Source organism: Pieris brassicae, chromosome Z, assembly GCF_905147105.1.
Source record: "Pieris brassicae chromosome Z, ilPieBrab1.1, whole genome shotgun sequence".
Classification (NCBI taxonomy): domain Eukaryota; kingdom Metazoa; phylum Arthropoda; class Insecta; order Lepidoptera; family Pieridae; genus Pieris; species Pieris brassicae.
Window position 1 is genome coordinate 1,754,443 of NC_059680.1, and position 72,089 is coordinate 1,826,531.

General features: G+C 34.4%; 3 protein-coding genes across 5 annotated transcripts; 1 reads left to right on the forward strand and 2 right to left on the reverse strand.

Annotated features, from left to right (window-relative positions):
- Window positions 1-4,221: 4,221 nt before the first annotated feature.
- LOC123718473 (steroidogenic acute regulatory protein-like) lies at window positions 4,222-27,362 on the reverse strand. Its single transcript, XM_045674990.1, has 12 exons — window positions 27,162-27,362; window positions 24,040-24,115; window positions 23,255-23,403; window positions 20,447-20,605; window positions 18,748-18,801; window positions 17,596-17,734; window positions 16,840-16,991; window positions 7,307-7,462; window positions 6,925-7,029; window positions 6,140-6,345; window positions 5,749-5,858; window positions 4,222-5,168 (listed from the first exon to the last, which is right to left on the reverse strand). Exons 2-12 carry the CDS (start codon window positions 24,113-24,115, stop codon window positions 5,059-5,061), a joined length of 1,416 nt encoding a protein of 471 aa, XP_045530946.1. The 5' UTR covers window positions 27,162-27,362; the 3' UTR covers window positions 4,222-5,058.
- A 1,421-nt stretch (window positions 27,363-28,783) lies between these two features.
- On the reverse strand, window positions 28,784-33,165 carry LOC123718718. Its single transcript, XM_045675452.1, has 4 exons — window positions 32,200-33,165; window positions 30,825-30,978; window positions 30,113-30,233; window positions 28,784-29,498 (listed from the first exon to the last, which is right to left on the reverse strand). Exons 1-4 carry the CDS (start codon window positions 33,027-33,029, stop codon window positions 29,269-29,271), a joined length of 1,335 nt encoding a protein of 444 aa, XP_045531408.1. The 5' UTR covers window positions 33,030-33,165; the 3' UTR covers window positions 28,784-29,268.
- Window positions 33,166-40,214: 7,049 nt separating this feature from the next.
- Window positions 40,215-60,467, forward strand: LOC123718478 (mothers against decapentaplegic homolog 3). 3 transcript variants are annotated; one of them, XM_045675015.1, is made up of 12 exons: window positions 40,215-42,284; window positions 48,192-48,285; window positions 50,758-50,863; window positions 52,202-52,298; window positions 53,491-53,583; window positions 54,202-54,278; window positions 55,083-55,269; window positions 55,586-55,683; window positions 56,145-56,252; window positions 56,689-56,833; window positions 58,111-58,238; window positions 59,645-60,467. In XM_045675015.1, the coding sequence occupies exons 1-11, from the start codon at window positions 42,082-42,084 to the stop codon at window positions 58,232-58,234; spliced, it is 1,332 nt and encodes a 443-aa protein (XP_045530971.1). In that variant the 5' UTR covers window positions 40,215-42,081; the 3' UTR covers window positions 58,235-58,238; window positions 59,645-60,467. The 3 variants fall into 3 exon arrangements, with proteins under 3 accessions (XP_045530971.1, XP_045530970.1, XP_045530969.1); XM_045675014.1 differs by having other exon boundaries at window positions 40,219-42,284; window positions 54,199-54,278; XM_045675013.1 differs by lacking the exon at window positions 40,215-42,284 and adding an exon at window positions 43,988-44,469 and having other exon boundaries at window positions 54,199-54,278.
- Window positions 60,468-72,089: the final 11,622 nt, after the last annotated feature.

Genomic DNA, 72,089 nt, shown 5'->3' on the forward strand with positions numbered 1-72,089 from the left:
ATGTATCTAGTGCCTGTTGGCTCGAAAATGGCTGGAACATTGCCGGAGGCAAGGGGTTGAGCGTGGCGTGGCGAGGAAAACGACTTGCAGTTTTTGCACTGCGATGACATGACAGCGAGGTGCAGGTGGGTTTGAAGCGAGAAATGACGGTATTTCTCAATAAAACACACAAAAAAACATCTTAATATATATAAATCTCCTGTCACGATGTTTGTCTGCGATGGACTCCTTAACTTAACCGATTTTAAATTAAATTGGCACACCGTGAGCAGTCTGGTCCAACTTAAGTGATAGGATAGCTTAGATCTTTAATTATAGTCGCAATTTTATTTTATTGCAAATTATTTGTCTATAATTAATTGACAGTCACAATTATCTGTTAACTCCAAAAGATTCTAACAGATGTCGATACTCATCGACTGGATTGAGTAAGTAATCAATAGATGGCACTGCTTTGGTAAACCGTCAACCGAGTCATATAAGCTACAATTCAATATCATGATTACCACGTGTTATTGAGGCTAAAGTATAAATTAAATTTATTATGTAGTGAACGAAATACCGTGAAATTCAATTATTTCTATTTTTTTTTAATTTTTGGTGTTAGCATAGCCAACCACGTGTTACTTAGACCGAAGTGTAAATCAATTTCAAATTATAGTGACGATAATACAGTGAAATTATTCTTTCGTGTCACGGTATTAAGGCTAACTAAAACCACATTAAGGAGAAACGAAGTTCGCGGGCAGCTAGTCGTTATATATTATCAGAACTGGTATATTTATTTATTTCTCTAAAAATTAAAATCTATAAAAAATATTCAACCTTCAACTTAGTAATCCCAATTCGGCTATCGTTTGTATGTGTGGGTGTGCTTTTGATGCAGGTGATGAGGCGCTATGGACAATTGTTAACCTTTCATTCATCGCTAGAATCAGGACCTTCACGCCGTGGGTCTCGTATGTACCTACATCTGTTTCATGAGGCAAGTAGGTGATCAGCCTTTGCATGTTTGGGTCTAATGCTACAATGTTCTCCGATCAGCCTTTTAGGTCTGGGTCCTATCAAACTATTTCATGAGGCAAGTAGGTGATCAGCCTTCTATGGGTCTCGGGGATCAAGCAGGTTTTTTGTATATAATTAATGTATATCTTACGTTAATTAGTTGATTTATAACTATTATTGTCGGACGTGTTGTGCCATCTGGAACTATACGATACAAATCTGGCTACAAAAACATCTGTTTATTTTATTTTAGACTATATGATCGGCCCTTCGTCCTGATCTATTTGATAAGAGAGATGTTCTCATGGTGTTTTCCTTAACGGTTCAAGCGAATTACCGCTAATGAAACCATGAGACTCCAGACTTTGATACACAAATTCTTATAGTTAATTACTTGAAGAATCGTAGATAAATTGATATATATTTTGCGTTTAATCCCTAATGGAGCCAAACTTTGAACGAAATTAATATTTCCTGTACCCTCTAGATAACCCAGACGTCCCATTATCCCCTTTAGATGAACGCGTTTTGGCCAAAACTCATCTATAGCGAGATTGGTACTGATAATGCTAGGTCTGGAAATCAAAGTATCAAGTGAAAATCAATATTTCTTTGTAATTTATGAATTGACATATTTTTTATTCTCTTCTTTTTTTCTTTTGTTAATAATAAATAACGCAAGTTCAATAACGTATCCTGATATGCGTTGTATAAGCCTTGCCCAATAAATTGTGTCAGGCGTTACTTTTGTAATACAAAATTGGAAAATTTTAAAACGGTCACGTATATTTGGTAATAATTTTAAAAAGGCCAGATTGCGAGCTTGTGCCATTTAGCATCATGTGAATCTCTAGCCCAATCAGCTGGTCTCTCCCTTTTCCTATTCTAACCCGATTAACTTTCCTTTGAAATTTTAAAAATCTCTGAAGTCCGTAAACCACTACGTACTTCCATACCTCCTAATATCAAAGTAAGGCTAAGGCTAAACGCCCATTTTCTCATTCATACTACTCATTCTCTACTCCCTTTCATTTCAAATAATATTTTGAAGTTCTCGTCCAAGTTTCCCATCTTTCTCTTTCGCTGAATTACCTAGCCAGAACGTTGGAAAGCGTTTCGTCCATTCATTTCAATGCTGTTGGTTCTGATTGATTATACCTATTCTCACCCATATACTTCCTGTAATCATATATATTTTTAAAAACACATAGGTTAATTTCCTACTTGGAAGGATGGATCCCTATCCTAACTTTTATACCCAAGGTACTTGAACGCCCTATTTAGCAATTAAATGATTTTCCTAAACAAAAATTCCATCCTTAATCCACTTCAGTCTAGGTTACGACCCAGACATAGCACGACTACTACGCTGGTTAGTTGTGCATTGATATTCTGACAGGCATGGACTACAAGCAGCTAGTCATCACTAACGCTTTAAATACAATTAACTTTATAAAATTCTAATGGAGTTGCTTAGGTCTATTAATATTTCTTCTCTTGCTGTTAACTGGTTCTCTTAATATCTTAATGGGCGCTGCCATGTGCAATTAGACAAGCGATTGCATGTCTCAATGGATTTTGATTGAAGCTGGCGTTCCGCAAGGCGGCGTACTATCTCCACTTCCTTTTGCTATTTATATTAACTCCTTAACTTTCCATCTTTCAAATTATTGTCATTTATACGCCGATGATCTGCAATCAAGTCTTAATGAGCTTCCACAAGCCATGTATTCTACTAATTATGATTATATATAATTAAACTGGCTAAGATAGTTGACTGGAGTAAAAATTTTGTCTTTGTTCTATTATAGTTCTATCTTATTTTACGACGACAATTGATTGGGCCAGGATACCTCCTGTACAAATTGACGGTATGACTTTAAATTTAAGCCGTACAGTAAAAGATAAACCCTAAGGTTTTACTTGATCAAAATTTATCCTGGGAGCAGCATGTAAAAGAAGTTAGCCGCAAACTGTACCGTGCATCCAGTATACTTTGGCGTCTTAGTAATTTCTTCCCTTTAGCACTAAAACCTCACTGGCACAAAGTCTCCTCCTGCCTTCTGTTTTACTGAACTACGCCGATTCTTGCTTTTCCGATTTAAACGTTCCTCGTGCAATAAACTGGATCGTCTCCAAAATTTCTGTATTATCTTCTTCTTCGAGATTCTTGATGGTGAGGAATCTATTTAGGCACAGAAGTCTGATCACCTATTTGCCTATTCAATTTACAAATGATCATGAAACAGATACAGAAATCTGAGGCCCAGACCTGGCCTTGCCTGGCCTGGAACAGGTTGTAGCGCCATTGATTCTTATTATTATTATATCATCCAAACGATTGTAGCGGTTAGGCGCTTGTGTCCACATATTTTTATCATCAAAACACCATTCTAGCGGTTAGGCGCTGGTGTCCATATATTTTTATGTTCAAAAGACCATTCTAGCGGTTAGCCACTTGTGTTCGCATATTTTTATCATGAAAAGACCATTCTAGCGGTAAGACGCTTGAGTCCATATATTTTTATGTTCAAAAGACCATTCTAGCGGTTAGCCACTTGTGACCGCATATTTTTATCATGAAAAGACCATTCTAGCGGTAAGACGCTTGTGTCCATATATTTTTATGTTCAAAAGACCATTCTAGCGGTTAGCCACTTGTGTTCGCATATTTTTATCATGAAAAGACCATTCTAGCGGTAAGACGCTTGTGTCCATATATTTTTATGTTCAAAAGACCATTCTAGCGGTTAGCCACTTGTTTTCGCATATTTTTATCATGAAAAGACCATTCTAGCGGTAAGACGCTTGTGTCCATATATTTTTATGTTCAAAAGACCATTCTAGCGGTTAGCCACTTGTGTTCGCATATTTTTATCATGAAAAGACCATACTAGCGGTTAGCCACTTGTGACCGCATATTTTTATCATGAAAAGACCATTCTAGCGGTTAGCCACTTGTGACCGCATATTTTTATCATGAAAAGACCATTCTAGCGGTAAGACGCTTGTGTCCATATATTTTTATGTTCAAAAGATCATTCTAGCGGTTAGCCACTTGTGTCCACATATTTTTATCGTGAAAAGACGATTCTAGCGGTTAGCCACTTGTGTCCGCATATTTTTATCATGAAAAAACGATTCTAGCGGTTAGCCACTTGTGTCCGCATATTTTTATACTACTGACTAAGGAGATGGTAAACAAAAAAAACAGAATCGGTATAAAATTTCCTTTATTAAAGCTTAACTTACATATTTCTAGCAGGGTTAGGCGCGGGAGTCCACATTTTAAATTCAGTTATAATAACTAAAAATGCACGAATATAATTTCAAATTAATGATTAAACTAATGAACGAATAAAATATTAATATTTACCGAGAAATTTGTGGACAAACATACACGTCACTTGGAAGCCTAAATACATACAAACTGATAAACCTGTCAAAAGGTATCTTAATTAAATCAGTCGTTAACTAATGATTTATTTATTTAAAATAAAATATTTTGTTATAAAAATATATATTACAACAACAATTCGTCCTTACTAATTAGATTCAAAAGTAAACAAGATTTTTATTTCACGTAAATTGAAGATTTGTTATAAGTAAAATCGTTAATTCAACAAAGAGTTAATACAATTATTTAAAAAAAATGAACATTCATTAATTTTAGAAGGAAATGTGATGTTTTCTTAAATTAAAAATCTTTTCGTTCATTGAAGGAATACAGTTTTAAAGACAAATCAAAATACCGTAAAATCGATTAAGTATTATATGAATTATAGGAACGAATAATGATTTAAAATTGCTCCACAAAAATCGCCATTCATTAATATATCATTAAGACTGATAATTAACAATTGAATAAAAAAAATAGTTACATAAAAACTTTTTTGTTAAACGTAGAATTAAATTTCAAAAATGGAATAACAAATCTTCATTCATATAATTTAATAATGTGTGCCGAATAATGATTTAAAATCATTAGTTGAACGTGTTTAATGATTGGAGCTTCAAATATCTAAATTCGTATAAATCCTTAAAGTTAGAACATCAAAACATGCCTTTCGCTTTGCAACTAGCCGCAAATGCTCTCACATGGACGATGTAGTCCAACATGACAGTAGCGAAAGCCGCGTCCAGCACAAATTGAGGTATTTTACCTAAAAAAATTAGTATTGGTTAAACATTTCAACTTTAATTCATTAAAATACAAATAATTTTCAGATCTGGGCCTAGAGTTTATCTGTTTCATGATTTGTCAATCTAATAGGCATGTTATAAATAGTCTGTAATTTTTAATTAAAAATAATGTAATTCTACCACATATTTGATTAATTATATGTGTTTAGTTTTGGCCTAGTGGCGTCAGCGGCTTCATCCCTGAGGTCGTGGGTTCGATCCCCGGCTGTGCACCAATAGACTGTGTGCGCATTTAACATACATACTGCTCGTACGAAGGAAAATAACGTGAGGGTACCGGCTTGCCTTATACCCAAAAAGTCGAAGGCGTGCGTCAGGCACAGAAGGCTGATCACCTTCTTGCCTACTACATTGACAGTCATGCAGAAATATGAGGCCCAGACCCAAAAAGGTACTAGTTTTTTTTAACACATATAGTATATAAAAGATCAAACATAGAACCAAACTTGATATCAACTTTTAAACTAAAAAAAAAAATAAACAATATGAAAAAAAATCAGTAAAAATAATTGTTAACTGAAGAGAGAACTTTGTATGTACCTTTAAGATCACAGCACATTAGCCACTGGAAGACCGTCTGTTCCACTTTCCCATTAGGCGTTTGAACCAACTTGGGGGTCAGAAACCAACAGCCAACTTTATTGTGTCCCCTGAAAACGAAACATAAATTACCTAATCAGAAATAACTGATTCGAAATGAAAATTTGTTGAATAATTAATTAGTTAAATAATTAATCTTGAATCATTAATATGTTTAACAATTAATACGTTGAATAATGTTTCTGAAACGGAGGAAATTTTTCGAGAGCTATTCTTAAATAGTCAATCACATTGAACGATGCCATTAAGACAAATATTTCTTAGACCCAATACGACGGCGTGTCAGGCACGGAAGGCTGATCACCCACTTGCCTCATGAAATCGACCATACCTGACCATATCCCGATGCGGTGGGTAGCCGGGCACAGTGACACTGACACCGCTGCAAATGAAGCTAGATGGCGTGTCGTCTGTCACTTTGCCGTCACTAGATAGTTGTGCGGTCCGGCGGAGGATGACGAAGTCCCGTGGGGCGATAATCCCGCGGCCCCCACCAGCTGTCACTTGGTACGACAGATCCACGCCGGGACCTACTTCCTGTTTTGAGAATATCAATATTGGACAAGTTTTTGATTAAATTAATAGAGCAGTGTTGGACTAGTGGCTTCAGCGTCCGACAATCATCCATGAGATTCAAACCCAAGCTGTGCGCCATTGGACTTTTAAAGCGCATTAAATACTGGCTCGTGCGAAGAAAAACATCGTGAGACTTGCCTTAGACCCAAGTGGAAGGCGGGTGACACGGGATGCTGATCACCTACTTGCCTATTAGATTGACAAATGATCGTACAAAACTCTCGAGGTCCAGAACTACAAAGGTTGTGGTCAGTGTACCATAAATCAAATTACTCGATACTCGATGTAGGGGACATCCTGCATCGAGAAGGCGAATTCAATAACGAAATCAGATGACGCTGGTCAAGTCAGGCACTCCCCAGGATAGTCATCATATGTCATCACATCATAAATAATTTCAGATTTATTATTGCTGTTGCTGCTTCAGCAGAACTAAGCCCCTTGGTCCAGTGAGGAGTGGTCTCAAGGGTTTACCACTTTACTCCAGGCTTCTTCAACTTACCGGGACCTGTCCAAAAGTATCTAGAGACTTACACTTACTTTTATCAATTCACTTTTTAATATAGTCGGGTTCCAGTCCGGCAGCCTGGTTAAGTTATCTCTGAACTCGCTGTACAGGAACTTGGCTGGACAGTCCACGATACCCTGTATATATGAAGTCTAATTTAAATAATGGGAACAGGAATAGAAAAGTAGAATTCAGAATGCAAGTTCCTTTTGGCTTCAACTGTTTTCCAACAGTCAAAATTGTATCTTGCAGAACTCTTTTTATTTAATAGGGGTCCTTAGGGTCCTTCAAGAAAAAAGTTTACCAACTCTTGAAAGACCGGCAACGCACTTGCGGTATCCATGGTATCCGTCAACTCCAGATGAGCCTCCTGCCCATTAAAAAGAAACTAGATGCTTTGGAATATCTACTTACCGTAAATAGATACACCTTTCCGAACTTTTCAGTCTGAGTCGACTCCACAATATCACCCTTCTGCGCCCCCCTTTTCTCCAATTTCCAAGATGGCGCGTGAACGACCCTCCACGCGTCCTGCATACTCTCCTCCGCGAGGCGTTTATATTCGTCTATCTGGAAATACATAAAATATATAGGAGGCTGCAATCCTATAGGCGCTTGGTTCCAGGGTTTTGGACGTCCCTTCCACAATGAAGTATTTTAAGGAAGTGAACCACCACTATGTGGTACCAGCCAGCACAGCAGGTGAGGTATTTCTGAAACAATTGGACCTGGGGTCCTTTACAGTCCATACCAATTCTTAAGAGACAACGCACTCCGGAGCTCTTTGGCTTTAAGTGTCCATGGGCGAAAGGTATTTCCAAAACAATTCGACTTAGGGTCGTGCAAGATTTTACCAAATCCTAAAAGGCCGACAACGCACTCGAGAGCTATCTGACATTGATTGTCCATGGGCGACAGTTGTTTTCAAACCAATTTGACTTAGGGTAAGGACCGAGCGTACTAATTCTTAAATGGAAAACCGTTCTTCTGGTATTGTCTATGGATGGTATCACTTAACATCAGATGAGAACAGGGGTCAAACGGGCAGGTCCCCTGTTCCTTCTTCTATAAAAAACACAGTTCTCTTTCCGCAATTTTCTTGCTTTCTTTCTTTCATATAACTCTGAACAAATTCTTCTTTTGTAATACTCACAGACAACCATTCAGCTTTAAACTCCTCACCAGAGTCATTGTTAAACAAATATTTCATCCAACTGGACACATTGAACCCAAATTTATTCCACTTCTCCAACTTCTTCTCCAATTCCTCCTCATTAGGAACATTCTCTAATTCGTTAAGATGCTTCTGAACTTCACTGTCGTTTAGCGAGTTGTCTATTGACGCCATTACTATTTGTATAATCTATGGTTCTACTACTTTACCGTGAAGGTACGATAACTAACGTGACTAAACGTGAAAGCGATATTGAATAGGAGTGAAGAGGACAAACAACGTTTTCTCTGTTCAAAAAGCGTTGTTTGACTTCATTCAATGATGGACCTCTATCAAGGATGATAATTTAGTGCTTTTCCTGTGTATGTTTGTACTTTGTACATGTAGATTGTTTAGGTATTGTGTTACTTCAAGTATTTTGATTATTTTAAAACAAATGATAAAATATTATTTTATTATTAATAATAGTTATTAAGAATAATTTAACTGTGGAAGGAGGACTAACTTGAACTGTCGAGATATATATATCGCAGCCAACTAGATAAATTAGCCGTTCAATTAACAGCCCGGCCTCTTAACTAAACAGCAAGGTTTAACTAGCGGCCTGAATGATATTCAGCCAGTTAATAGCCAATATAGAACGTCCAATACTAACAAAAAAAAAATATTTTTAAAGTTAAAAACCAGAAATTAAACGTTCTAGGTCTGGGGCTTTTATCCGATTCGTAAAGCAAGTAGGTCAAGAGATCAGCCTTTCTCTTATTGGGTCTAATTCTGGTACGATGTTTCCGCTACAACCTTTTATGTCTGGTTGCTATGTATGTTTCGATAGATGATAGTTGTCACGTAGTGTTCGATATTGGTGCACAGCAGTTCTACCGCCTCAAGGTCAATAAAAAACGATCGCAAAATTCGAGTGTTTAATTATTCCCTGAACTCTTGAGGAAGGTATTTATGGGATGTGGTTGGAATTGCAGATTTATTCCGGAAATTCAGTCTCTATAGTAAGTTTACTATGATATGATAGTATGTATGTACTAAAAACGTAGCTTATGTATAATAATAGTTATTGCAGTAATCAGTTATCTTTTAAGTCCCTTATCTCCGCAGAAGATTATTTTATATAAATTGTGAAATTAGATAAATGCGATGTAGTGCCCGAATGTAAGAAAATCGACGGAGCTCGAAAAAGACCACAATTATGAACCGATCTTCATCTTTTGTTAAATGGATATCCCGAGGGTCATAAGGAAAACGGGATATGATATTTAGGAGAGAGCTACCAATTCTTAAAAGGCCGGCAATGCACTTGCGAGCCTTCTAGCAACGTGAGTGTCCATGGGCAAAACTATGGCATCCCAGAGAAATCAAAGGGGTAGCTAAGAAGTAAAAAAAATCTTTTGAAAGGTTTTTTTTTAAGGTCAAAAATATACAATTTTAATATTTCCGTATTGTCCCTAAAACGCGTTTCCATGCGTTACAATAAACCGACTTCCGTCCCCAATACAACGCGATATGTACTCCATATAACGTGTTTTCGTATTGTTCGATTTCCGTGCCCCATATAACGCGACATTTCCCCACGCAACGCGGAGATTTGTCATGTCATATTTCAGTGATTTTATTATGATTCGTCAAGTCCATGATTTACCATGTTTACACAAGTTTCAATAAAATTAAACTACATAAATTCCTATTACTATTCGGCGGTAATGGGGGTTACTGTACTATTATAAGATATAAGGGTCAAACTGATAGTTATATGTACATCGTAAAAGGGTTGGCCTTATCACGATAACATTAATATAATCAATATTAAGAAATATATTCAAAATGACTTATTTCTCTTTGCCTAAGTCCACAATAACACTGTAAAAGACCAGTGATGACCAAGGCTTCAGTCCTCATGCCTGAAGTCATCCGCTTGGAGTATTTTATGTTTAACACTATGAAGGAAAACATCATAACACCAGGTTTAGACCTAATCAGGCAAAGGCTGATCACCTACTAGGACCCAGACCTGAAAGATTGAAGCGAGAACATGGTTAATACCTTAATACGTACGAAGGAACATTGCAGGGAAACCTTCTACCCCACCGGGCTGATGAAATAAAAATGATCAAAGCAGTTTAGGACCCATACAAATATCTGGCAAGTAGGTCAACTTGTAAGGATCAGCCTTCTGTGCCTTACAAGTTGTCATGATGTTTTCCTCCATTAAGTCCATTGGTGCATAGCTGGTGTTCGAAACTACGACCTCAGCAATAGCAAACCGAAGCTTCTAGAACAACTCTGCTCCAATCATAAAGACCAATCAATAGTTATGCGAAATGTTGATTATTAACGAATTCCTATTAACATGGCCTTGACCTCTAAGGTTCAAGCCAAAGGTCAAAAATAATGTTGGTCGATGATTTATTAATAATTTTATAAAATTTTTGTCGTGATGGCAAATTTTGTATATAGTTAGGGGGCGTTCAAGTATTACGTAAGAACTATAAGGTAGGGGGGGGGGGGGGGGTTACTTTTTAAAACATATTACCAACACATTGTCTATGCTTAAAAACGAAAACCATTTTCGAGCTTTTCTCTATTGTACTATTATTATTGAGAGCTTTGCTTACTTTTGCTGACAGAGGGAAGAAGAGGGGGTTTTTTTTCTGCTTACGTAATAATTGAACGGCCCCTAGGAACTATACTTAAACATACAAACAAAATGTCGTATTAATAACTACCTTCGTTGTTTAAGTTTAACCGAATTTTTAATAGACAAACTTATTCCGTTTCTAATTAGCAGAAACACTGTTAATGAACGTCCCTTGAGTGAATTACAACATCCTCAAGGTTATTACAAGACTTACTTCCGTACAGTCTCTCTATATGTTAACTCAATCGGCGTAGATAATAAAAATCTACTTTGAACATGGAATATCCCAATGCTGAATAAAACAAAATAAAAACTGTAACATTTGTAAAAAGCCTTCTATGTTGTTGACTTAAAGCACATTTTACATTAATTAATCACGCGTTTGTAAAAGTTTCTTTATAACCTTGTATTTTATATTAAAACAATTCAAAATTTTAAATATCGAACAAGGATCTGTGGCGAAACTTCAAAAGTCCACTGTAGTCCAGGTATAATTTACATGGGTATCGTTCAAACAATTATAAATTTAAATTTAGAAAACGATGTATTCTGTTGTTAGAAAACTATGATACGATGAAAAAAAACTTTAATACCTATCGAAAGATTTCAAAGTTTACTAGGATTTAAAATTAGCGTATTCTTAATTCAAATCTCGAAGTCTGTCCTCGTGTTCTAACTCTAATTCCAAAGATAACTACGAATAAAAAATAATAATTATTTATTTGAAATTTCCAACGATGTCGATGTGTACTAGGAATTAAGATTGGCGTATTCTTAATTCAAATTTCGAAGTCTGTCCTCGTGTTCTAACACTAATTTCAAATATAACTACGATTAAATAATAATAATTATTTATTTAAAATATCGAACTGTGTAGAAGTGTACTAGGATTTATAATTCAAATATCGAACAACAATATGAATTAAAGTGGTATAATCTCAAATCGATTCAAATTAAATTCTCAATTCCGCTTAACAATGGAAGCCTTAAGTTCAAAACTAACACAAGTCACGAACACAAATTAAATGACAAACCAACGTTAAAACAAAATGGCCACTACAAAATTAATTTTCGAATTCCGAACGGACAGCGTTATCGACGCTTACTCACACGCGACTGTTCACTTCCTTTGTTTATTGCCACGATATTGTGTGATTACAAATCGCTACTGTAAAATCCGTAAAAATACAGTAGATTTTCATATTAAATGGACTAAGATAAGTTTCAGAGGTAAGCTTCGCACTAAGTTTTACTCGATTAAGTCAAAAACGTGTTGGATTTCAGATTTGAATTAAGAGAGATGGCGTATTAATCTTCATTGTGAATTTTTACAGTCTTTTATAACAGTAGACGGGTGGAGCTAAATGTTAATGGACTTTTTTAGGATTTCTTACAGAAAATTGTGATAATAAAATGAACTAAAATTAAGGCCGTCGTTATTACGATACCGATCTCAGTGTTTATATTTTTTTAAATTATGAAGTCAAAACATTTTATAACGTTTTTTTTGTTTCAGAATTTTCTACTGTAATAACAGTGATCAGGGCGGGGCAAAAACATATGACAAAAAATTGTTGTTTGAATATTTATATTGTTTTTACTGAAGTCCCTAATGGTTAACCTTGAGTTTTTAACTTCACTGGACAAATGGTCTGATAGAACTAACTAGAAATAATTGGATAGACGTGCCGAGAGAGAAATATGGTCTTGTTTAGGAGAAGGCTTTTCGTAATGAGGTCCTTAGCGATATTAAACAATAATTCTTAATTCAAATGTTGGTATAAAACTAATGATTCTTAATTTTAAATATCGAACGATGTCGAAGTATACTAGGATTAAAAGTTTGAACTTCGCTCATTCCTTATTAAAAATTTGAACATAAATATACAATCTGCCTTTATGTTCTAGAACTAATTTCAAATATTAAAAAAAACTCCTTATTTTAAATATAAACAATGGCGAAATGTGATAGGATACAAAATTGGAATAATCGTAATTCCATATTCAAATTTCGATCTGTGTGGAAAGGCTGACGTGATCTATAACCGATTTCAAATATCACTATCACACTATGAATGAATATTCCTAATTTTAAATATCGAACGATAGAAGGAAGATAGGATAGATCGAACGTGTACAAGGATTCAAACCATATTCCTAATTCAAAATTCGTCGTTCTCGTGTTCTAAAATATATCTCTTAGATATTGCCATATAAAAATAATAAAGATTTATTATTTTAAACATCGAAACATAGATACACTATATTTTATTTGTGTTTGAAAATAGTATTAACCGATATAAAAACAAAACGTTGTTTACATTTATTACATTCCACACATTACATAACCACAACCATTTTGTATCTACAATGAATTAGCCCTATAACCCTTTAGGTATGGGTCCTATGTATCTGTTTCAAGAGACAATTAGGTGATCAGTCTTTGCCTGATTGGTTCTAAGGCATAGTTTGCGCTGTTTTCCTCCTTACGAACAACCTCCTTACAACCTTAGGGATTAGTGTCACAGGGATTAGACCACAACATTACCAATTGACCAATTGAACTCCAATTGACTGCAATCAATCAACAAGTACCTTTGAACATCGTGTATTACGTTAAATATTTAAGATTCCCCATCCTCCAGCTGATGAAAGACTTAGATGAACTCGTGACTAGACCTACATGGCTATGTCCAAGAAAATACACACCTGAGTATTTCATTTCAGGAAATGAAGTATCAGGAAGAAATATAGGTAACCAGCTGAAACTATAGACGATGATGAAGAGCAGCGGAGAGATGTGTATGCCTGATGAGCAAGAGTGGGGCGAAAATGCAGAATGGAAGGATCTGAAGAAGGCGGTTTCTGTAAAGAAACATTCACCGTCTTGATAAGACACACAAGGCCCGAGCAACCTTTGCACAACTTCGGCCTGTATGGCAGTCACGGATGTTGACGGATCCAACGTCAAATCTGTGCTGCTCTATGGGTGTGAAACGTGGAAGTTCACCAAAGACATCTCGCATCGACTCTAAGTCTTCGTTAACCGATGCCTTCGCCGTATTCTGGGCATCTACTGGCCTGAAAGGATCTCTAACGAGCAACTTTGGTAGCGCTGTCGAGAAAACCCGATCAGCCAGCATAGCAAGCGACACAAATGGAATTGGATAGGCCACACACTCCGAAGGGATCCCAATCATATTTCCAAGCTGGCGTTTGATTGGAATCCGCAAGGAAAGTGGAAGCATGGCCGTCCCAAACCGGGCGCCAAACAGTTGCAGACGAGGCAAAGAGAGCCGGAAATACTTGGAGCGAGGTGAAACACGAGGTTCAAGACCGAACGCGATGGAAACTCAGTGTGGACGCTCTCTACCCCATCTATAGGACATTACGTCAAGTCAAGTAAGTCAGAAGACACTGGAGAACGCGTTTAACAAACTCCTATTATGAGAGATAACCATACCAATTCCTTTCGTCTTTAAAACTTTGACACAACAGACAGGTTAGTTCGGGCTATCTTGGCGTAGCTTTGCATGGTGTCAGAGACTCGGACCTCAGCTTGGGTGGTTAATCGTTAATCGCAATGAACACGTCAATATTGATGCAAAGATTAGTAAAGTCTCTGAGTATCAGCCTAAGTCTAGATTAATTAGATTACCTTGAAGCTTAATTAGATAATTATAATTGATTTCAATAAGTACATCTTATCGGAATTACATTTGATTTAATGAATAATTCTAACCGGAACATTGGCGATGTTAGCCACGTTAACAAAAATCTTGTATAGTCAATTTATATAAATCCCTAATTTATTATGTACCTAAACCTTCCTTATGTATCGCATTATTATAGGTGAAAACTGTATAAAAAATTGTAATGTAGTTTTGGAGTTATCGCGTATTAGACGCGGTCGGAGGACATTTTTAACTGAGTTTTTTTCTTACGTGCTCCGTCCGTAGACCAATTGGATCAAGTTGCAAAGTATTAAATAATAATACATATATAATCTTCATATAAATAAATTACCGTTTAATACTTGTATCTGTACTTATCAATGCGATGACGTCACACGAAAATGTTTAGAACTGGCCAGTTAGAAACAATGCGAATGAAAACTTTTTTAATTTCAATTTAAGAACTCTTTGCATTCATTTGTCATTTGTTTTTGTGAATTGGCGGCAAATCTAAAACTCTTGTTATACGTGAAAATGAACCTAACGCGAGAAAATTTCCCAATTAATTATTATGACTTTCGTTGTGGGCTTACTCAAAAACAAAGTAATGATAGGCTGCGATTAGCATTTCTTAATGAAGACCCATCTCGTGCCATTATTTACAATTAGTTTAACGAGTTTAAGCGTGGACGCAATATCAATGATGATCCGCGTGAGGGACGTCCTTTGACAGTGACTACTGAAGATAACAACAGTGCTGTGCGACGCATGATAGAGGAAGATAAGAGAGTGATCAGTGGGCAAGCCCTGGCATTGGTATGAGTCAAGTTCAACAAATATTACACGAATTTTTCATTTTCTAAACATTTTTAGTGTTACCTAGTTATTTCCCGCTGGGCATATTCCAGCCGCGATTCCCATGAATCCGGTGCGACCTTCTAAGTTGTGAACGTCGATCTCCACCACGACCTGAAGCTTCCTACCAAAGCCCAATGGAAAAAGTTGGCGTCTACCCGCCACTTTGACAAATCATCAGCATCATCATCATCCCAACCCCTCTTAAATCCCTTGGTGCGTAAAAGTATCAATTGCTCCTACGCCTTCCCGACAAATAAAAGATGAAGGAGGCCCCAACATGTCCTAATGGATCCGGGTGATCCAATCACGATTACTTAAGACAAACTAAAAGCCGCTGGCGCAGCAAAGAAAAGTCTAAACCAGATAGGGGGTAAAAACCGCCTTCGCCGGAGAAGGCGTGGTCCTTTACTACGTACTTCGCTCACTCCAGTGAGCTTCCGTCCTGCCCTTCAAGCGATTGACCACCCCGCGACGGCCCAAGCCGAGGTCCGAGTCTCGCCGTCTCACCCTTGCGGTAGTCCGGGCAAAACGCCTATTTCGGCCAAACTACGATCACCAAAGCAGCCCGAGATAAGGCCCTTAAGGCCAACAGCGAGATGCCAATACAAAAAATTAAGAGTTTTCATGAGTCATCGAAGTAATATGTCTCTTATGGTGGACATAGGGTATTGAAAAGTAATTTTTCAATCAAGCAATTTCTTAATGTACGGAAATTCTCCGCTAGATGGCGTTAAACTAAATTTACGCATCACCGTTATTGCACAATATATTATCAGGGCTTTTTCCCAAAGGGGTTGGCAGAGACCACATATCTCCTTACTACGGTCTTCTCTAGCTTCTATGACATTTATAAGTCTCGCTAATGGATACTTTTGGCCAATCTCTTCTCCAGTAACAAGACCTAACCAACCACCACCATTTCACACTAAACCCAAACATGTCGTGGCGCTGATTAATGTTTTACGAACTGGTACATTAACTCGGCACTAGATGGCGCTAACGACAATGTACGATTTTTTTTAATTAAAAATATATATTAGATGTTTTTTTATTGGTTATATGTTATTATATTATGTTTTTTAACACAAAATTCACGGATCATAATCTAAGGCATTTTAGGTCGGTTGATAAATTAATACATTGAAATAGGTTCAACTATTACGTAACGAATTGGGGGGGGGGGGGGGGGGGAATTGCTCTTGTAAAACGTTACGATGCGGGGCGGGGATTGAATTACACGTTACTTTACACCACACAATGGTAAGTTTTAGGTATAAAGAGTCACTGGGGGTGGTCACGAAACGTTTTACTATTGGATACAGAAAACGTTACGTTACGGTGCATGGGAAAATTTCCAAAAATTGCTTGACGTAATACTTTAACGTTCCCTTGGGGCTGAACCTTTGAACCTCGGGGATGAGAGCCGCACGCTGAAGCAACTAGGCCATCATTCCTCGTATATACTCATAAATTTAACAGTAATGAGATATCTCTCTCTCTCGACCTTCGTTTACAGCACTGTGACGTCACTATAATTCGACTTGATACTAGAAATTAAATATTTTCTCTTCGTACACTCTAGAATCGGACATACCTGATCTTGTGTCAAGATAACCTGTTCCCCAGGCGCCCTGGGTCTCGGGCTGGACTCCGGTGTCTCCACGGGCGAGAACCAGTTCACCGTGGAGCCGCCATGGGTGGACCCACCAGGTAGAAGCGGGGTCCGTTCTGTCGCTCCATGAGTTACTAGAATTTCACAACCTTTAGGAATAGTTCTGTGGGGTACGATGTCATATTTCACAGCCTTGGTGACATCAGGGAAACTAGACACCAAGCCAAATCAATACTGGATTTCTCGATTCCAGCCACGGATTTAGAGCATCCCTGGGTTCTCCACAAAGGAGATTTAAAAGAAAATCAGACTAGTAAACAAATGTTTATCTCCGGCTGATTCTTAGGTCCAATTGTTTAGACAATTTTGATTTAACCGCTGTCAAACTTAATTTAAAGGACTATCGACCTGTTAGATAGATTAGGTCCTTGATGTAGAGCAGTATCTAAACTGAGTGATCCAGGCCCCACAGGGGGACAATTTGATTGTTAATTCGAAAATTTATTAAAAACTGTCTCGTTAACTAGTTCCTAGTGATTTTTGTCTAAAATCTATCATTTAAGTTAATGGATCGTTTTTTTAAATATTAAAATAGTCTATGCATAGGCATACGAATTCTATAAAGGCAAAGAAGGGGTATGATACTCTGGTTAAGACCAAATAATTTAATGCCATAAGCATGACTAACTTTATCAAAGGCTTTGGTCAAGTCAAAATGTTTTTTTTTAAATTCCGTACCAATGGCTTCGAGGATCTGCTTCGCCTGCAACTCCTGTGGCAACACCCTAAAGTCCAGGAACCAGGCCTCGCCCCAGGACAACGTGAACGAAGCCAGGATTAGGAATACCTGGTACACTGGTTGGGCCGCATTGGGCCACTGGAAGCAGAATTTTGAGTTAAAGATGGGAACGGAAGTCTTAATCAATTCAATCAACTAATCAAGATATATAGGTAACTATTTAATTACAGTGCTTATAAGCATTTTAGATTGATTGGTATCGATACACAGTTTGTTAGTTTCGATTAAACATTCATCATTTCATCCGCAAAACGGTAAAGACAAGATGGCGTCACAGTTGATGACGCAACATGCTTGTAAACAGATAACAAACGTCATGATTAAGTATTTTTTGTACCGATATATTTGTTTTGGGGATGATGGAGTACAAACAGAAAAAAATAAATTAGAAACAAGACGGGAAAGTTGGCCTATCTACTATAAGTCTTACGAGGTGGTAAGCAAGCCGCTCTTCAAGAAGCTGGTTTCTTTAGAAGATACGTGCTATGGCGTAGGCCAAGGATGTGATACCAAGGGCCAGAATCTGTTGCACAGATTTCCATTAACAAATGCGTTGCTACTGAATGCAGCCATGCATACTCGTGAACGGATGCTACTTGTGGTGACTGGTCGGAATTGAATTCGTGTATGCGGTGATATTAGTATTAGAGAATGTAAGTGCGTGCTCCTACTTCACCATGCCTTCAGCTGATGTCATGTGGAACATGGTGTGATGGTTGCAGCTCCTTACAAAGGTTGTGTAATACAAACAAAAACTTGGCGATTAAAAAGAGGGGCGGAGAGTTTATTCTTCTCTTCCGTTCTACGCCCTTGAGGGGGCTGAGGAGTTTCCTCAAATAATGTGATAAATCCCGACTAGTAAACAACATTTCTTTTGATATATTTTTATGTGTGTTAAATACTCATTCCTTTACTTGGATTCACAATAAAATATTGATTGAATTGTCTTTCATTATATTTGGAAAATAATTCTGGGCCACTATTTCACAGCAAAGACATTTACAAGAAATCGATATTTTTTGATACATTCTAGAATATTCTACTCAATTGTATACAGATTACTCTTACAAACATTACAATTTGATACTTACATCAAACACGAACACTTTGGCGATCAAAAAGGCACACGTACCGCTAGTTGTGAGCTGAAAAAAAAGGTTTTATTGAAATTTTAAACTTTTTTTTACAATTATCTGGTTCTGTGGAGTTCCCGAGATTAGAACACAGAACACGTGGACCGAATTCATTATTATCATGCGGTAGCCCAGGTTGCAGACCCCGTACCAGCTCCATCTTGACCGTATTCAACGATGACCGATTCCATTTCGGATCCTTCAAAGAGCGTACCAATTCTAAAAAGGCCGGCTCACGAGCTCGATGGCATTTAGAGTGTCCATAGTAGGTTGGAATTGTGAACCGATTCGTAAAAGGCCGACCAACCTGGCCACAAAGGACACAAAGGCTTTGTGTCCATGGGTATCCCTAAACATCAGGTGACCTGGCTATTTGCCCCTTGTTAATCTTAAAAGACTAGACGCACTCGCGATCCCTCTGAATATTTAATGTCCATACGCGACCGGTATTTCCAAGCAGTTCCACTTGGAGTCCTTCAAAAATGGATTTTTTCTAAAGGTAAAATTTACCACATTAAAAAGACCTATTAATAGCTATATATATCGCTTGACCCGGGGACAAAGTCGTGAAAGTGAAATAATAAATAATAAAAAAAAATTTCATGAAAATTAAAAGAAGATAATGTTTTGTTAATATTACTAGGATACTTAGTACATATATATATATATAGATATAAAAATGAATCCCTATTTCCCTTGGTCACGCGTGAACGGCTGGACCGATTTCGCTAATTCTTTTTTTGTTGTGTTTGTTATTGTCAGGAGAAGGTTGTTATGAAGAAAAAAAATAAGAAAATTGCGCGGAAAATTGGAAAATTTTAGAATTTTAGATTTCATTTATTACAATTCAAACTTTTTTCATATAAACTTATGGCGTTTGACATAACATTGACATAATGCGTGCTGCAAATATCGTCAAAGAGGATGTAAGAACACTGAATATCGAAAAGAAATGCTTCGATCGGAGTTATATTGATAAAATACATATAAAATAATTACAGTCGCTAATTGTTTCTGGAATTATTCTTGAAAATCCATGTTTTTCATATGGCCTGTTACCATGTCGGAAAACCAACAAAACTATTTATATACGCGCCAGAAAAACAAACAAAGAATCTTGTATATCACAAAGTATTTGTAGTTAATTATACCAATTCGAAATCAATATTCATAGTTAAGACAGGACGTGTGTCGGGTTCTATAGTTACATATACAAATATATATACTACATCAAATGAAAGCAACATGTATCTAGTGTAGATTGTTAAAAAATTACTAAATGTACATTACAGTAATGTATCTATATTTGAAGAGCATAAGCGTATTACGATTGTTTCACTGTTTAAACATAATTACGGACGATACAACCGCACATTACGACGGTAATTTTGACGAATGTCTAGTACGTAATAATGTATTACCATCGTGTTTAAACTGTCGCATTAACTTTTGGTTGTGATTACTTGGTTACAATCTAAACTAAAACTATTGGTAAGGTTGTTGCGATCTATTTTAGGCGGAAATTTGTAAAAAAAATACAGTTATTTTGGACACGAGGAAGTCAAAACTGTCGACATCTAAACAGTCGTAACGATTTACGATTTTGTTTCCAGGAGCAAGTTGTATACTGCAAAAAATGTAAAAAAAAAATACTCACCGCTATCACACTCCAATTATTAATATATAATATGGCGTAGAATAATATTAATAATAAAAATCTTAGTATTGCAACAAGTACTATGTCGAATAATGACACTTTGATATCGTAATGTATAATCTCTCTCGTAAATATCTGGATTAATGTTTCGCCCCGCATCTGAAAATTAATACAAGTATTAAATAGTTAAAATTGTCTTGCATTAAATGTATTGACGACTATATCGAGCGATTTTAACCTGGACTTGGTCCCCGAACAGACAGGTCCACGGTCGGTGTTATGGACAAAGGGTTGGATTTAGAAATAAGTCGCCTAAATTTGACGATATTGATTATGTAGGTCCTTAATTGGAACCCCTTCAAGTAGTTTTGTCTGCCGGAGATGAGTCTAAGTATAAAAAAGTTACATATAATTTTGTGTATTGTGTTGTAATTCGTTAAACGAAACGTACATTTTATATTTTTCTATTAATTATTATAATATTTCAATCATGCTCATTTCAGAACATGTGAAACGAAACGTAAACCGCCATTTTGAATGTAGATTTTGACAGGAATTATACTGACAGGTTCATTAAATTTGTGTTTATTTTATTTGGATTTTTCGGAAACTTGGCTATATTTTTGGACTTTGATTGGATTGCTTTTCTGTACGTCCTTGGCATACATACTGCGCAGATTCGCGATCACAGCTTGTGATGGCGTCTGGAAATAGTGGATGTGGACGAGATCCAGAATCCGAGCCTTCTACGAGTTCTATGCTTGGTGGACGACCGGCTTTTGTGGACTTTGAGGACAATGGGCCCGTTGTCGATCGTCACCTTTGTACTGAAGAAGTCATGATGTGGAATTTGACAAAAAATATGAAAAAATTGAGTAGAAATATCCAGTGAGAGGCATTCGCTGAAGAAAATGGAACAGTGCATTCGCAAAAGCAATGTAGAACACATTGTGTTCCCATGAAAATCGCTAAATCGGTGAATAAATCATTAGGTTCAGGGTGTTGTACGAAAGGAAATTGCAAAGCAAAATCGGAAGTTCCTAGAACAACAGGAACGTTTTCGAAGATAATAAAATAGATTAAGTACATGTGTTCTATTGGTTACACGCATATTCGCAAAATTTGGAGCTTCAACACAGCCATTAATGTAGATCCATATAAAGAAATAGACAACAATACATAAGCCGAGCCACCATAAATGATTGGTATAATTATTGCAGGGAAACTATAGTTATTTATGGAATGGAACAATCAAGTAGTAGGAAAAATTGGTGGCCCAGGGAAGATAGTCCAGTATCAACATTTGGTAAACGAAAATACCATCGAGGTGAACTAATAATTAATATTTATCTACATGTAAACTAGATCTTGGCTAAGTTAGGTCCGCATTTATGACAACATCGATTCCGTTAACCTCAACTGATGTGTTACTAGTCTGTTATACCCCTAGAGTTATTTTAACCCTTAGGCGCGGAGGGAGAGTAATCTCCACCCGCTGTAACAAAGCGCAGGCATTAAGCCGTAGCGGCTAAGGCTTGTGGACCAAAAAGCCCGAGCTTCGGCGGCTTGAATAAGCCTGTACTTTGGCACGCAAGGGAGGGGCAGCATTTCCTGAAGAGCTGGAGACGTCCCAAAAACCATTATCACATCTAAAAAATCTATTTTACTCATGTAGGTTATTAACTAATTCTTTAAGTGTAATAAGACATATTGAGCGCCATTAGGCCATGGTTATGATGGATGACAAATGAAAAGATGAGATTGCAGGTGTGCTCAGACAATATTCGATCCATCGACCATCTACACAGACTTCTGGAAACTTGTGATTGTTTGGCATGGGTACATACATAAAAAGGCCAATCACTCAGATCCTGATAACCCCTTTGTGGGGACTATGGGATGAATATGGGACTCATACACAAAGAATTGAGTCAAGTGGAGAGCAGTAAAAAGGTTTTTAATAGACAATTATAATAATGTTTCAGACCATATTTACGAATATTTGTCGCGATTATTAAATTAAACTTAAATTAAGATTTAACCGGCTTTTGTGGATGACTTTGAGGACAAAAAACAACACAATACAGCAAATATTTGCATTCAAGTCCATAATATTAAAAATATAATCGAAAATGGTTGAGAGTGATAAAGTGTTGTGACACTTATCGGATTAAAAATAAATTATGTCAACTATTTGTCTATTGATTTTCGCAAATTATGGATTTTATTCAAACCATTTTTATTTACGCGTTTATAAAGATTTGTAATAGTTCGTTGTGTGATCATAATTCTAAGGCGGCTTAGTTTTATTTAATGACGAGTATTGGCGCCATAACACAGACATTTGAGTGGCATTTTTTTTTTAATTTTATGGCCTGGTAACGAGGCGGAATTTAAACGAATTACTATAAACAATAAATTTTTGACAACATACCACAGGCACAGAATTTAACAAATTACTAGTTACGAAAGCTATTCTATCTTAACTATTCTTCTGTATTTTGATGTTCAATAACTGTATTTCTTTAAATTGTATTTCTAATAATACTAGATAGCATTACGCGTTGAAAAATTATAAGAATTATTTAGCTGTATTGATTTAGACAATGTTATTTTTTTGATAATAAAATAGCAGGATTGTATAAAAGTAACATTTTAGAAATGTCTGCTATTTTTTATAGCAGTATTTAGTGATAAATAATATCTATTATTATATAAAAAATAGCAATATATTTTAAAATAGCAGACTCGTGAATAAAAAGGCCATGTTAATAGCAGAATGTTGTAAATAAAATAGCAGACACATACCACAACACATATAAGCCACATCAGACTGGTAAAAAGTAGGTCGAACGTGACAAAGAGACAGAAAAATCTTCGTATACTGGACATCCTGCCTTGAGGCCTGTGACCAGCAATCAAGTCCTCGGACAAGAGATTCACTGACTGCGATTGAGCTGAAAATATTTTAAGATGTCAGGTGAAGTTGGACGAGGACGAGTGAGAGCGGGAGAATCTCTTTCCTCTTCTACACCTTTAATATGGAAACCAGTCTCGTTTTGATGCTGTCAAATATCTCAAATTTCGTACAAAAAAATAGTTTGACAGCTAAAACTTTTTTTATGCCTGATGTTAAGTGATATGCCCATGAACCCTCTCAATTCCAGAGCTCGCAGGTGCGTTGTCGGCCTTTAAAGAATTGGTAAGCGGTTTCAAGGACCCGAAGTGGTAAGGGGTTCGCAAATATCGACCACCCCTGGACACTCTCAATGCCAGAAGGCTCGCAGTGCGTAGTCGGCCTTTAAATAATTGATTCGGAAATATCTACCGGCCATGGACAATCTAAATGGCAGAAGGCTCGCTAGTGCGTTGTCGGACTTTAAATAATGTTTACTATACTGTGCCTTACTTGAATAAAACTCTAGAATTTCTCTTTTTCGATTAAAAAATGATTAATGTTGGTAGGACACAAAGCCTGAGAAGGAAGATAATAATAAAAAATCTTTGATAAAAAATATTGTCTTGACGGTAATCGAACCACGAACGAAAGTTCGTAAAACGGCGATTTGGATTTAATTATTTAAATCATATACCCAAACTTCTGTACTGTCTTTGGGATACGCTGCCAAGCAGCGACTCCGCTGCCTCGCGGATGTGATAGTCAGCCATCTGAAATTAAAACAAATAATTTCGTCAGATTTATGTATTATTACAATCAGGCATATAATAGACAGGAACATAACAAAAGCCACTAAGACCAGGCACGTGAAGACATTTATATACCCCATATTTCTGAACGCGGACCTTGCGAGATGTGAAACGGCAGAAAATTGATACTCTGGAAATGTGGTGCTGGAGAATGCTTGGGGTTTCGTGGAACGAGTTTGATACAAACGTCTCAATACTTCAAGAACTCAAGAAGATGGTATCAAGCAACGTCTGTTTTCAACAGTACAATCAAGTATCCTCGGCGTGGTGATCAGTCCATAGATCGCCTTGTCCGTCCAAGGAAAGGTGGAAGGCACTACACCGTGCGGAACCTGGCCAGATCAAGCCGTAGAAGGTTCAGTGAGTGCAGCAGTGTGACCTCAAATAGGCAATGATGGCGAAACGTCGTGAAGCGCATCACATCTGCTCTTCTCATACTACTACTACATAGAGACCACTCTGTCAACAGTGTACAGGAAAACAAGAAGCAATCAGGCAGACGCACCTACATACATATTAGATTGACAAATCGTGTAACAGATACAGAAATCTGAAGCCTAGACCTAAAAAGGTTGTAGCCTTATATAAGGTTGGCCTATAGCCTTATATATTAAATTAGCTTGTCAATCTAAGCAATGAATCTGTGATAAATTTACAAATGATTCATCCAAATCTAGTTCACAAGTAGAATTACACAACATATAGGTCACTGTTATCGCAATACATATTGATATGAATAAATAAAATGAGCAAATGTGAGAGGCTGTAACCATTCTCATTGCCTCGTCCCTTATAATAATAATATAACACTTTATTTAGACAAGATACTATAATTTCTTAATCTAGAATATACATTACTATTGTATTGAAAAAATATCAAATATAGTTGAAAATTTACATTCTGTCGACAACCTTGTCTGTTTGCCTTTTTGTTGGCAAAGGCTTCCTCCAATTGCCACCATGAATTTCTGACCTGGGCAGTTCGGGTCCATGAACCACCTGCCATGGTTCTTATTTCATCAACCCAATATAGGCAGAATACTTGTGTAGTAGAGTTTCCTTTTGATAGCAATACTAATTTCCATATTTTAAAATATTTCCTTCAAACCGCAGAATGTTTACCATGCATTTTTCCATTTTTTTTGTTGCTAGGCCGTTTTTTTTATATAATTTTCGCTTCCTTTATGCATATAGGTTTTTTTTACCATTTGTCATGACTTTGGTTTTCTATGCATTCATTAATAGTTTTAGATTGTACAGATGTGGTCAGAGATTTTATATTACATGTAAATATTAGCCTAAATAGAATATAAATATGTACTATAAATACATAAAGCCAACATTTGATGAAATAGAAACGCTATAACACTATAGAAACTGATTTCTGTATTATTATTACTGTGTATAGGTGGATCTCATGGCTGAGATCCCATGTTCAAAACACAGTGCACCCGTGGCTTTCTATTTATGAATATCAAATGCTCATATAGTAAAGAAAAACCTTGTAAGGCATGCCTTAGACACAAGTTGTTAGCATGTCTAGCACAGAAGCTGACTTGCCTAAAATATTGTACCGAAACAGACACAGACATTTTAGACCCTCATCTTAAAAGGATGAAGTATAAGTGTGGATGTTGAAATAAAAACATATAAAAGTAAGTAAAAAGATTAGAGCACAAATATTCAGGAAATTATTTCATTTCCTTTTAAAAGTGGCAAAAATATATACCATTGCTGAAATTAGTCACATAACCTGTATTCCAACATAAAGTCTATCAGAGAGCTTATAAACTGTATAATTGTAGTTTATTATTTTATATCATTGTCAATCAGACAATGATATAAAATAATAATGGTCAATTGATTGATTTTTATGACAATATATTTTACACATTTACATTATTAACAAACTAATACCAATTCTAAATCTTCAAAATACACTGGAAGAATAGTACTTTGTAAATCTTATTTAAATTAAATTCTTTAAGAAATACGACCTATGATAGTAAACCAGATTAGATATTCAATGATGTTAATCTTTGTAAAAATAAATATAACCCACACATAATATTTCCAAAACATTGTTGTAAGTGAAGCAGAGATTATGATATAGCATTATATAAATTACTGGCCTAATTAGGGCAAACAGATATTTTTTTACTTAGCAATATTTTTGCTTTACTTTTTTTTAACTAAGTTTTATCAAATAAGAGGAAGCAATTTTTTAATTAGACTATGTACAGTGTAATTGTTTTACAAGTCAAAATATTTATTCCTTTTTACATAAAAAGGACTATAAACATCACATAGTTAAGGACATCCTTAACTATGTGATGTCTATAGTCATTATAAGTGGTTGTGTTGGAGTTTGAATATGTACATAATGGCAGGCAACACTTGTCACATGTTAAGAAAAAGTTTTAGTTTAGAATATTGGAATACCTGTTTAAATTTTATATAAAAAGATTGTTTTCTGTTATTTGCAAATACTCCTATTAGATGCAGATGATGTAACATCTTAGTGATTTAAACCTAAATTATTGTGAATATTTAAAAGTATTTAAAGTTACTAACATATATATATTAAACATAAAGAGAGTGTTTTTGAAATAGCCCCTCGCTTACAGAGCTCAAGTCCTCTCAAAATTAGAAACCTCCAACAGTTTGTTACAAAGACAAGACCATTTATGAACAATGTTTTTGTTGAACAAACAAAAACAATTCAACTTCAATTGTAAAATATCTCATACATGTGTATATCTCTCAATAGTGTATGTCTGCAAATATTTCACTAGGCGACCTTAATAAACCTTTTAAAAATATAAGTTTATAAACAATTGTTATCACTGAAACAAAGATTAAAGTTATATGTTTTGGCTAATTCTTATCATTACAGTAATTAAGTCTCCTTGTTCACAACTTGTGTCCTCTATATAAATAATGAGTCATTTATATTCACTGAATTATGAATTAAATATGAATATCTTAACCAAATCTATCAAATTACCTTGTCTTAATTACAGTTGTTCACATCACATGTATATTATTTAAATGCTTTTGGTGGGTTTAATTACGGTTAGGACATCTCGTTTTATAAGTTATAACAATTCTATTGATTATAAATAAGCACTTAAACTTTATTTATAAATAATGTCACAATTTTTTGTAAAAACACTTGTTCAACACAATAGAATAGAAATAGACCAATTCCTTATTCTAATTTCTATTGACCTATCAACTGTCATTTATGAGCTATGTCAATTGATACTTTTTGTTTGTCAACTGACAGTTACAGCGCCACATACTTTTCTTCGCTTGACAGATTACTGAGAAGGGACACTACTAAAATAGAGTATAATATAATAATCATAGCTACTTTCACATCGTTATTATTTCGTTCAGTATTCTACTGTAGGGTGCTGCTGCAGAGGTTCCATTCATATTTGTTCTGCAGAAGCGGGACGTTCGGGGTATTTGTTGTTTACAAAAACATATAATCGATTTTAAAACAAGTGGTGACTTTCAGAGGTATAATACTCGAAACAGAACCAATTTGAGAGAATAAATATATTCAAAGCCCTCGTTAAACTTAAATTAATCAATAAATCTTTTTTATACATTTAACGAATATATAAATGACTCTAATCCTTGGGATAGATTTGTATGACTCAAAACTTGGCGATTAAAAAGAGTGGCGGAGAGTTTGTTGCCAGGTCTTCCTGTCTGCTCTAGGCCCTTGACTTGAGAACTGGTAGTAAATGTAAATATAGAATCAATTTAACATCTTTTCTGTTGACGGTCATAAGTGTACTTGGTTACCTATATAAATAAAGTTATTTTGAGTTTGAATTTAAAATTATTTCTCCAAACAATTTTGGTTAGTCGTGAATAAGATAAAATAACAACAAAAAATTATAAAATTTCTTTTATTTCAACATATATATATTCTACAAATTCCACAAAATATATTACATAATATGTCTTAATGTACTCAAGAGATTACAGAATCGCTTGGCTTAGTCTATGCTAAATTATGGAAATTTGGCGCTAAATTATTAAAAGCGGACCATCTAGCGGACTAACTACGGCAAATTCATTACTTCTCTATATTTTTATTTTAAATCTTATATGTTAAAAAATATTCGTATATATTAATAAGACAGCTAAACTAATTCTGATCTTGAAATTATTTTCTCCCAGTTGTAAAACTCTCAAATTAATGTTTCTGTTTTTCCAACAAATACCTATAGCTCCACAGATCAGTAATGAAGTTTTCTCTGCCAACAACAACGTAACGTAGTCTTTGATTAAGGAATTTAAAAAACGGTTTACATAACTTGGCTTACACTAAGTTGGCTTACCACATTTACACTCATGCAACTGGAAATGTTAACCGAAATAATCGGCAGTGATACACTCTATACTCCACCGTCTGACAATTGACAGCAGCGTGTGCAGTGACAGCGCATTTGTTTACATACGCTGAGCCCCAGAGCTAATTGTAATAAGAATATTACTTTCATCAATTTCCATACTAATTAATCAATATTTTTGAAGTGAAAACTTCTTACTACACTAATTTAAAGTTTATACACTGTATAATGCTTCCTATCTCATTTACTTCCACGTTTAATATTATGAATTTATGTCTGTCTCTCTACTTACACCGACCTTCAAATCACGATGCTAAAGAAGTTTTCACTTAAAAAGTACTAAACTCATAGCAAACTCAGGAGCAAAAGCCGACATAATAATTACGGACAATACAACCGAAATTACGACGGTAATTTTGACGAATGTCTAGGACGTAATAATTGATTACCACTTTTTACGTAAATACCTTGATGAAACAGAGATATATTATTACTTTATTTGTTTTTAAACTGCCATTAACTTATATGGTTTCACAAACTAAACTAAAACTGTCTTTATGGTTGTTCCTTTTTATTTCAGAAATGTAAAAATAGGTAAACAAGTATTCCTAACGTTTATGTAGTAATATTTATCTATCCCAATAAACTTCGTGAATCAATTAACACAGAACATGTTCCCTAGTTTTTTAAAAGTCAATAAAAAGGTATAATCTTATAGGGATGGAAAGAAATTAAAAGTGACTAGTACCATCTTGCTGTTCCTACCCCAACTCTATTATCTGGCGGGTCTCTCGCACAGCAGTACGAAGCCAGTATACCAATAGTTGACAGGCCCAAAGATAGAACACTGATGCTGCACACAGCACCAGAGGTGATGTCGTTCAGAGCTGTTCCAGATTTCGGCTGAATGCAAAGGAGGAGAAGTAGACCAAAAGCGCTGAGGAGCGAGAACGATGATAACACGATGTAACCTGAAAAAATGATATTAATAAAACAGTGTAGCCAACGGCATCCCTGAATTCGTAGAATCCACCATTGGAATTGGCAATTAATGCTTGTATGAAAATAGACATCGTGAGGAATTAGACCCAATCAGGCAAAAGCTGATCACCTATTTGCCCCATGAAACAGATACATAGGACCCAGACCTAAAAGGTTGCAGTGCTGCTGGTTCTTTGGATATATATTACTGCGATGACGTCATATCCTGACACGCGGTATCGGTCAACCTTGGCAAAACCAGACCACCTAGCAATGTAAAATCATATTGAGGTTTCTTCGTACTTCGGTCCCTCCAGTGAGCTTCCATCCAGCCCTTCCGGTGATTGACCACCCCGCGACGAGTCTCACAGGAGACGGTTTTGCACTAGTCGCGGTAAAAAGCCCATTCCAGCAAAGATACGCTACCAAAACAGACCCTGATCCAAGATCCACATTATTGGTATCTGGATCCTATCACTGTTGGAAGTTATAGATAAGGTCCAGGTTAGTCTGAAGTATGGTCTCCTCACTATTTCTGTACCATCGTCACAGAAATATCTTTTTGTCGGGATTTAAACAGGTTGGGAGTTCCTAAAAAACTTACCGGAAATATAATTCCTATTTGGCAAAAGTTGGTTACGTCTTGATCTAAGACCTAATAAACCCAGCAGGAAGCAGGTGAAACCAGAAAGGACTCCAAAGTCCAGGTAGTAACGGCGTCCCACCTGAAAAATATTATGAGCAGCTGAGTTTTATCGTCAGACGTGGGGCAGATTACGAAATACCATCCGTATCACTTCGACGTCCGTCATATCCGAACTGAGCGTTTCTTAAGAGAGTTTTTGCGCCTCGAATATGTGGAACCACCTACCCACTGAAGTTTTACCGACCCAAAACGACTTAGGGTCCTTCAAGAAACGAGCGTGTGAGCCTTCTGGCAATGTGAATGTCCATGGGCGGCGGTATCGCTTCACATCAAGTGAGCTTTTTTGAGAGGATTTTAGGATTTGTTCGACCGGAAGTATTAAATATGAATAAAATAATCATTAATAACACCAATCTAGATGTTCTTTGCTTCGCACGGGCCGGCGGAACCTTGAAACACACGTGGTGTAGGTGATCATGAATCATTCTAGATATTGGTGAATACCACTTGTGTGTATACACAATCACTTGTTTTTATATAATATACACATGAGTAAGAATCTCCAAAAATTGCGTGACATATATATATACTTGAACGCTTCCTTAGTGTGCCGTTAGCAAGCTTTTATCACTAAATACACTGTTCTATTTTCTTCTATTGAAATACTTACAGAATACATCATGTAAAAACTAAGTCCTGTTGTCAAACCGCCGCAGAGCGTCAACATTAGTGCCGCTATGGTTAGAGAAGCGGCAGCGCCATTTTGTTTAAAACTTAAAGACTTGTATGTGTCCTCGGAGTATGTAGACGGTGCTTCAGCTACCCTGCAAATATATATATATATATTACAGGAAACATAATGATTTTAGGTAATAGACGCAATAAACTCATCCTAATAATAATCAGTGGCGCTACAATCTTCTGGCCTGGGGCTCAGATTTCTGTATGACTGCTTTCCGCAACGCAATACATCGAGGAAAGATCATTAAATGAACCATACTTTTTAAATTTGTTTTAACTAATTTATAATGTTTGTTATTTTTACTACTATGTAGGTTTAGAATATTGTTAATGATGTATATTATGTACATTTGTGTGTTGGAATAATACTTTAATATAAGTAATAGTACTAACTTACAAACATTTCTCCATAAATTTAGGGCAAAACATTTTTTTCATACTCAACAGTGCATTTTGGTATCATATTATGCGTACGCGTTTTAAAAATTTGTAAAGTTTTTTTTTACTAAATCCAGTGATGTTTATGTATAGTTTTCGTGCTTTGCTAATTTAAAAAAAATTGGTGATTTTCCTACGAAACAAAATAATGAATTTTAAATATATTTAGTGTGTAAATACGTGTCTCTAACGGTCCATGAAATAATTATTTATATATTATGTAATTGTTCTTTATGTAATATATTAATGCAGAGCAGTGTTAGTCTAGACGCTTCATCGTGGGACTCTCATCCCTGAAGTTCAGATCCCAGCTGTGCACCAATGGACTTTTAATGCGCTTTTAACACTGTTAAATAACACGAGGAAGCCGGCTAGCCTTACCCAACACGACGTCGTGTGACACAGAAGGCTGATCACCTACTTGCCTAATGTCAAATCATTAAACAGATATAGAAATCTGAGGCCCAGACCTAAAAAGGTTGAAAGACCCACTGATGTTTTTTGTTAATATATTTACAATATAATAATACCTACACCGATAATTATACTACATTTATATGTAATAACATAACAAGCAGCTCGTTGGTGATAGGGCTACCTCAATGAAAGAAAAAAATGATAAATCAGTGGCGCTACAACCTGTTTAGGTCTCAGCCGCAAATTTCTGTATCGAGGCATACAAAATTCTACCAATATCACCTCGACCTCCGTCGTTCCACAACTGAGCGTTTTGACTCATATGTCCAGCTGCCCAAGTAAGTATTTTCCAAATCGATACGACTTAGAGTCCTTCAAAGATCGTGTTAAGAGAGCTCGCAACTCGTAAGCCCTCTGGCGTGGCGTTATGTTCCATAAAAAAAACTTACCGTGGCATGATAACAGCTGTAGTCCTGTCTCTCTTATCTTTTACAAACACATCATGTCTGTCAAACTCCGGTAGGCCATAGTTCAGCTTCTGTTGGGCTTTAGGCGAAATGGGTGATGTGGTACTCAAATTGGCGCACGATTTCGACGGTGTCATATTCGTGGGTGTGCTTGATACCATTTTAATGGGCGTCCTCTGTTTTGGACTACGTACTGACGGCTGACTGCCGTAACTCTTCAACTTCCTTGGCGTTGATAAGAGTTCGTGAAGCTTTTGTGTCGCAATCTTCGACGCTATATCTTCATCGGGGACGATCGCGTACCTTAAAGTTTTCCCGTTCACGGTCTTGACTATTTCACTTGGTATCGCTTTCAGTTCGTTCAGATCTGGTGCGTCCACATTGTACTCCTCGATCTCACTTTCGTCAGCTTCGATGATGCGCTTTTTGGTTGGTGAATAGTCTATATCATAACTGTCATAGCGTAATGACAGCTCCTGTTGTTGCTTCAATTGGGCCATCTCTAAATCTTCGCTTCGTGTTCTGCAATGTATGATCGCTCGCGTAGGTTTACACATTAAGGATGCTTGACGATGGAACCTGGCAGGTTTCGGAGGCAGCTCAGGAGGCTCGTCTTTGAGTCTTGATATTCGAAGAGGATTATCTGATATATCTGTTCGTAGAATTCGTGTGTCCGTTCGTGGTGTGTTGGCGCCGAGTGGTGGGACGCGCTTGCGTTCGGGAGAGACAATTCTTGTGCATTTCTGGGCAAGTTCGCTCGCGCAGAACGCTGGATTGGAGTAATATTTATAGACAATCTTTGGTGACTCCATTGTAAGTGTGACTTTTAGTTTTAGTACATTTCTTGCATACGCGTCTTTTAACGGCAATTATTAAGTAAACTAATACACTAGTTCAGTTAAAAACACTTAGTTAACACAATTATAATATACTAATGTGTGACGCACGATTTATATTTTGTTATAACACTTTTGTTGCACACAGCTTATTTACACACGTCCGATCCAACGGTTAACCGTCAACTGAATAGGGGAATTTTCGAAAAAGGCTGGGGTCGGAAATGGCGCGCGCGCACCCCAACGTTAGCACGCGCTGAATTAATTACACAACCATTGGGCCTTATTCGTATATAAATAGGATACAATTTCGTTTAACATACTTTAAGGTCGAATTTTAATAGTTTTCTCTACATGAGGGCCCGGTGTTCAGGGAAAACTAAGTAATAATAACAAATACCATGACGTATGTACTGAAGTCCCAATTGAGGCATGGGACTTTGTTTCCAGCTGTTGGTATTGTGGCAAGGTCTAATCCAAAAGTATTTGAATTAAGGCAAATAGATGTATCGTAATTGCGCAATTTACTAGTACAGTAAAGGATAACGTTGTGGTACTAGAATGTGTAGGCATAGACGGCTGATCACCTACTTGCCTATTAAGAAACAGGTACATAGGATCTAGACCTAAAAGGTTGTAGCTATAACATCGACATAGTCATACGTACGAAGGAAGACATCGTGAGTAATCCTTAGACCCTTAGAAGGCTGATCACCTGCTTCATATTTTCTTTCATCGTTCAAGGGATTGTTAAGTGCACATAGGCAGAAAGTCCATGGGTGTACAACCGGGAATCGAACCTACCTATTTGGTTCCTGTGTTAGCTAAGCCGGCATTAACTCGCTGTGTTGCGATTATTCGTTGAGGAATGCATCAGCTCAGGCACCACCTACCAGTTGCTAACTTAAATCTTTAAATAGCGTACTGGAACCCCACGACCCAAAATTCTACTCTAAAGAGTCCAAAATCAAACTTAGAGGAAGACTTTGTTATTCTCGCCTGCTCTGCGGCCAGCTTTTGTGTGTGTCGATGGGGGTGAGACTAACATGTCCACATATAGCATCTCAATCATCGCCCAACCTCCAAAGGATCAAAGACAAAAAAAAATATTACAAAAATTTAGCAAATTTTCGCCCCTGTGGCAATATTAATGCCGGCATTTCCTCAATTTAATTATAGATTCATGGACATTATAATTGAATATACGCCGTAAAATTGGCGCGAAGTTTTCTACGCATATCCTTAAACCATTGCGCTTCTTCGCTAATTGTTCAATGAAACAAAACAGGAGACACTGCGTTTTATCCTTCAGAGAGCCTTTGTAGTACCACTTACTTAAAAACACAATGCTCACTAACAATCTTAACATATTCTATTCTGTGGGGTGCTGCAAATGTTCAATTCATAATTGTGCTGCTGAAGCGGGATGTTCAGGGTATTAGATGACTCCCCTAGGGAGTCAGTACGGAAAAAGTTTAAGGAATTAAATATTATGACAGTATCCAGTCAATAGTGACTTTCACCAGGCTCCAGAAAATAAACCACTATGTATGGAATTTGTATTCGTTTTTACAACATACTGCTAAGCGAAATAGAGAATTATCGTACGTTAATTGATCAAAGCATTTTATAAATTTGACGATTATTTTAATGATCCTAATCCTAAATAAATTTGGGATTGATTTGCTCCAGTTCAGATATACATGGCTGCTCTGTCTTCTTTTCTGTTCATAAGTGTAGTTGATTAACTATATGAATAAAGTTATATTGAGTTTCGAGTTTATTGAAACGGAAAGTATTCTTCAGCAACTTAGTTTAATAATTTGGAAAATTTATTAAGTCAACCTAAAATAGTTAATTATTCTCTACGACTCAGAGAATTCTAGTGCACTTTCTCATATAACTAAACAATTAAGCATCCTTTTCTATGATGTATAATATTTTTTTCACGTTAAAACGACTTCGTAAGCGGTCAACTGTCACTACTATAAACAAAGAATTAAATTTTCCCTCCAAAACTTACGTAACGCATTTTTTTCGTAGATGCCGCCACGTGCCGTAACGGTTAAAAACAGCTGTCCGGGCGCAGCTGCGGACAGGGAGTGCGCACATTTGGTTAAATAACTGAATTGTATTCGGAACGAAGTAAGAATACAGTTATTTAATTTTTTTATGGAACAGGGGGCAAACAGTCGTTAGGCTCACTTGATGTTAAGCCTATGTACACTCTCTCAACTACAACTAAATAAAATCAACAAAAATCAGAGGCTCATCTGGTGTTAATTGATACTATGGACACTCAATGCTAGAGCTTAGAGGGCTCGCGAGTGCGTTGCCAGCCTTTTTAGAATTGGTACGCTCATGTACAACTAAATCAGAAGAAAAATACCAGGAAACTCATCTGATGTTAAGTGATACCGTGGACACTCAGTGCCAGGGGGACGTGGGTGCTTTGCCGGTCTTTTGAATTGGCACGCTCTTTTCTTGGAGGACCCTAAGTCGAATTGGTTCGGAAATACTTCAGTTAGCAGTTGGTTCCACATAGACGTGGTGCCCTTAAAAACTACCTTTAAAAACGCTCCGTTGTGGACGTCGAGGTGATATGGGTGGAATTTCGTATTCTGCCTAGACGTCCGATGATGAAACTCAGCTGCAGATAGTAATCCGAACAACTGATCACTTACTTGCTTAGTAAGATTATTACAAAACAGATAAAAAATCAGAGACCTTAAAAAGTCGTAGCGTCTGTGGTATATTCTTACTCACTTAAAAAAAACCATAAATTGTCATACATAGCACGTTTTTCGGGGACTGGAGGCTCACGGGCAGACAGGTCACTTTAAAAAAAGTGAAAACCGCCACCCATGGACACCTGCAACGGGGGGCTAGCGGGTGTGTCGCCGGCATTTCTGCCTTACTTGAAGCTGTTTCATTTAAAATAAATTATGTATTTTCTTTCGTAATTCACATTGGCACAAAAGTTTCTTACCTCTGACAATTATGAATAGGCTGATCCATACGTCTCTTTCACACCTTTGTTATGATATTTTTTTCCTATATTGATTATTCTGACATTGACCTTACCAGTATATTTTAGTCTTGGATCTTACATTGACTACATATAGGCATAAAGTTAAAAATATTGCCATTAAAAATAAATAAAAAAGTGCTAACAGCATAGCTTATAACTCTAGCATGTTTATAACTCTATCACACACCGAATGAAGCTTGACCCAAAACTTACGCGTCGAAATAGACTTCCTTGCCTCTTTTACTTATTTTTTAATGATTTATTATCACAAAGAATGATTATCATCTTAAAAATCCACAAACAATTTTCTTGAGTTTCTAGGAAACCGTGTTGCTTGTATGTTTTAAAAAACCTATCAACTTGTGTCTATTTAATAAAATTATCCATATATCGTTAGTTCTCTATACGTTTGACTTAAATAATTAAAATAAACTTCTGTCAAAGTATTTGAAATCCTTACATAAAAAAGCGCGGGAACTTAGTTCATGGTAGACGTACTTTTCATGGTGGTGTAAATTTTATTTAATTTTACTAGTTAAAACGCCGAGGATAAGCTGCTTGTTTTAAAGTTTGTATTATATATAATCTTTATATCATATTTGTGTATAGTGGCATTGTGTCGTCGGTAAGTTATTGTAAATTCTGTAAATATTGTATGAACGAGCCGAACGAACGAACGGGATGAAGGCCATGATGGTCTGAATGGATACGGATTGTTTTTTATCATCTCAGACAGGTGAAGGAAGTCGCAAACGAACTCGTTGTTTGCGCCTTTGACGGCAGTGTACGAAAATTAAGAAAAACAATGGTGGTTCTAGTGGTGATTATTGTCAGTGCGAAAGATTATGCAATATAAAAATGAGATAATTTTAATGAAAAAGTTTCCTTCTAAACCTATACCTCAATCCAAGTCATTTCCACACTCGCAAAATAATAATAATTCACATAACACATCCTCTGAACCATCAACGTCTTACACGGAAAATTCAAATATCTCTCAAGACTATAGCGCGGGAAATTCAAATAACACCAAAGCTACAGCCACCTTCATAGATTCCCGATTGGCCGCACTGAATCCTGTTGAAGTTTCTCCTAATTCAAGACATGTTCAACGTATACAAAGTTCACCTGACGACGGGACCGTTCTCCATCCAAATGTTATGCATTTGGCAATTTTTTAAAGCAGAGCAAATTTGATAATATTATTCCCGGAAGCGTAAAGCGGAAGAAAGATATGCGTAGTTTGCTTTTCCGATTACAAAGACGACATTAATTTTCTAAACTGCAATCTTTTGGAAACGAATAGTTAAATGCCTTCGTTCCCACTTCCAGCATAACAAGAATGGAAGTAGTTCGCGGGGATTGGAAAATAGAGGAAGTTCAACAAAATGTATCCGTACCTATAGGCTACGGAAAAATACTTAAAATAAGACGTTTGAATCGCAAGATGAAAATCAATGACTCGGTTTCTTCGAAAGTTAGTTTGAGCAGATAAACTTTTTACCGTTTTACCAAAACGGATTTTCATGTGCTATAATGATGTTAGAATAGAGATATATTATATTTGAGCAGTGTTGGCCTAGTGGCTTCAGCGTGCGGTGGTCATCCCTGAGGTCGTAGGTTCGATCCCCGGTTGTAGCGCCATTGATTTTTTTTATTTTTATATATTATATCTATACATTATGCTCATACCGGCTCAATAAAGTTAAAGGCCTCAGATTTCTGTATGTTTCATGATCATTTGTTAATCGAATAGGCAAGTTGGTGATCAGCCTTCTGTGCCTGACGCACGCCGTCGAATTTTTCCTCACGATGTTTTCCTTCACCGTTCGAGCTAATGTTAAATGCGCAAATAGAAAGAAAATCCATTGGTGCACAGCCGGGCATCTAACGACCTCAGGGATAAGAGCCGCATGCTGAAGCCACTAGGCCAACACTCCTGAAAGATCTAATATAGATCTAATATGGTTACTAATACCTATTGTCGTTTTTGCACAGTAAAATTGCAGCCATAATTACCAGAATTTCCCTGACAAGTGGACTTAAACATACTCACTTTTTCATAATATGTGCGATTATTGAAGATATGGTTGGAAGGTCGCGATGCTGTCCACATATACTTGTCTATGATGCACTGCATTTGAATTTGGATTGTTATTTTTAACTTTTGATGTACGGTGTCAATATAAAAAATATATTTTCTCATACACAATTAAAATGTTTTTAAGATTGATTTATGTTTTATTTAATTGTTATAGCTGCTAGTCCACCGTATCAGTGGTAACAGAGTGTGGTTGGATTACTATCAAGTGGCGAAAGGAAAAAGCATATTTAAAACTCGAGTATTAGGAGCATGTAACCGTTGACAAAATCAAATTACGATACCTGGTGCTTACAAGCACAGGCGGTTCTTATAAGATACGATTTGTAGGATTACGGTAGTGGTGAAAAAAAGTTTCAAAGAAAAGAGTGCGTTCCTTAAGGAGGCTTAAAGGCAAGGTCAGAGCTATTTTTACTTATATCTCCACCAGAACTTAAGAAAATTAAAGGGTGTAATACATCCAAGGATAGAACCAAAACAAGAAATGTTGACATTCGTAAAAAAACAAAACTAACAGATGCACTTATACACGCTCTAAGGCTTAAATGGAAATGGGCAGGTCATATTGCTAGAGCGCGAGATAAAAGATGGACTATAGAGATAACAAAATGGACTAGACCTACTGGAAAGAGATGTATAGGACGACAAAAGAAAAGATGACATTATAGAACTAGCGGGGAAAAACTGAATGAATGTTGCTCAAGACAAAGAGAAGTTGAAAAATATCGAGGAGGCTTTAACCCTAAAACGGGCCATACAAAAACTAGACCACTGAAAAAGAATTGTAACTTTAAAAATTTATAACTTATACTAACACAACTAATACTAATATTAAGGAATGTAAACTAACCACTTGTTGTATGGATTAATTAATGAAGCTTTAATAATAATGAATCCAAGGAGGCATGGGACAAACTAAAGTCTTTGCATCAAAGTTCAGGGCCGGCAAGAAAGGTTACGCTATTAAAGCAACTAGTATTGAAGAAAATGACTCCACAAGAAGATGTGAGAGACCATCTTAATAATTTTATGGATGTAGTAGGTAAATTAGAAGCCATGGATGTCAAAATTCATCCAGAGTTATTAAGCATAACGATGTTGTACAGTTTACCTACAAATTTCGATAGCATCCGAACGGCAATTGAGTCGAGAGATTTTCTGCCAAGTCCTGACAATTTAAAAATAAAAATCGTAGAAGACTACGAAGCAATAAGGCAAAGCGAAGCATTTTACACAAAGACAAAGAAAAGGGTGCAATTTTGCAAGGATTGCAGTAAGAAAGGGCATTGCAGAGAAGCCTGTTGGTCAAAGAATGATAGTTTCAATAGTTTCGTCTTAACTATTCCTGGATGGCCGAGATGTAGTTCATTTAGCACGCGTTCCTGAAGTGTTCTAGGAATAGGAACGCGCGCTCCTCTTAGTATACAGCCGTCATGTAATGTTAACTCATTGTGACACGACTCCTTGAGACCGAGTGTTCTTAGCGAGATCCCTGAATTAAGTGCCTGTAGTAGAGGTCTGTGTTCTGAATCATTTTTAGTCTCAGTTGCTATCGTATTTAGGTTGATGTCTATAGTATTAATTTGCTCTAATTGGAATTGTAGTTTGGTCTATTTTATTAGTCCTTGTAGACTCTATTGGAAATCTTGATAGGTAGTAGGCATTGGAGTTATTCGCTGAAGTTCTATATTCAATGTTGTAGTCAAATCCGGACAAGAAGTGGTCGTAATGAAATAACCTCATAGTGCTCATTGCTGGTAAGGTTTTATTTGGATGAAATATGCTTGTAAGTGGTTTGTGGTCTGTTATGAGGGAAAATTTTCGGCCGTAGACATAGTAGAAAATTTTTTTTAGTCCCCAGTGAATCGCCGTAGCTTCTTTGTCAATTTGACTATATCTTTTCTCGCTGTCTGATAATGTTCTCGAGGCAAACGCAACAGGCCTCTCTGATCCGTCAGTAAGTCTATGATAGGACTGCACCTGCCCTAGTGGTGAAGCATCAGTGGCCAATACTAGTGATTTTGTTGGATCAAAGTGTGTCAATACTCTTTTGCTTAATATTTCTTTTTTGATTTTGGTGAAGGCTTCTTCGCACTGTGTAGTCCATTGGAAGCTTGATTCTTTCTTTAGTAAGTTGTTCAAGGGATTCGTGATGGATGCGAGATTGGGTATGAATTTATTAAAGAAATTTGCCATACCGAGAAACGTTCTCAATCCTGCAGTGTTTACTGGGCGTTCTGTTTTTATTAGGCCATCTTTATCTATAGTGTGCCCTAGGTAGTTTATACTTGTTTTAAAAAGATAGCACTTATCCTTGTTTACTCTGAGGTTGCTTTCTTTCAGTTTATCTAGCACAAGCTTAAGTATTTGTAACAATTTTTCCTTTGAATCTCCTTGAATAATTATATCATCGACAAAGCATCTGACTCCTTCCAGCCCCTGCAAGAGTCTGTCCATAAATCCTTGCCACAAGCTCGGCGCGACTTTCACACTGATGTCCTCGTCAGACATCGACGCTATATATTTTTCTCGCCTCGATGTTACATATTTTTCTATTCTAATGAGTAACCCTCTTTGGGTACTCTGCTGTATTTTTGCTCTTTTCATCATTAATATCGTGATCGTGGGTTTCAAACTCGTCGCCAATATTAAATATACATAAAGAAATAAAATACATTGTTGTCTATATCTCCATTATTTTATTAATGACATAATGTTGACACATTATTGAATATAATCTCACTGGCTTACCGGCCAGTAACTTAATAATGAAAGAGGCGATACACCACAAAAGCTAACACAATAAATGGATTATACTATCTTGAATTTGATAAACCGGAAGAGACAGCAAACTACACGCCTAGTGATGAAAGCGAAATTATGAAATGGCACAAGAGGTCACGTCAATGAAAGAGACCTAAAAGAAATGGTTATAAATAAGATGATGCGAGGGCTCGACTTTAAAGAAAAAGCTTTAGGTATCTGTGAGACTTGTATCAAAGGAAAATTTTCCACTCTACAATTCCAAAGAGTTGGGCAAATAATCTCTACCTACAGATAATTCACAGTGACGTGTGTGGCCCATTTGAGCATGACTCAATGTCTGGATCAAAGTATTTTGTAATATTTATTTTACAAGACGATTTTACAAGATACTGCTGAGTATATTTCTTAAAAGAATAGAGCGAAGTAATCGATAAATTCTAGGTAGATAACAACTATTTTGAACTGTTTCATGAGAAGAAAATTCAAAATCTACTACTGATAGGGTGGACTAGCGGCTATAAAAATTATATTTTCTCATATACAAGTAAACACAATGTTTACAAGTTTTATTTCCGTTTTATTTAATTGCTATAGCTGCTATTCCATCATATCATATATAATCACTCTTTCAAAATTGTTGCGCATTTAGTTTTATTAAAACTAACCAAAGCGTTACAGAGATGGCAGTAATCTGTATTTTGTAGATGAAGCCTTGATTTTGTTACTCCAAGGATAAATTATTCTTCTATAGTGTTCCGTTTTATTCGTCTCAAATAGTCAAATTTGTACTCTGTGCAAATTACATACTATTGATTGCTCATTTGTACGAACTTCACGAGTCTAGCTTCGATTATCATGGACGAACGACGAACTACTAATCGTGAATTATTAAATATAATTAAATCTCAAAAAATATATACTTACCCAAAAATGTCATAGTTATTACTTTTGAATGAACTGAATAAAAGGTGTAGTGAAATATTAAGTTTCGTGTTTCAATACAAACTGCATATTTATAAATAGTGTTAAAGGACGAATCCTATTGATCTGTCAATAATTTTATTTAATATTTTATTTTGACTTCTAATGGCCGAAGCCATAATTGTGTAGCATATATAAGTGATATAAACATGTTTCCCTTAACACCGCCCGTGGTAAAGCGCTTACTAGGATGGAAAAAAGGTCCTGAAGGTACATCAGCCGCTGAAGACAAATGGTCTGAAAAGGCCGTGAAGAGTTTAGTAAAGAAATTGAAGAAAACTGGAGCTATCGAGGAGCTTGAGAAGGCGTTGTCGAATCAAAGCGGTCATACCAAATGTGTAACAATCCCAAGGTAACATACCTATTTCTTTGTTCAATTAACATAGGAGTTCCCTATAATTATGTTTTATAAGAATGACTGTGAATTTTCTTTTTTATTTATAGAAAAATATAAAACTTAGTTACCATTAAAACTTTACACATATAGCAATTACATATACCTACCATAGTCTTAGAATATCTGTGTCAATTTATAAAACACTCGACTTAGATTAATGTTACAATTACATTTGTAAGTTACAATTTTATGCAGCTAAAGAGAATTAGGAAAAAAAAAATTTTTTTTTTAGTTCTTCATAAACGTTCCTACTGCTGTATACACTGTATGTGTATACAGCAGTGGGTGTGTTAAATGTTCACTTTGTTTTACAATACAGATAATAATAATATAACAAACTGATTTTATGTACTGCAATGTCAGTGACATTTAAATGTGGTCTATAGATTAAAGGTGTAGAGAGTGAGATAGGAATAGGCTTTAAATTATTGATTTAATAGGACCTGTTTTCCTTTATCATTTCTATTCTGCACTGGTAACTAATTAAACCTGTGATTTTTTTCTGGACCATGGAACATGGAATTTCTGAGGCAAAGAAAAACTCCACCTTCCATCAAATCAGCAGGATATGTAAAAAATTAAATCAAGGACTTTGTTTAAATTAATTTTAAAGTGTAATAATTAAATCTAGATGAAACTGAGAAAATACTAGCTTACTCAAAATTTCATGACTGTAATAGTACCAAATTCCAGATCATCGCTAGAGTTTTTATTGAAACAATTTTTTTTATTTTGTGCCAATGTTCAAAGTTACATAGGATAAACTTTTAGGTCCAATGTATTCCTAAATTACACATGAAATATATTTAAAAAATGAACCATTGTACTAAGAGAAATAATTTTTACAACTGTTACTTCTATATTAAGGATATTATTATTAACAGTTGAAATGGGAAGTCATTATTTTCTGATAAGAGTACTTCTAATATACCTGCTCATAAACATTCATTTTTTTATATTTAACAAATAAATTCTGCGATATACAACTGCTTTAAGACATGGAAGCATTTTAATGCATATTTAAAGATGTCTTTGGAAATATTCCCCTTTACAAATATTAATCTCATTACGCTGGTTTAAGTAAAGTAGCCAATTATTTTTTGATTCTGATTCTTTTTTACACCAGGTTATTATTCCTTACATAACATTTAAAAATGTTTATAATTTATATAAAAATTTCTCTTTATGTAATTAAAACCTGTTATACAGTGACATCTATATTTAGTTAGTACTATTAAGATAACGCCTGTGGCATGGTTTCTAATATCTCTTATTAGATGAGGCACAGTAAAATTGTAGCCATAATTACTGGCATGACTGAAATATTTCCGCGGCAAATGGACTTATTTAAGTTCTGTAGGTTTAAAGTTTAAACATACATTCGTGGGAATTCCTTTTCATAATCTGTGCGATTATTGAAGATACATTGTCTGAAAAATGTTGCGCTTTTTTACTTTTATTAATACTATACAAGTGGCAAGCGTTACAGCGATGGCAGTTATATGTATTTTGTAGTTGAAGCCTTTATTTTATTACGCCGAGGACACATTTTTATTCTATAGTGTTCCGTTTTATTCGTCTCAAATAGTCAAATGTGCTCTGTGCAAATTGTATACTATTGATTGCCCCTTTCGTGCGAACTTCACGAGTCTAGCTTCGATTATCATGGACGAACGACGAACTGCTCATTGCGAATTATTAAATAGAATTAAAACTCAAGAAATACATACTCACCGAAAAATGTCGTAGTGATTACTTTTGTAAGTGCCGAATAAAAGGTGTCGTGAAATATTAATTTTCGCGTTTCAATACAAACCCCATATTTATAAATAGTGCTTAAGGACGCATCCTATTGATCTGTCAATTTTATTAAGTATTTTATTTTGACTTCTAATGGCTGAAGCCATAATTGTGTAGCATATAAAAGTGATATAAACATGTTTCCCTTAACACCACCCGTGGTTAAGCGCTTACTGGGATGGAAAAAAGGTCCTGAAGGCACGTCAGCCGCTGAAGATAAATGGTCGGAAAAGGCCGTGAAGAGTTTGGTAAAGAAATTGAAGAAAACTGGAGCTATTGAGGAGCTTGAGAAGGCGTTATCGAATCAAAGCGGTCATACCAAATGTGTAACAATACCAAGGTAACATACCTATTTCTTTGTTCTTCCACTTGGAGGAGTTCCCTTTAAAAATGTTTTATAAGAATGACTGTGAGCAATAATTTAAGTTTATTTTATCATCATATATTTTATGTGAAGTGGATATTGGTTGTTTTATTTATAGAAAATATTAAAACTTACTTACCATTATTACTTTACACATAGCAATTACAATTTGCATAAACCTACCACACTCAAAAAATAATGGTGTTTACCTCAAATGAAAAATGTGTCAGTAAAATTCATAAAACCCCTTTGGACTTTGCTTTACCTTAGATAAATGTCTTGTTACAATAATATAACAAGAGCATTAGAAGAAAATGTAAAATTTTATTTAGTTGTTTATAACATTTCTTACTGCTGTGTGTCTTAAATGTTCACTTTGTTTTATTATACACATAATAATAATATAACACACTGATTTTATGTACTGCAATGCCGGAACAACATTTAAAAGAGATCTACAGATTTAAGCTGCAGAGATTGAGATAGGAATAGGTTTAAACCCTATTGACTCCATTGTGCCTCTTTTCCTTTATCATTTCTTTTCCACTCTGGTAACTAATGAAACATGGGGCTTTTCTCTGGACCATGGAATATGGAATTTTTGAGGTAACAAGAAATTCCACCTTCCATCAAGTGAGCAGGCAAAGTAAAATAGTATAAAGCAAGAAGGAATTAGTTTGTGTATCCATTTAAAAAATTAACCGTTGTACTAAGAGAAATAATTTTTAAAACTGTTATTTCTACATTAGGGATAATATTATTCACAGTTGAAATGGGAATTGGAGTTGGAATGTGAATTCTGATTGGAGTACTTTTTTCTAACATACCTGTTTATAAACATGCAAGTTCTTTATATTTAACAAATAAATTATACAATATACAACTGCTGCTTTAAGCGAAAGCCATGAAAACATATTAATGCATTTTTATAGATGTCTTTGGAAATATTCCCCATTACAAATACTAAATCATTCTAATTATGCTGGTTTAAGTAACTATACATACTTTAATGACAGAGAGTTACAGAACCACTAATAATTGATTACATATGCATGTCCAATTGACACTGCCCCTTAAAAACATGTATCAATTATGTTTGATTAAATTAAAATTCATAATATTTGTATTCATTTACTACATAATTTGAAGACGAAACACCATATACTAAAGTAAATAAATAAATGTAACAGTACAGTGTAAGTCTTTTTATAACAAATTTCAAGGTATCATGCATTAGTTTTTCGTTATATGCAGGGAAGAAAAAATTACAATAGGTATTCTAAAGAGTTATATTCTGTTAACTTTGCCTGACGTGTTTTGCTATGCCAATATTTGATTTATATTTTTTTGAGTATTTTGTGCATGACTTGGGATGTGGTGGAATCATCTTCATGAAACATAAGAATTTTTCTGTGTTAATTAACAATAACAAAGGCGAGATGGCTGTTTATGACCGGTGTCTTTCGTAGAAATTTCTGTTCTTACGTACAAACGTAAAGATTCAAGGCCAACCGCTGAAATATTTATCGTTTTATTTCTAAACGACATAAAAATCAAAAGTTCGTTGAACTTTAATTTTTCATTGACCAAAACCGGAAAATTCAACATGGCGCGCAGTATTCTAGGAAAGCCCCCACACCTAAATGTAAAACCCGATCGATTCGAAAATTTGTATTGCGCATTACATTTTCAGCGAACGCCGAACAGTGATCTCTGCGATTTGGTAGCGTTGTTGCCGACAGGACGCATATCAAAACGCAGGTCACGGAGCCGTGAAAATAGAAGCTTTGCCAAGATGGCCGCCGGTTTTAGACCTCTATAATTTATAATAGATTTTTTAAATAAATCGTGTATTAGTTTATTTAATTGTTTCTTGTTATTTGTGTGTTGGATAATATATTTCAAATTTCTAATTGGAATCTGATTGGGTAAGGTCGCCTTTTATCTTTGCTATATTACTTCCTGATACACAAATCTAAGATAGTGTTATATTATTTTGTGAAAACATGCGAATTTATTAATTGAATGTTGAATATAATTGTTATTTATATGACTATAACTTAGGTTATTATACGACTTAGCATGCTTATTAACTACATTGTTATTACTGAAAGCCTAAATACAAAATATAAATGAAAATATAAATTCCATATAAAAAGTGACAATAAAAGTAAATTCATAAAAAAATAAGCATTACATTGAGTAACAAACTCAAATATGAATATATATTCATATTTGTCCAAATATCCAATGTATTCATTATATATATATTTATTAGTATAATTTTCATTTAGAATTTTTATACCCATATACATAATATATTTTGTTACAAATAAAGTAAAAGCACATATTTAACTTAAATTATTGATTATATTTAATGTAACAATTTAAATTAATTATAAAATTGTTGTGGATTATTTTATAAATTACCTAAATTAGAAAAGACCAAAGTATAGTTGTGTCAATGAAATTGTATTGTGTTGTAAACAAAACTAATAGTGAATCATTAGGAATATCTATATAAATTGAATTACTTACCATGTAATTATGTAAATTTATTTACTACATCCAAAAAACATTAACATATTACTGCTGGCTTAGTAGCAATATCTCTGTGTATGTTTTTAATTATTTTAGTACTTTACCAATGTGATTAAAGTATATATGATAATAATAATATATTTTTTTATTCAGATCGACTTAGGCACATAAACAAAGTTCATTAAATTAAACTAGGTATTAGAATGTTAAAAAAACTATTCTAATATTTGGATCTAGCTTGATTTCTGCTCCTCTTCCAACCTTTTCTATTCATGTTTTTCTTGGGCTACTCTATTCCACATTTCTCCCGCCACTTGTCTGATGTTTTCATCTCATATTTTTTGTGGTCTTCCTCTATCTACTCCTTTTACCTTCCCTAGGGTATCATAGTGTCACAATTTTACTCCATTTGTCTTTTCCTCTTATCATGTGCCCAGTCCATCCCCATTTAAGTCTTCTTCTTTTAGAGGTAATGTTTATAACTTTTGTCTCGACTTTTATAAAACCCATGGTTGGCTACCATAAATAGGGACATGTAGAGGTGTTAAATTATTTGATTTTTGTATATGTATGTAGCTTTTATCTTTCACGAACTCTATATTTTTTCCAGCCGTTTGTTATTCTTGTCCCAACTTCATTGCTAATAATCTTTTTGTGTCCTTAACTGTCCCAGGTAAATGTATTCATTAGTATGATTGGTATAAGTAATAATAAGCTTATACAAATTGTGGAAATCCATTGGCAATAATATTTTAAACTCGGAAATAAGAGTATGATAACTCTATTTTCTATAAAATCAGTCAAATAATTCATTGTTAAGCCAACACATGAATAGATAGAAAATAATATGAACTAACATGGAACACACATGTATGCTGATACCACAGAGCTTAATGGTTGTCATGGATACTTTAAATTTTTAAATGAATATTATTATTGAGGTTGATTATGATATGATTATAATGTGACTAGGAATATGATCTTATGTTGTCTTACAACTGTAAAATAAATTTGCTGTGATAAAAAAATATTACAGAGTGTTTGTTGTCAGTTTTAATTCATTCTACTATTGATTTGATGTTAAATAGTACATTAGTAGTTACAGTATAATAGTGTATATAGTATTACCAATATGAATAAATGATTTTGTTTTGCAGGGCAAAACCGAATGATAATATATTGAATGGACAATATCGCAAGGGCTTGCCGCATGTGGTTTACTGCAGGCTGTGGCGCTGGCCGCAGCTACAGGTATAACATTTGAATTTTATAACAATATTTCAATTGCCAAATATTTTTATGTCAAATCTAATACAATTTGGACATTTTGGGGTCACACTTAAGATATCTACAGCGTTCATAGTGAAGAGCCTTATATTAATATCTACCATAGATAAGAAATCATAGATCAATCACACTGTCCATTAAAGAGACAAGTAAAATGTAAGCGTTGCTATGCTCATTGGTTGGGTTAGGTCAGTCATTATTATATTATGTGCGTATAACACTATGTATGATGTAGGATAATATTGTATGGAAACGGTTATTGGGAAGTTAAGTAAGACTTATCAGACACAGGAGGCTGGCTACTTTGAAAGATCAATGAAACAGGAGCCAAAACCCATATATGATTACATTGACTGGTTTATAAAAATATTCAAGAAGTGTTATAGATGTATTAGCTATACTTTTAACCCAAACTGTTTACACTGTGATGAAAATAGATTGAAATAGTTATTAGAAAATATAAAGAATCATTGAAGTAATTTCAAACCTATTTGACTTCGGGTAAGACAAGCTTAAGACTTCTGGCAGTGTGAGTGAATATCAAGCGAGCCTTGAATATCCTCCCATATTGCCTTCTGTTCTAGAAAAAAGATATCTCACTATAGTTGAATCAGAAAAGACTATTAAAGTTAGGATTTTGGATGCATCCTACATAAGAATATTTATCTGTGCTCAGCGGTTGCGCATACCACAATGATTTTCACTAAAGATTTTCTTGGTAATAAATGTAAAAATATTTTATTTTGTTAAACTATTTTGTAGATATTGATGTCTTCTTTAAAACTTTGCTCTATTATCAATAGATTCATATGGAGCTCGTAACTTTAAAAAAAATACTCTATAAGCCTGTGTTCGTCAGGGATAACGTAGGGTTCGTTGATTCACAAAGATTTAATTGTTTTTTTTGTATTGAATAGCCTCCAAAACTACTGGACCGATTTTAAAAATTCTTTCGCCATTAGAAAACTGCATCTTCACTGACTGACATAGCTATTAACAAAAATAGGGATTCCTAATAAAAATGCAATAGTATAAAAATTATCCATAAAGTCTTTTATGCGTGCGCTGTGTAAACTATAGAACTAATAGTATTATAGAACGTATCAATACATTCAAAAATAATGCTTTACCCATGGGCAATTGTATGTTGGCCTATCCCGAGTCGAAACTCTAAGACATGAAGTTATTTTGATGCAACAAGACTACGTCAAATGTTGTGTATAGGGATGTTTATGTTTTGCGGTGCGGCTTTTGCGTCTCAGCCTGTTGAGCCTGGAGGAAGGGAGATACGTGACATGCGCACTAGGTTTAGTTTTATAACTGGGACTGCTGGGCTGCTCAAATGTGACTCGGGCGGTGTCGTTGTTTGACGGGTCATTTAATTCCCTCAAATATGGTTGGCTCACACGTTATGACTGTGAACTGGTGCCTCTTCCGGAAACTGGATTGCGAGGTTTCTGTTCAGTTTTGTAATTATTAATTTGGGACAAATAAAGAGCGGATTGTGTATCCTTTTTGGTTTCTTCTATCTATGTTTACCATAGTCATTTTGTATGATTTTTTTATTTTAAAAGAGTACCAAGAGTTTTTGACGCCGGCTTTTTCTCTCGGCATACACCCTCTGTCTTCTTTGCCGATGAGTATGCATGTCTGCGGTACAAATTTAATGACGTAGAATAAGTCTATGGCGCGTCAGTGTTTAGATTTGTTTATGACGTTTTACGTGCAATTTTAAATCGTTTGAATGGTTTGATTGTTATAAATTTACAGTTTATATGTCACTGGCCTTAGTATATATGTATGTGTGTTAATGATTTAATTATGTTCGACGTCCTGGTGGATTGAAAAACTGTGCACAGTTTGTGTTTTCACCACAACTTCCTTGTATTAAGAACACTTTACAATAAATAAATAAATAAAATAAGTGATACATGTATCTTATATTCCATAATAAACATATTTTATGTTAAGAAGTTCTACTAAGTAATCTTTTCTACTACTATAGAAAAAGTTTTGCATTTTGATGTTTTGTTTCTGTTTTTAACAATATAATCAAGAATTCAATACATGTATGGTAAAAGAAAAACACTTTTTGAACGGATTAAAGCTATGTATTATTATTAAAACTTATAGTTAATACATATACATAGCTTTAATCCGTTCAAAGAGTGTTTTTCTTAATGTGTAAAAGCTATTTTAACAAAAGACAATACTACATGTATATAATTTTTAAATTTAAATTTACAATCTACGTAAATGATGTTACGAATTTAATAATGTATTAATATACGTTGTAAAGTAAATTATGTTGATTGATGAATGTATCTTAATCTGAAAGGAAGTAATTAATAACTAAGAAAAATGTATCTATAGTCCGGCTTGTAGACTTTCCACCACGAGATCATTGCTAGTTAATAAATAAAGATATAATTTCAGAGCCAGCATGAATTAAAACCGGTGGACCACTGTGAATACGCTTATCAATCAAAGAAGGATGAGGTCTGCATAAACCCATATCATTATAACAAGATTGATTCGCCAGGTAATTTATGAATATATATTAGGGTAATGTACCCTCATAATTACCACTGAAGTATTTCTAAGTAATGTGAGTGCCATGGGCGGCGGTATCGCTTCACATTAGGTGAGCCTCTTGCCCGTTTGCCTGCTATTACATTAAAAAAATATTGGGACAATATTAGTGTCCTCACTAGGCCTCTGTCTTCTGTGTTCCTTAATAAAGTTAAAATAAATTATTTCTGTTTAATATATACTAAATAGAAAGTTTTGTATGTTTTAATTCGTAATCTAATAACAAACATAAATTATATATAGTGTAAACTCTTTATAACGTCGTTCGTTATAACCACATACTCTCTATTACGTAGAAATGAGATAAATTTGTTTGATTTAACACAGAACCAATACATTAATTCTCTAAAACACATAAATATTTTCATATTAAAACATCAACAACATACAGCTTACAAAACGAACCTTTTGAGGTGCCGATTTCTAAGAATGACACCTGAGGTCATAATCAGCCGTCTCGCCTTTGTTATTGTTAATTTCATTAACACGTAGAAAAATTCTTATTGTTTCATGAATATACCACATTACTAACTGATATTGGCATAGCGCGTCAGGCAAACTTAACAAAATATATGTGTTTAGAGTAATTTACCTATTGTCAGTAATATAATTATAAATTATTGTAACCATCTCATATAACGAATACTTTCTATAACGAAAAATATGCTCGGTAACTTGAAATTCGTTATAAAGAGTTTACACTGTAATAAACAATTACATTAAAATATAGGCAGATATACGTATCATCAAAATCGGTTCAGTAATTTTTGAGTTATTATTACTGAATTGCGTTTCTGCTTTTTAAAAAAGAAACTATGTTTATAATAAGTTAAACCATATTGACTGTTAACATATCTTGATTAACGATTATAGATTTTTTTTATTGAAGTGAAACTTCATTATCGGCTTTGAAAAAAAATTTACGGTCACATTTTTCGGTTACGCGACACATTTTTTCGTTACGCGCCATCTTTTTCTTAATTAGAAGAGATTCGAAGCCATTACTAACAAAAATATATAATAACGATAACAATGATAGTAATCATTCTATTACAATTAATTAAATTCTGTAATAATCTTAGTAGTAATAAGGTAAATTGAAATAATTGTATTATTTGTATTCATGTCTATGATAATAAAAGACTTGTTAAACTTTATCTTATTTAACTTTATTTAACCAATTTCTGTAAAGTTGCATATAGTAGATCATTTTTTGAAAAATAAAGTCATAAAAAAGTTTCACTTCTTACGTGTGTACACACTAGTTCACACATTTTTTATTTTTAAGCTTTGCCGCCAATTTTGGTGCCTCGTTGCCCTGAAAACGAGACCAGGGCTCCGCCTCCATACACGGATTATCAGCCCATACACGAGCACACAGACAAGTTAGTATATACAGTGTACCATAAGTTAATGTAAAGTCGTAGTAGAATCATATGACAGGTGTTGGTGAACCGCAGATATATAAAAAAATGTTCTAGGTAATTAATTATTTCCATTTAAAATAAATAAATTTTTATACAGCCTATATAAACCGATGTTGTGTTATTACATATTCGTTGAATAAATGTGTGATGGCAAGTGACAAATATGGCGTATTTAGATCATATATATGTCGCAGTAAAGCAGTTAAATCTGAGAGTTAATTGAATCTCTAGACAGTTAATTAAATGTCGATATTCAATCAAGTCGCTAGTATTTTGATTTAATTAAAGCAGCGTCGAAAACGTTTAACTATCTGTCTGACCGAAAGCCAGCGAGTTGATTAATAATGTAAAACAAGACTTCGCCATGATTATTTCATTTGTTATTGTTATTTCGGTGAGATCGTGAAGTACTGGGGATCGTGAGAGCTTGGAAATTCCGTGTTTTGCTTTATTGTAAATGATTAGGTTAGTCTTGTTTCCTAGGAACGTTTAGGAAACTCGTCAAACGTTTTGTTCACTCACTTGTCGGACGGAACTTTAGCGACTTGATTGAATATCGACATTTAATTAACTGTCTAGAGATTCAATTATCTCTCTGATTTAACTACCTTATTGAAACATATATATTTCCCTCGAGGTAGAGTGATGGAGCCAGTTGGAGAAAGCCTATACATTAATTCCCTTTATAACGAGTTTTGAATAACGCGATTTCCGTCCCCCATATAACGCCCTATTACACTAGAAGCGTATTACACAGAGGAACCCAGTAACCAGTGTTCCTATAACGTTATTTTATCTAATATTAAGTTATGCTAAAAAAGGCCGGCAACGCATTCCCTCTAGCTTTGAGTGTCTATGGGCGGTATCACTTAACATGTGCTGAGGTTCCTGCTCGTTTGCCTCCTGTTACATAAAAAAAATCTGTTAAAAGAGTTCAAAGAGATTGCCGAAAGCCTTTTCCAGTCAGACACTACTTGGCTTGGAAGTTCTTCAGGGAATTTGAAATTATTCTGTCTTCTAACTAAGGAGCTCCTCAATTCCTGTGGATTTTATAGGTTTGATGATCATTAAGATTAAGTGTCGAAGTGCTCTGATTTACGTGGCTTTTCTTTGAACCCTTTCAAGCATATTAATCCAGCAACATTTCCAGCGTTATGCAAAATGGCGTTGTGGGCGCTCACAGCGCCTTGTATCTCGAGGCAACGCTGGGCCAGCAAGTACCTGGAAATACCACCGTACATCTGTAAGTATTTTAGTTTAAAAAGACACTAACGAAACATACATAACACACAACATACAAAAAACCTTACACACACAAAGAAATTATGTCATAAATGGATCTGCTTTAAACGCAGCTAGATATTTATGCGGACTTATGACCTATAACTGGGGCGTCCACAGTGAGTCTCCATGGCGTTCGATCTTAAGCCTCGTATATTACCTAGCCCATGGTCTTTCTGGCTTTCTTCGTCTCATCTACAACTGTACGCCAGGCTTTCTGCTTTCCTTACGGGTTCCAGCACCGCTTTGAGATGTGATTGGAATCTTTTCCGAGTGTATGGCCTATCCATTTGCACTTGCGTCACTTGATCTGCTTGGCTACTCGCTGTTTCTCGGCAGTGCTTCCAAAGTCTCCTTTCCATATAGCGTTTAGAGTCCAACTTTTACCTGTGCATCTTGGTATTGCTCCACCCATTGCCACTTCTGATTTGAGCACATACACATCTATTACTTTAGTTTTTCTTCTTAACGTACGTTTGTTTCCATTGCTGGCATTCTACTAGTTTTTATATATATTGAAATCTTTATATATTTACTCTGTCTATATAGCTTTTGTATGTAATGTTTGAATTTATAGCAGTTCGTCGACGGTTGAAACTCCACCCCCAGGATATATGAGCGAAGATGGCGACCCCATGGACCATAATGATAATATGAGTGAGTGTGTTGAGCCATTTTTATATTTTATAATTTTGCATTAAGCTATTAAGAAATTTGAATTAAATTATGATAATTATATATATATATTTTAATACTAGTTTACTTACTAGTTTTGATACTTTTAATTATGATAATTAATTCTTTAACTAATCTTGATACTTTTTACATTTTTTTTTAATATTTTGTCAATATTTTTTTACATTAAACCAGTACAATTTTCAAAATATATTTTTGTTTGATACAAATATATTGGTATCAAAAAATTTCTTTCATGTGTAAAATTTCTTCCAATGTTATATTAATATTACTTTTGATCTGTATAGCATCGATTCTACTAAATCTCTAATTAATGTTAGTGTGTCTTTTACTGTGTTCAGTTTACAATAATCCAGGGCTTTTGGACCTCTAAGCTACGGACACAGCTTACAATAAATCAATTTTAATTTAAAAAAAGATATGTTATGGCGGAACACGGATAGGTCACAATTTCTAAAAAAAAAAAATTATACTGCCATGACAATTGTTTCACCATCTGATAGAGTTAGGTACAAAGTGCGACAGTAAGAAAAGAAGAAATTAACAGAAAATCTAATAATTTTCAATTTTTGTTTGTATTACATAATATGAAATAAGACAAAAAAAAACAATTTTTGTTTGTATTACATAATATGAAATAAGACAAAAAAAAAATTTTTGTTTGTATCAAATAATATGAAATAAGACAACAAAAAATATTTTTTAATGTTCTTTCTTTATAGTAATTAAATTAGTTCCAGTAACAACATTCTTAACCATTTGCAGACTTAACTCGGCTGAGCCCCTCGCCAGGAACATTAGGGCCAGAGACAGCTCCAGTACTGTACCACGAGCCGGCGTTCTGGTGCAGCATCAGCTACTACGAGCTGAACACCAGGGTCGGGGAGACGTTCCACGCGTCGCAGCCCTCGATCACGGTGGATGGGTTCACCGATCCCAGTAATAGTGAACGGTGGGTAGGATTTCATTGTTTTTAGTATATATTTTTTTGTTTATCCTGATTTTATAGTTGATTTTTTTGTAATTACTTAGGTTTTGGATATTTTTTTATACCAGAACTAAATTGAATGAGAATCCTTTTTACTGAATTTTGGGATTTCATCAAAAAAAACTTGAAAAAATATACAATTTAGATTTTTTTTAGAATTTCTTCGTAACAAAGATGAAATTGGATGAAATTTTTTTTCTGAATTTAGAGATATAATCGTAAATAATTTATAAAAAAAAATTTTTTGTTAGTCTATTAAGAAATTGTTGCCTTTTTTCAGTTTCTGCCTCGGTCTCCTCTCGAATGTGAACAGAAATGAGGTTGTGGAACAAACACGCAGACATATTGGGAAAGGCGTTCGACTCTACTATATAGGTGGTGAGTGTATGGGCCGATTTCTATTATTTAGCTAAGATTCGATTCCCGGACAAAAACATTTTATTTATGCTACATGAAGAACCGAACCAGTACAGCCAACAAGGCAACGCCCTCGTGAGCCCCTTGGTGTTGAGTGTCCATGGGCGGTAGGCATTTCCGAACCAATTCGACTTAGGGTTCTTTAAAAAGAGCGTACCGATTCATAAAAGGCCTGCAACGCACTCGCGAGCCCTTTGGCAATTAGCGTTTATGGGTGATAAGCATTTCCGAATCAATACCCTTAGGGCGCTTCAAAGAGCGTACTAATTCATAAAAGGCCAGCAACGCACTCGCGAGCCCTCTACCACAGGAGTGGCTTAACATCAGGTGAGCCTCCTGCTCGTTTGCCCAAAAACAATAATCCCAATAAGACTTTTATGAAATACCCTATTTTTTTAATTAATTAATTATCAAAATTCCAGGTGAAGTGTTCGCGGAATGCCTCAGCGATTCATCAATATTCGTCCAAAGTCCGAATTGCAACCAGCGGTACGGCTGGCATCCAGCCACCGTGTGCAAGATACCACCAGGCAAGTTAATATATATATATCAAGGTCAAAAATCATTTATTCATATAGGTAACACTATGTACACTTATGAACGTCAAAAACAGAAATGTATGTAAAATGCTTCTAATTTTACATTTACTGCCAGCTCTCAAATCAAAGGTATACAGCGGAAGAAAAGAACTGACAATAAACTCTCCGCCACTCTTTTTAATCGCCAAGATTTTTACACAACTTTTGTAAGGAGCTACAACCATTACACCATGTTCCACATGACATCAGCAGGAGGCATGGTAAAATAGGAGCACGCACTTACATTCTCGTGGAACAACACGCAAATACATAGTCGTAGTAACTAACATCATCGCATACAATTCAAGATCAATTAAAAAAAATTATTTAAATAATTCACTTATTTCTGAAATTAATACATTTATTTTATATATTTATGTTATTTCAGGTTGCAATTTGAAGATATTCAATAATCAAGAGTTTGCCGCGTTGCTCAGTCAGTCTGTCTCTCAGGGCTTCGAAGCGGTGTTTCAGTTGACGCGGATGTGCACCATACGGATGAGTTTCGTCAAAGGATGGGGCGCTGAGTATAGGTAATTAGACACAAATATTTAGTGAAAAAAAAAAACAAAAAAAGGCTAAAAAGTCTAGGTCTTTTATAAAATTTGTTGCTTTAAGAGTACAAATATATGATATGCATTTTTTATTATTAAAACAGAAATAAATAAGAAAAATACTTATAAATTAAAAAAAGAAAAATACTAGACATTTAAAAAAGAAAAATACTTAGAAATTAAAAAAAGAAAAATACTTAGACATTTAAAAAAGAAAAATACTTAGACATTTAGAAAAGAAAAATACTAGACATTTAAAAAAGAAAAATACTTAGAAATTAAAAAAAGAAAAATACTTAGACATTTAAAAAAGAAAAATACTTAGACATTTAAAAAAAGAAAAATACTTAGACATTTAAAAAAGAAAAATACTTAGACATTTAAAAAAAGAAAAATACTTAGACATTTAAAAAAGAAAAATACTTAGACATTTAAAAAAGAAAAATACTTATAAATTAAAAAAAAAAAAAATACCGACATTTAAAAAAGAAAAATACTTAGACATTTAAAAATGAAAAATACTTAGATATTAAAAAAATAAAAAAATACTTAGAAATTAAAAAATATATATATATACTTAGACATTTCTCGATCTTTCTCACTTCTTTGTTCCCTACTCTCGCTCTATGGCTATTTGCTTCATGCTACGTTCGCCCTTTCTCACTCTCTCTCAATCGCTCTCTCCCTTTTCTTCTCTTCGACAAAAACGCTGCACATCATTGTGACGTTAATATTATTATAGAAGTTTCGCTTAAAAAACCTTAGATATAAAAAAGTTGTATGTTAAGTATTAGGAATTATGTAATAAATGCTAAAAACATAGCTAACCGTATGTGTGTGAAAAATAAACAAATACAATTAGCATTTTATTAAAAAAAATATTACGTCCTGCCGACATATGATATTATTTTTTCTAGACTAGGGAGCGTTCAAGTATTACGTCAAGCAATTTTTGGAGATTATTGACCCCCCGCCCCCCATTAAACGCACCGTAACGTTTCTGTATCCAATAGTAAAACGTTTCGTGACCACCCCCAGTGACTGTATACCTAAAACTTACCATTATGTGGTGTAAAGTACTGGAAAGTCAAAAATATCAATAACGCGTAATTCAATCCCCGCCCCGCATCGTAACGTTTTACAAGAGCAATCTCCCCCCCCCCCCCAAATTCGTTACGTAACACTTGAACGCTCCCTTACCATTTACAACATACACCATTAGAGTCGCTGACATTGTTTTAAATAATAATTTCCAGACGCCAAACCGTAACATCGACCCCGTGCTGGATCGAGCTGCACCTGAACGGACCCCTGCAATGGCTGGACAGAGTTCTGACGCAGATGGGCTCACCGCCCTTGCCGTGCTCCTCCATGTCTTGAACAGGTGATTGATTTGAGAGCTGTATACGCCGAGGCTATTAAATATGAAAAATAACTAGGGATGCATCCGATACCAATCTCGAAACCGATACCGATATCGGCGATACTTATATATAGGTTTGAGTTGTGTTTGATGTGGTGTATTGGGTGTTTGTTTAAAAAAGTCTGCATATTGCTATTAGGTATAATTGTCTAACAGTTAAATGCTTTGTTTCATTCAAGTAATGTTAAATTAATAAATTTAAAGTAATGTTAATCTTAAATTATCGTGATTTATGTGTCTTTTCACTTTATATTTTTAATGTATCATCTTTTTAGTTTAGTTTTGCCTTAATAAATGTGTATAACATGTATTTTTGCACTACTTGCCTTGATCTTATGTAGTTTAATACATTTTTTCTTTACCCACATTGGTTGCCTGGAAGAGATCGCTCGAAAGCGATAAGGCCGCCAGTTGCCCTCCTTTTGATTTAATTATGTTCAATTTTTTTCTGAAGTGTAAATAATAAAATAATATAATGTAAACGCAAATATTGTTTTATCTAGTTCGTTGCAAAGGAGGCACGGTATATCTATGCCCGGGGAATCCCCTCGTTTTATTCAGTTTGTATTCCATCTCGCTGGACTAATGTGTAGTTGGCTTTTAACTGATATCGCGAGTAGTAGTTGGTATCGAAACCAAATTAAACAAAATTACAAAAATCTTATAAATGTTAATTTAATTTAATTTTAATAATTATAACTTTAATCTTATTCAAAGGTTGTGACTGTTCAGAAATTAAAAACTGTAACTAACTCGATATATTTTACCTTAATTTAATTCAATAAGCGTTGCTATCGGTATCGGCGGTATTTTATAAGAGTATCGGAATCGGTATCGGTATCGTATCGCCAAAAAGGCGTATCGATGCATCCCTAAAACTGACATAGATTTATGGAGAATTTAAAAAAAATTGATTTTATACGTCACATGACATAAGACGAGTCGACGATGACGTATGGTTTGTGGACTCAGTTTCCGCACTTAGACGCTCAGTAGGTCCGTTGTGCGTTGTCCTGGCTACCTAAGCCAGCCTAACTCCTTCCAAGAGCACAGCTCCAGCTTCCATGACGTAAACTGCATGTAGATAATGAATGCCTGTCTAATAGTGTCCAGGAAAATTTTCGTCGATTGATGTCGATTTCGAGACTGATTTTATATTATATGTATAATTTAATTATTGTTTACAAGCATGTTACGTCATCAACTGTGACGCCATCTTGTCTAATTTTAGTTTTCGAAGCCATAACACCAATTCGTTTGACCGTCAAAGGTATTAAGAATGGCCTCCCCCTCCTCTTGTCTCTTATCTTTCCTATTTTCCTTTCCCCGGTGTCTCTTTTTAATTTCTAATAAATTTATTTTTTCAGGTCTATACAACTGGCAACGCTCAGCTAAGTGTAGCTCAACAATTACCTCCAAAATGAGTCTTATTATGATACAGGGTGTGATCTAAGCATATCGGACGTCTAGAATGTCAAATGTCGCAAATGTCAAATGGCAAATGACATGTCGAATGTCAGATGTCAAATAGTGAACATCTATACTAGTCAGTTAAATCAACTCCTGAGCGTGTTCTAGAACGACTCTCGATCTTAAGTCTGCTTTCTAGAGTGGCCAAGTCATTTGAAGTTTGACAGATTGTTGAAGCGGAGATCCCCAATGAAGTCGTGAGTTGATGCAAGTGCGTCAACGCCTCTGTATCGGAATCGGTTAAAAATTACGATTTTTTTACTAAAATATTTCTAGACGACGGAGAATGCTTGGGTACACCCTGTATACGGGTTGTTTGTGAGTATGTCACTGTCATGTTTTGACAGGCCGATTCAAATAGTCAAATACGAAAAATCACAAAATTATGTCACTGACTGTTTGTCTATGTTGTTATAAATGGGCTGTTTAATAGCCCATACAGATCAAACATAGCACTGAGCTGGTAGTGACATTGTCATTGGCACACGGCCCCCAAGCGAGTCTTAATATTATTTCCCAATGACATTGGAATTGTCAATTTGACATAAATATATTCACAAACATATACATAGTATTTAGATTGATGTAAATTCGCATAGTATATTATCATTGCATGTGCATTCATGTTAATTGTTTACTGTTTATGTCAAAACCGTCATTTGTTTTAGCGTCAACTGTTTGACATTGATTTGACATTATGGCAGGGAGTGGCCAAAACTAGATGAGAAGGTTTTTTTGATAGAAACTGAATAGAAATAATAGAAAATATATGACATGACCAGCACGGTCAATAAAACAAACATTCAATAATTAATCATGCAATATAAAGCATATAATATAAAACATATATTATGTTTAGTCATGTAAACAAAGTGTTACACACAAGGATTAGTCAAGCACCTAACAGTTTGGGGGTGTTTTAGCGGATGTGGAGCTGGACCCGGAAAATTTAAGGTACAATGTATCAATGGCAATAAAAAAATATCTTTGACTACATGGATGACCATCTGGCATCTGGATCTTTGCATGATCCAATATCTAATTCCTCTGTATATCTGTTTTATATTGGCAAATAGATTTGAACCCGATACAAAATATTGTTAAAATGAACATGAAACAAACGTAACATTCAAAACTATATGTAGCATTCGTTGAAGATCAATCCCCTAGAAAAATAATAGCCAATAAAGGTTACACCAGTAAATATAACTATTGGTAGGCTGTGGATAGTATCTATTTCTAACAACACTAATATGTAAAAGGATTTGTTTTTAATTAATGTACTCTTATATACTATGCCATCATGCTCAGGGACTTTTTTCCAAAAGAAAATCATTAATTCCAATACACTAGCACCAGCAGTTGCACGATGCTATATTAACATGTCCTAGAGGCTGTCGGTCCACAGTCATCTGCATTTGTTGCTCCAGGTTGTGACTGGATGCGAATGATGCAGTGTAGAAGCACATGTTCCACTGTCTTCATTACTGCATACACATGTTGGGCTTGTCCTAACTTTAAACCTATGCAGGTAATGTGGCTCCGTGCCCTGTAAGATTTTGGGGCTTAACCTTTAAACTGATGTAAATGTTTGTCCGTGATGACTCATTAAAAAACTTGAGTTTAGGAAGTGTATTTGTCAGGCACATGTGTTTTTTTTAAATATTTTCTAGTTAATCAAGTACATATATTAAACACTCGTCTTTTTTAAACTTATATAAAATATGTACATATTATTATGATTGAATCTTTTTTTTTTGTTTAGTATATTTGTTTTTTGTTATATATAATTCATACGTACGAAATAAATTATTGATGTTTATTAAATTGATGGATTTATTATGAATGACACTGACATTGGCAGTTGCAAAGTCACGTAAACCGTACTACAGATTATCGAGTGGTGCTAGGAATTTTTTGTTTTACAATTTTGCTTATTTTTTCGAAATATTGATTGTATTTTTTTGTAATTTTGATTATTTTTTGTAATTGTGATTGTGTTTTTTTTGTAATTCTGATTATTTTTTGTAAATTTTATTATATTTGTAATTCTAATTATTTTTTGTAATTTTAATTATGTTTTGTAACTTTGATTATTTTTTGTAATTTTGATTTTAGTTTTTGTTTAATGTAGTGAACACATCTGGTGATAATCTTATATTTAACTAGTGATGAGTATTATATTTGTTTTACAAATCTATTGTAACTTACAGCATCTAAATGAAGTTATTATATGATTTGAATTTTTGAATTTTTATTTGCGTTTAAAACATTAATTATTGTCAAAATAAATAACATTACTATACATAATATTTTAAAAATTTAACTTAAATCAATTACTTTTATTAAAGTATGTTATTGAAACTCGTAATTTTCCTCTTGGCACACAGCTATTGCGCAAACGCAGATTTAACGCGGGTACTTTAAAAAAAGGAAACTTTTAATATTACCCGATTGCGACATCTCCCAAATAGGCAACACGGTGAGTCGTAACGTTTTGCAACTATACAATCAAACTTTTCGTACGAGGTGGTGAATTGAAAGACAACTGGAACGTCTGATAGTGACGTAATAAGGGTGAAACCGTCATGATAGAAATCTATAATTACATCTCAAAGCCTATATTAAAAGCAGGTTTTGTCTTAATAATTCAATTTCAAATCATAAAACAATGAATACTAACTGCCAATAAACTCTCCGCCACTTTGTTTTACAAAATGTTTGTGGGGCTGCAACCATGTTCCATATGACATCTTAAGTAATTTATAGTTAATTAATAATAAAAAATAAAAGTTTGTTCTCTATCAGCAGTAGGCATAGTGAAATAGAAGCACGCTCTTACATAGTGGAAATAACTAAAATCACCGTATACACGAATTCAATTCCGACCAGTCACCTCAAGTAGTTCATTTCGGAGTACGATGTATGGCCAGTCATCGGCACCCACGCCAAGTTTTAGGGAGATAAATAATCCGACGCATGGACGCCGCCACAAGCAATGACATTTAAGCGGATCACGGTTTGTTCCCACTTTACATTAAAACAGTCGTGGATGTTGAGGATCGCCCATGAGTCTGGAAATGCAGCCGAGAGATCAGTCTCGTTACCTATTTATACTGGAGCAATTCATATTCAAGCAGTAGGATCGTTAAAATATTAATTTGGATTATAATATACATTAGCAAGTAGCTTTACTTTAACGTACGATTTAAATTTATTCATATACAACACTTGTATCTTGGGATTTTTCGAAAAAAAGTATACAATTGCCTTGGAAAGAATTTTCGTTTTATACAGCCTTGTGGTTGGTGCACTAATGTTGTCTTTATTACGAGTACAATAATTATGGAAGCTACTATTTTTTTAAAGATATATATATTTTCCGCACTTACAAAATAGGTTATATATGTATGGACTTGCCAAAGTCAAAATATATAAATAGACTCCCGTGGGGATAATCCGCAGATCGATGTTATAGCCCGCTTTAGCACTACAAATATCGATTTAAAGTCAGCTGCATTACCCAACGAAAAACCATTAAACAAATTGAAAATAACTTTGGTAATAAAATAAATATATTTTTTTTATACATTATATAATGAGTGAGTGATTTGAGTAAAATTATATATCATTGCGTTTTATTCATCGAAAAAATGGTTATCACTATTGTACTAGGTGTTCATGTGACCTAGTCCCTGCTTTACGTGGGTTTAAAATTCGTTAAATGTACCAAAAAACCTTAAGAATCTAAAAAAAAAACCATAATTCAATAAATAATATAATAGAGTTATACCGGCGTACCTCTTTGATAAATCGCAATAGCAACAACAACTTCGATTTTGAATTTTGTACCGCGATAAATTAAAATATTTTATTTTTAGATAGGTACTACGCTAATCGTTTTACGATTTACAAATATCTACAAGCATTTTTATATGTGCCAACATCCCATCTACGGCTGATGGATAGACTGCGTTTTAGACAACTACATACAGAGACAAAGGCTATTATATTCCAAAAGTTACTACACGTTTCATTGAATAAATTATCTATAATTGTTTGAATAATTTTGAAATTTCTCACTCTGATATTGTCGTTTAGTTTCACCTGTCTGTAATAATGTTGGATTTGGATGCTCAGAATTGCTCTCCTGGCGTTAAGCACGAACCAATTTCGTAAGTGTATATTTGTTCAGCAAATTTGTCAGAAACTAATATTCATATCGAGACGATTACTTTCAACACATTCTATTAATCCTAATATACTAGCTTTGTCTTACGACTAATATTTTAAAAGTGTAAGCGCAGAAAAATATCGGTCCTCGCCAACCGCTACAAATGAGCTAATCCTTTACTTTATTTGGTAAACAGTTCGTTGAATAGATATGTGCAAAACATTCATATGATCGAAATGTGTTTTTAACGGTTTACGGTTTAATATACTTCGAAGAAGTGACGGACTGTCTGTCTGTATATATTATTGCACCTAAGAGTGGCCAATACTGCCGGGGGGCTTTTTCTAGGGTTGAAGCTCACGTTAGGAAGCGGGGACGGAGCTTCTTAAACCTTTTCATGAGCTGTTTATATTGAGTTCATGAGAAGGTGCATAAGGTTACTTGTAAATATAATAATGTGTGATTTTTCTCGTAGCTAGTTTTTTTTCGTTTTTCAATTACATAATGATAAGCGAGAATGCTCATATTCTATTTTTTTACATTTAATTACAGGAAAATTTTACGCACTATTTACCACAAGTTTTTAAGGCACTTTCTGTCTATACATTAACCTATTCCTATCTATTAGCAATTTTAATGAGAATTAGAAATACGTCAAGTAATATAGAAATGTATATATGTATATAGTCATATATAAATATATTTATTTATTAAAAATAAAACCACGAATTTGAGGATATGCACGCTATATCGCGTTGAAAACCTTCAATATTTATTATGCGATATATATCGTAATAAAATAATTGTGCATCTATGTCTCATTAAACTTGGTAGAGAACCCCAACCCTGCCCCCCATAGTGAACCCCTTCCATAAACACTACGAAGAGTCCTCCTCAATCCTAACTTAAACTACACCCCTATAAATGCTTATTTTCGCGAAGCGAGTTTTTTTTTGCGAAGCAGGCTTTTTTTTTATTTTTTTTCCATTTTTCAAATTGGATAGCGGCAAGCGAGACAGCTATTTTTATTTTTTTTAAACGTTTCATTATAAGATCGTTTTTTGCACAAGCTTTTTATGTACAATTGTTAGACTGCGCATCAAAATATTATAAATTAATTGAACTATATTTAAATTAGGTGAAACTTAATAGGGGCAAAAATTACTACAATTTGCAATCGCTAAATTTACAGTAACGGATTAAAATAGCATATCACAGTTTTTGAAACTTTAGATAAATTCTAAAGCGATGCTATATCCTATTGTGTACATATAAGTATGATTGAAAGATAGTTATATGTAATTATTTTTTTATTGATTTTTGTAAATGTTTGAATCTTTTTTTTTTACCTTTAGTATATTTGTTTTTTGTTATATATAATTCATACATACGAAATAAATTATTAAGCTCTTTACTAAATTGGTTAAGTTCGTTTATTTATAATGAATGACACTGACATTGGCAGTTGCAAAGAATCACATACACCGCAACCCGTACTTCAGTTTATCGAGTGGTGCTTGGTAATTTTTTTATAACATTTTTGGTGATTCTCTGGTGATAATCTTATATTTAACTAGTGTTGAGTATTTCGTTCTTCTTACAAATCTATTGTTACTTACAGCGTCTAAATGAAGTTATTATATGATTTGAATATTTATTCACGTTTACAACATTAATTATTGTCAAAATAACATTACTGTACATAATATTTTAAAAGTTTAACTTAAATCAATTCCTTTTATTAAAGTCGTATGTTATTGAAGCTCGTAATTTTCCTCTTGGCACACAGCTATTGCGCAAACGCAGGTTTAACGCGGGTACTTTAAAGAAATAGGAAACTTTGAACATTACTCGATTGTGACTTGTCAATCATCTCCCAATTACGCAACACGGTGAGTCGTAACGTTTCGCAACTATACAATCAAACTTTTCGTACGAGGTGGTGAATTAAAAAAACAACTGTGGAACGTCAGACAGTGCCGTAATAAGGGTGAATTCGTCACGATAGAAATCTTTTTTAATATTTTTATAAATTATATAATGTATGTGTATGTGATTTGAGTAAAATTGTATATCATTGCGTTTTATTCATCGAAAAAAAGGTTATCACTATTGTACTAGGTGTTCATGTGACCTAGTCCCTGCTTTACGTGGGTTTAAAATTCGTTAAATGTACCAAAAAACCTTAAGAATCTAAAAAAAAAAACCATAATTCAATAAATAATATAATAGAGTTATACCGGCGTACCTCTTTGATAAATCGCAATAGCAACAACAACTTCGATTTTGAATTTTGTACCGCGATAAATTAAAATATTTTATTTTTAGATAGGTACTACGCTAATCGTTTTACGATTTACAAATATCTACAAGCATTTTTATATGTGCCAACATCCCATCTACGGCTGATGGATAGACTGCGTTTTAGACAACTACATACAGAGACAAAGGCTATTATATTCCAAAAGTTACTACACGTTTCATTGAATAAATTATCTATAATTGTTTGAATAATTTTGAAATTTCTCACTCTGATATTGTCGTTTAGTTTCACCTGTCTGTAATAATGTTGGATTTGGATGCTCAGAATTGCTCTCCTGGCGTTAAGCACGAACCAATTTCGTAAGTGTATATTTGTTCAGCAAATTTGTCAGAAACTAATATTCATATCGAGACGATTACTTTCAACACATTCTATTAATCCTAATATACTAGCTTTGTCTTACGACTAATATTTTAAAAGTGTAAGCGCAGAAAAATATCGGTCCTCGCCAACCGCTACAAATGAGCTAATCCTTTACTTTATTTGGTAAACAGTTCGTTGAATAGATATGTGCAAAACATTCATATGATCGAAATGTGTTTTTAACGGTTTACGGTTTAATATACTTCGAAGAAGTGACGGACTGTCTGTCTGTATATATTATGGCACCTAAGAGTGGCCAATACTGCCGGGGGGCTTTTTCTAGGGTTGAAGCCCACGTTAGGAAGCGGGGACGGAGCTTCTTAAACCTTTTCATGAGCTGTTTATATTGAGTTCATGAGAAGGTGCATAAGGTTACTTGTAAATATAATAATGTGTGATTTTTCTCGTAGCTAGTTTTTTTTCGTTTTTCAATTACATAATGATAAGCGAGAATGCTCATATTCTATTTTTTTACATTTAATTACAGGAAAATTTTACGCACTATTTACCACAAGTTTTTAAGGCACTTTCTGTCTATACATTAACCTATTCCTATCTATTAGCAATTTTAATGAGAATTAGAAATACGTCAAGTAATATAGAAATGTATATATGTATATAGTCATATATAAATATATTTATTTATTAAAAATAAAACCACGAATTTGAGGATATGCACGCTATATCGCGTTGAAAACCTTCAATATTTATTATGCGATATATATCGTAATAAAATAATTGTGCATCTATGTCTCATTAAACTTGGTAGAGAACCCCAACCCTGCCCCCCATAGTGAACCCCTTCCATAAACACTACGAAGAGTCCTCCTCAATCCTAACTTAAACTACACCCCTATAAATGCTTATTTTCGCGAAGCGAGTTTTTTTTTGCGAAGCAGGCTTTTTTTTTATTTTTTTTCCATTTTTCAAATTGGATAGCGGCAAGCGAGACAGCTATTTTTATTTTTTTTAAACGTTTCATTATAAGATCGTTTTTTGCACAAGCTTTTTATGTACAATTGTTAGACTGCGCATCAAAATATTATACATTAATTGAACTATATTTAAATTAGGTGAAACTTAATAGGGGCAAAAATTACTACAATTTGCAATCGCTAAATTTACAGTAACGGATTAAAATAGCATATCACAGTTTTTGAAACTTTAGATAAATTCTAAAGCGATGCTATATCCTATTGTGTACATATAAGTATGATTGAAAGATAGTTATATGTAATTATTTTTTTATTGATTTTTGTAAATGTTTGAATCTTTTTTTTTTACCTTTAGTATATTTGTTTTTTGTTATATATAATTCATACATACGAAATAAATTATTAAGCTCTTTACTAAATTGGTTAAGTTCGTTTATTTATAATGAATGACACTGACATTGGCAGTTGCAAAGAATCACATACACCGCAACCCGTACTTCAGTTTATCGAGTGGTGCTTGGTAATTTTTTTATAACATTTTTGGTGATTCTCTGGTGATAATCTTATATTTAACTAGTGTTGAGTATTTCGTTCTTCTTACAAATCTATTGTTACTTACAGCGTCTAAATGAAGTTATTATATGATTTGAATATTTATTCACGTTTACAACATTAATTATTGTCAAAATAACATTACTGTACATAATATTTTAAAAGTTTAACTTAAATCAATTCCTTTTATTAAAGTCGTATGTTATTGAAGCTCGTAATTTTCCTCTTGGCACACAGCTATTGCGCAAACGCAGGTTTAACGCGGGTACTTTAAAGAAATAGGAAACTTTGAACATTACTCGATTGTGACTTGTCAATCATCTCCCAATTACGCAACACGGTGAGTCGTAACGTTTCGCAACTATACAATCAAACTTTTCGTACGAGGTGGTGAATTAAAAAAACAACTGTGGAACGTCAGACAGTGCCGTAATAAGGGTGAATTCGTCACGATAGAAATCTTTTTTAATATTTTTATAAATTATATAATGTATGTGTATGTGATTTGAGTAAAATTGTATATCATTGCGTTTTATTCATCGAAAAAAAGGTTATCACTATTGTACTAGGTGTTCATGTGACCTAGTCCCTGCTTTACGTGGGTTTAAAATTCGTTAAATGTACCAAAAAACCTTAAGAATCTAAAAAAAAAAAACCATAATTCAATAAATAATATAATAGAGTTATACCGGCGTACCTCTTTGATAAATCGCAATAGCAACAACAACTTCGATTTTGAATTTTGTACCGCGATAAATTAAAATATTTTATTTTTAGATAGGTACTACGCTAATCGTTTTACGATTTACAAATATCTACAAGCATTTTTATATGTGCCAACATCCCATCTACGGCTGATGGATAGACTGCGTTTTAGACAACTACATACAGAGACAAAGGCTATTATATTCCAAAAGTTACTACACGTTTCATTGAATAAATTATCTATAATTGTTTGAATAATTTTGAAATTTCTCACTCTGATATTGTCGTTTAGTTTCACCTGTCTGTAATAATGTTGGATTTGGATGCTCAGAATTGCTCTCCTGGCGTTAAGCACGAACCAATTTCGTAAGTGTATATTTGTTCAGCAAATTTGTCAGAAACTAATATTCATATCGAGACGATTACTTTCAACACATTCTATTAATCCTAATATACTAGCTTTGTCTTACGACTAATATTTTAAAAGTGTAAGCGCAGAAAAATATCGGTCCTCGCCAACCGCTACAAATGAGCTAATCCTTTACTTTATTTGGTAAACAGTTCGTTGAATAGATATGTGCAAAACATTCATATGATCGAAATGTGTTTTTAACGGTTTACGGTTTAATATACTTCGAAGAAGTGACGGACTGTCTGTCTGTATATATTATGGCACCTAAGAGTGGCCAATACTGCCGGGGGGCTTTTTCTAGGGTTGAAGCCCACGTTAGGAAGCGGGGACGGAGCTTCTTAAACCTTTTCATGAGCTGTTTATATTGAGTTCATGAGAAGGTGCATAAGGTTACTTGTAAATATAATAATGTGTGATTTTTCTCGTAGCTAGTTTTTTTTCGTTTTTCAATTACATAATGATAAGCGAGAATGCTCATATTCTATTTTTTTACATTTAATTACAGGAAAATTTTACGCACTATTTACCACAAGTTTTTAAGGCACTTTCTGTCTATACATTAACCTATTCCTATCTATTAGCAATTTTAATGAGAATTAGAAATACGTCAAGTAATATAGAAATGTATATATGTATATAGTCATATATAAATATATTTATTTATTAAAAATAAAACCACGAATTTGAGGATATGCACGCTATATCGCGTTGAAAACCTTCAATATTTATTATGCGATATATATCGTAATAAAATAATTGTGCATTTATGTCTCATTAAACTTGGTAGAGAACCCCAACCCTGCCCCCCATAGTGAACCCCTTCCATAAACACTACGAAGAGTCCTCCTCAATCCTAACTTAAACTACACCCCTATAAATGCTTATTTTCGCGAAGCGAGTTTTTTTTTGCGAAGCAGGTTTTTTTTTTATTTTTTTTCCATTTTTCAAATTGGATTGCGGCAAGCGAGACAGCTATTTTTATATTTTTTAAACGTTTCATTATAAGATCGTTTTTTGCACAAGCTTTTTATGTACAATTGTTAGACTGCGCATCAAAATATTATAAATTAATTGAACTATATTTAAATTAGGTGAAACTTAATAGGGGCAAAAATTACTACAATTTGCAATCGCTAAATTTACAGTAACGGATTAAAATAGCATATCACAGTTTTTGAAACTTTAGATAAATTCTAAAGCGATGCTATATCCTATTGTGTACATATAAGTATGATTGAAAGATAGTTATATGTAATTATTTTTTTATTGATTTTTGTAAATGTTTGAATCTTTTTTTTTACCTTTAGTATATTTGTTTTTTGTTATATATAATTCATACATACGAAATAAATTATTAAGCTCTTTACTAAATTGGTTAAGTTCGTTTATTTATAATGAATGACACTGACATTGGCAGTTGCAAAGAATCACATACACCGCAACCCGTACTTCAGTTTATCGAGTGGTGCTTGGTAATTTTTTTATAACATTTTTGGTGATTCTCTGGTGATAATCTTATATTTAACTAGTGTTGAGTATTTCGTTCTTCTTACAAATCTATTGTTACTTACAGCGTCTAAATGAAGTTATTATATGATTTGAATATTTATTCACGTTTACAACATTAATTATTGTCAAAATAACATTACTGTACATAATATTTTAAAAGTTTAACTTAAATCAATTCCTTTTATTAAAGTCGTATGTTATTGAAGCTCGTAATTTTCCTCTTGGCACACAGCTATTGCGCAAACGCAGGTTTAACGCGGGTACTTTAAAGAAATAGGAAACTTTGAACATTACTCGATTGTGACTTGTCAATCATCTCCCAATTACGCAACACGGTGAGTCGTAACGTTTCGCAACTATACAATCAAACTTTTCGTACGAGGTGGTGAATTAAAAAAACAACTGTGGAACGTCAGACAGTGCCGTAATAAGGGTGAATTCGTCACGATAGAAATCTTTTTTAATATTTTTATAAATTATATAATGTATGTGTATGTGATTTGAGTAAAATTGTATATCATTGCGTTTTATTCATCGAAAAAAAGGTTATCACTATTGTACTAGGTGTTCATGTGACCTAGTCCCTGCTTTACGTGGGTTTAAAATTCGTTAAATGTACCAAAAAACCTTAAGAATCTAAAAAAAAAAAACCATAATTCAATAAATAATATAATAGAGTTATACCGGCGTACCTCTTTGATAAATCGCAATAGCAACAACAACTTCGATTTTGAATTTTGTACCGCGATAAATTAAAATATTTTATTTTTAGATAGGTACTACGCTAATCGTTTTACGATTTACAAATATCTACAAGCATTTTTATATGTGCCAACATCCCATCTACGGCTGATGGATAGACTGCGTTTTAGACAACTACATACAGAGACAAAGGCTATTATATTCCAAAAGTTACTACACGTTTCATTGAATAAATTATCTATAATTGTTTGAATAATTTTGAAATTTCTCACTCTGATATTGTCGTTTAGTTTCACCTGTCTGTAATAATGTTGGATTTGGATGCTCAGAATTGCTCTCCTGGCGTTAAGCACGAACCAATTTCGTAAGTGTATATTTGTTCAGCAAATTTGTCAGAAACTAATATTCATATCGAGACGATTACTTTCAACACATTCTATTAATCCTAATATACTAGCTTTGTCTTACGACTAATATTTTAAAAGTGTAAGCGCAGAAAAATATCGGTCCTCGCCAACCGCTACAAATGAGCTAATCCTTTACTTTATTTGGTAAACAGTTCGTTGAATAGATATGTGCAAAACATTCATATGATCGAAATGTGTTTTTAACGGTTTACGGTTTAATATACTTCGAAGAAGTGACGGACTGTCTGTCTGTATATATT

Excerpts from the sequence above, each read along its gene's own strand:
- LOC123718478 (XM_045675014.1), top strand. The coding sequence starts at position 42,082 with ATGTTTCCCTTAACACCGCCCGTGGTAAAGCGCTTACTAGGATGGAAA. Across the intron at positions 52,299-53,490 it reads ATACACGAGCACACAGACAA|CGTTATGCAAAATGGCGTTG; the intron begins GTTAGTATATAC and ends CAACATTTCCAG. Across the intron at positions 53,584-54,198 it reads GGAAATACCACCGTACATCT|CAGTTCGTCGACGGTTGAAA; the intron begins GTAAGTATTTTA and ends TTGAATTTATAG.
- LOC123718718 (XM_045675452.1), bottom strand. The coding sequence starts at position 33,029 with ATGGAGTCACCAAAGATTGTCTATAAATATTACTCCAATCCAGCGTTC. Across the intron at positions 30,979-32,199 it reads ACAGCTGTTATCATGCCACG|GGTAGCTGAAGCACCGTCTA; the intron begins GTAAGTTTTTTT and ends ATATATTTGCAG. Across the intron at positions 30,234-30,824 it reads GTTTTTACATGATGTATTCT|GTGGGACGCCGTTACTACCT; the intron begins GTAAGTATTTCA and ends AATATTTTTCAG.
- LOC123718473 (XM_045674990.1), bottom strand. The coding sequence starts at position 24,115 with ATGGCTGACTATCACATCCGCGAGGCAGCGGAGTCGCTGCTTGGCAGC. Across the intron at positions 17,735-18,747 it reads CCAAAGTGTTCGTGTTTGAT|TGGCCCAATGCGGCCCAACC; the intron begins GTAAGTATCAAA and ends TTCTGCTTCCAG. Across the intron at positions 6,346-6,924 it reads TAAAAAGTGAATTGATAAAA|GAAGTAGGTCCCGGCGTGGA; the intron begins GTAAGTGTAAGT and ends TTCTCAAAACAG.